At 38.1% G+C, this 70,080-nt stretch overlaps 9 protein-coding genes, 1 long non-coding RNA gene, 1 other non-coding gene and 3 pseudogenes across 14 annotated transcripts; 3 read left to right on the plus strand and 11 right to left on the minus strand.

Annotated features, from left to right (window-relative positions):
* On the minus strand, positions 864-3,854 carry LOC18766866 (DNA-directed RNA polymerases II, IV and V subunit 3). 2 transcript variants are annotated; one of them, XM_020569750.1, is made up of 4 exons: positions 3,059-3,854; positions 2,642-2,879; positions 1,291-1,571; positions 864-1,136 (listed from the first exon to the last, which is right to left on the minus strand). In XM_020569750.1, the coding sequence occupies exons 1-3, from the start codon at positions 3,502-3,504 to the stop codon at positions 1,299-1,301; spliced, it is 957 nt and encodes a 318-aa protein (XP_020425339.1). In that variant the 5' UTR covers positions 3,505-3,854; the 3' UTR covers positions 864-1,136; positions 1,291-1,298. The 2 variants fall into 2 exon arrangements, with proteins under 2 accessions (XP_020425339.1, XP_007201816.1); XM_007201754.2 differs by having other exon boundaries at positions 872-1,571; positions 3,059-3,853.
* On the minus strand, positions 4,565-8,095 carry LOC18768034 (disease resistance protein RPM1). Its single transcript, XM_020553548.1, has 2 exons — positions 7,083-8,095; positions 4,565-6,395 (listed from the first exon to the last, which is right to left on the minus strand). Exons 1-2 carry the CDS (start codon positions 8,093-8,095, stop codon positions 4,565-4,567), a joined length of 2,844 nt encoding a protein of 947 aa, XP_020409137.1.
* LOC18768709 lies at positions 9,643-16,147 on the minus strand (annotated as a pseudogene).
* LOC18768778 (disease resistance protein RPM1) lies at positions 15,882-19,053 on the minus strand. Its single transcript, XM_020569749.1, has one exon. It carries the CDS (start codon positions 18,745-18,747, stop codon positions 16,147-16,149), a length of 2,601 nt encoding a protein of 866 aa, XP_020425338.1. The 5' UTR covers positions 18,748-19,053; the 3' UTR covers positions 15,882-16,146.
* On the minus strand, positions 20,957-23,999 carry LOC18766291 (annotated as a pseudogene).
* Positions 24,032-28,422, minus strand: LOC18767784 (disease resistance protein RPM1). Its single transcript, XM_007200166.2, has 2 exons — positions 28,236-28,422; positions 24,032-26,865 (listed from the first exon to the last, which is right to left on the minus strand). Exon 2 carries the CDS (start codon positions 26,852-26,854, stop codon positions 24,053-24,055), a length of 2,802 nt encoding a protein of 933 aa, XP_007200228.2. The 5' UTR covers positions 26,855-26,865; positions 28,236-28,422; the 3' UTR covers positions 24,032-24,052.
* On the minus strand, positions 32,682-33,290 carry LOC109946255. Its single transcript, XM_020553549.1, has one exon. It carries the CDS (start codon positions 33,288-33,290, stop codon positions 32,682-32,684), a length of 609 nt encoding a protein of 202 aa, XP_020409138.1.
* On the minus strand, positions 34,278-35,181 carry LOC18768247. Its single transcript, XR_002272764.1, has 3 exons — positions 34,788-35,181; positions 34,452-34,690; positions 34,278-34,319 (listed from the first exon to the last, which is right to left on the minus strand). It is a non-coding gene; the product is annotated as an uncharacterized LOC18768247 (long non-coding RNA).
* LOC18766213 lies at positions 36,830-38,706 on the minus strand. The gene is made up of 2 exons (XM_007201503.2): positions 38,016-38,706; positions 36,830-37,849 (listed from the first exon to the last, which is right to left on the minus strand). Exons 1-2 carry the CDS (start codon positions 38,689-38,691, stop codon positions 37,059-37,061), a joined length of 1,467 nt encoding a protein of 488 aa, XP_007201565.2. The 5' UTR covers positions 38,692-38,706; the 3' UTR covers positions 36,830-37,058.
* Positions 39,778-41,879, minus strand: LOC18766470 (kynurenine formamidase). 2 transcript variants are annotated; one of them, XM_007199576.2, is made up of 7 exons: positions 41,334-41,875; positions 41,204-41,248; positions 41,021-41,093; positions 40,673-40,770; positions 40,478-40,548; positions 40,149-40,284; positions 39,778-39,957 (listed from the first exon to the last, which is right to left on the minus strand). In XM_007199576.2, the coding sequence occupies exons 1-6, from the start codon at positions 41,719-41,721 to the stop codon at positions 40,159-40,161; spliced, it is 801 nt and encodes a 266-aa protein (XP_007199638.2). In that variant the 5' UTR covers positions 41,722-41,875; the 3' UTR covers positions 39,778-39,957; positions 40,149-40,158. The 2 variants fall into 2 exon arrangements, with proteins under 2 accessions (XP_007199638.2, XP_020426122.1); XM_020570533.1 differs by having other exon boundaries at positions 39,783-39,968; positions 41,334-41,879.
* LOC18768781 lies at positions 46,430-48,110 on the plus strand (annotated as a pseudogene).
* On the minus strand, positions 52,123-55,309 carry LOC18766863 (kynurenine formamidase). Of its 2 annotated transcripts, none has more exons than XM_007201247.2 (7): positions 54,806-55,309; positions 54,448-54,492; positions 54,120-54,192; positions 53,669-53,766; positions 52,975-53,045; positions 52,640-52,790; positions 52,123-52,440 (listed from the first exon to the last, which is right to left on the minus strand). In XM_007201247.2, exons 1-6 carry the CDS (start codon positions 55,203-55,205, stop codon positions 52,665-52,667), a joined length of 813 nt encoding a protein of 270 aa, XP_007201309.1. In that variant the 5' UTR covers positions 55,206-55,309; the 3' UTR covers positions 52,123-52,440; positions 52,640-52,664. The 2 variants fall into 2 exon arrangements, with proteins under 2 accessions (XP_007201309.1, XP_020426427.1); XM_020570838.1 differs by having other exon boundaries at positions 53,669-53,784; positions 54,806-55,276.
* Positions 56,443-58,215, plus strand: LOC18767311 (probable LRR receptor-like serine/threonine-protein kinase At4g36180). Its single transcript, XM_020570871.1, has one exon. The coding sequence runs from the start codon at positions 56,852-56,854 to the stop codon at positions 58,037-58,039; it is 1,188 nt and encodes a 395-aa protein (XP_020426460.1). The 5' UTR covers positions 56,443-56,851; the 3' UTR covers positions 58,040-58,215.
* TRNAK-UUU lies at positions 58,887-58,959 on the plus strand. The gene has a single exon. It is a non-coding gene; the product is annotated as a tRNA-Lys (tRNA).

A 70,080-nucleotide genomic window follows, 5' to 3' on the forward strand; every position in this document is an offset into this window, starting at 1 on the left:
ATTGTCATAGATTTATAGTACACAATTAAAAGTTGGTGTGCCATCAACTCTTTCCTTCCACATCCACTTTCCCCCCAAAACAGAAAAAAAGAGAAAAGAAAAAAAAAATGAAGAAGAAGAAGAAGCTTCACACACGTGATATCCTGAATTAAACCGTGAATCATAAATAAGGTAATGGCAGAAATCGCAATGAATTACTATTAACTCTACTGCTCTGCACCTACAGCTTGAGGTTAGACAAGTCCTTTGAGCTTTGTATTTTTTTTCTTTATACAAATAACATTAGAGCAATGAGTATCGAATACTGGATCTCAGGTGCATCTAGGTAGTTGCTTTTAACCTATGATCCCGTTGCAACCTTGAGCTTCTTTAATGTGGAGTTTTGCAGCTTCAATAGTGCATCTCCATACTAGGCCTCAAAAGTTTGATTTATAGTTGGAGTTACAAAATAATTATATCTTCATAGGACAAGAGTTCAATTCTAATTCTTCCCTTCCAACTTGTAGGGTAAGAACAAATATGAAGCATTTTCTCACAAAATAAAGATATTTTAGGGCTGGCTTCGGGTGTTATGGGTTGGACTGCTTGGCTTTTTGGGCCTCTGTATTTGTTTGAATTGAAATGGCTCACTTCCAATCGACCTTTTATTTGTTGGGCCTTTTTTCTCTTTATTTTGTCCATTTGTACTTTTACTTTGCTTTTCAACGAATTTTATTCTCTAACAACGGCTAAGTAATGAAACGCTGTTTTGATGTCTAATGCCAACCAATTATGCCCTGCAAAGGCGAACATTGGATTGAAGACATAAAATGCAAAATGCTTTCAGTAAATCATTTCCAAAATTTTGTTCTGGAGGTGAGATATTTCAAACAAATTCCAAACGTCAAATCATTTCCGGTATGATCTTTCATCCCAGCACCCAATTTTCTTTAAATTTTGAATTCAAGCTTCAAGTTTTCACACACAATATATGCGGAGATTCTGCAAAAGCGAATCCTTGGTGTGTAACTTGATAACTACAACAAAGGGTAAATATAAAATGAAAGCTACACTAGAGTTGAGCATTGTCTGTGTTTCGCTTAAACATTTGCGACGACATGGGACGACGACTCTGACAACAAACAGATGCGAACGGTCTGGCATATATCCAAAGACATGCATAGCAGATAATAGATTAGCATCCACAGTAGAGTGAAATTTGTAAAGGCACATAAACATGTCCCACCAAGTAAATGGAAGTCAATTGTCCCATCGAAATCTATGAAAGATCCATTTAGGAGCTCTGCTTACCAATTGGATCATCCTCCTCGCATATGAGCACCTAATTCACCAAACTGATCATCAGCTTCTACAGTATCCTCAGAAAGGCGCACTGCATCCAGTTTCTGTTTCAGGATTTCAATGGCATTGAGTAACAACTGAGAAGCTTTGACAGCACCAGTAGATTCCACTGTGAAAATAAAACTATCTTCTTTTGCAATGATATCCACAAGCCCAGGCTTCCCCATAGCTTCTGCTTTCTTGATCACTTCATCATCATAGGTGTATGCTTCAGGATCAACCACCATGACCTTTCAAAAGGAAAAGTTCAAAAAAGGAAACAAAAAAAGAAAGAAGATTATGATAGGCCATCAGGAATTATGACACAGAATTGAAACAATGGTGATACAATCACATCAGGGAAAGAGCACTTGCAAGAGAATCCCTCCTACTATTGGTGACTATAATTCAAACATACACAACATCATTTATCTGAAAGATGGGCAACTCAGAGACTTTTTGGCTGTCATATGAAATTTGAATGAATAGCTTTCATTTAAATAGGATTTTTATGAACTCCCTTTAATGGAGCCAATAAAAACATATTTGGTATTCAGATGAGATATTCCCCATAAATCAATAAGCAACAATTCAAATATCATGGAATGACCAAAGATACAATAAAGGACTGCAAAATCTAGAGACATGAACCAGAACCTGAAAACTAGGTCCAAAATCAAGCCCTGTAACCGCAAGTATAATCATCACTTGCATTCTACAGTGCCTCGATTACCCCTACCATCATGACCTGTGAGTTCCCTCCTAGAAACCACATCTTGCTACAAACTGAACTTTCAGACGCATAATCTTACCAGAAGTGGTAAACATCTACCCACCTATGATTCATGCTATTGTATAACTACTGTCTACAATCTACTTAAGACAAAAACCTTTTGGCGATTGGCACTTCATTGGGGAACTTCCCCATTTCCAGAAGTTAAGCAGCGTTAGGATAATACACAATACAAGATTTCTACCTATCTAATAAAAAGGTTGATAACTAGAGTAAAAGTCAATTATAAATACAAATCGGGGAAAGGTCCCTCCCGAGATTAAAAATACCTGCTATAAACAAATGTACTATAAGATGAAGTACCAATTAAACACATTCAGTGTCACTCCTGAGAAGAAACAGTACATTTAATTTCCATCTCCTATTTCCCTTAAGAAGCACAAAGATACTTGATTACTTAGTAATATTCCATTAAATGTGTCCTCATGCTTAGTAAGACCAACACAGCAAGCATCTAAAGCAATGACCTTTACAAAATCAGATTATCACATCCATTAAAAAGAAGTACAAACGTAAGAAACAACCAACCTTCTCGGTTTTAGGATCAAAGTCAAAGACTTTGGTAGGACTACTTTCAACCCAAGCCTTCTTCTCATCAAGAGTCAACATATCCATCAACTCCTCATTGATTCGAATATCAGGTTCGTACATGAAAGTGACAGTGGCTGCAGGTGACCACTTGGCATGATCTTTGCCAATCCCCTTTCTGGCAATGGCCCTTAGCCTCAGCTCTTGCCCCCTTCGCAACTTCACAATGATAATCCCTCTAAAACCACACCAAAAGTAAAGTAACCCAATTTCAACAGCAAAACCATTCAACCATACCCAAATAACAATTCACATTACGACGTCAAACAAAAATTAGGGGAAAAAGACACATTACAATCTATTCCAAGAACAATACCAAAATCCTAAAAGACCCTAAAACTAAGAGAGAGTACATACTTTTGTTCAGAGGATTCCATGCCGGCGGAATCGGAGAAATCGACGGGGACGACGGTGTGGTCAGAGCTGAGAAGGTCCTTGCTGGTGACGTCTAGGGTTTGGTCGGAATGGCACTTGGCGCGAAGATGAAACTCGACGGAGCAGAACTCGCACTGGCCGTCGCCGTCGCAGGCGTCGCAGTCACGTGAGAAGCGCATGCTCATGGCTCGGTCGGAGGTCAATGGGATGAGTCCGAGCCTGTGGGCTATGAACTCGTCGTTAAGCACGGACGAGTTGATCTCGATCTCGACGAGGTCGATGGCGACGGTGGGTACCTCGGCGATCATCACTCGCCGGAGCGCGTTAGCGACGCTGGCGTCGGTGTCGCGGAGCTCGAACTTCATGTAGTCGTCACGCATTTCACGGATTTTGACCCGCGGTAGCCTCTGGTACGATTTGCCTTCCATTTCTCTATGTCTCTCCGAGTTTCTCACAGTAACGTCTCCAAGCTTAACTGTCCGAGAGAGAGAGAGAGAGAGAGAGAGAGAGAGAGAGAGAGAGAGAAGGGGTTTGGGTGAAGAAGACAGAGTGGCTGTAGAGAGGGTTTTGGGCTTTTTATTTTCTGTTTTTTTTTTGTTTTTTTTAAATTTATTTTTGCTATAGAGGGTTTTGGCTTCTGGGCCTTGGGTGTTTTATTTGCTCTGCTGCGATAGAGAGATTCACTATTATACATTATACCCAACACAGGAGGTTTAAATTATAAAAATACTTTATATGAAATGAATTTTAGAAACACATCTAAAGCCTATTTACAACATAACAAAGAGGTTTTTAACTTCTTATAAATTATAAAACTGCCATCAATTTTTTAAAATAAGCCCAACCCAAAAATCTCATAAAAATATCCAAAATACTCAATAAGGCATCAAAGTAATTTAATAATTAATATTAAATTCAATAAGATCAGCTAACAATTTTTGGGTTTGTTTATAAAAATTCAATGGGATATAATTTATCTATAATATTAGTGCTAAGAATTGAAATATCACTAAATATCTCAAAATACTTTAGTTAGCCATAACCGCAGCCAACGGGCATACAAAATAACTTGTTTAAAGCTATAAATTCTTAACCCATATAGAATTAGGTAAATGAAATAAAGGACATTATAAACGAAGATTGCTGCCCCAGTTTAAACAGATAACTATTTAAATTTCCCCGAGGTACATCTAGAAAATTTTACCTGGCAGTTTCACTAGATTAAAATGTATAAATAACTAGTTGACGAATCAGGCAACAGTTTCATCTACTATATCCACTTTGAAAATGTTGGTGTATCCATGCATTTTTATCACAATATTGCAGTCCCCCATGGTGGATGAATACATTTAGATTAAGAAGTGAATGTATACATTTAGTTTAAAATAAATGTCCAAAGACCAACGTGAGCCAATGAGCCATTGCCACCTTTGATTACATAGAAATGAGAAAATAAGGTAAGATAACATGCTGATGTAGGAATAATTACTATGGAAAAAGTGCTGATTCTATTACTTCGGAGGTTATGAGTATATCACCTTCCATTTGCACAACAAATATTCTGGGACCGACACGGTGCTCTGTTTCTTGAACTTGAATCCCATCTATGAAATGCGTAGGCATATCCACAAACTCTAGACGTTTTAGATTTTTGAGGTTGCAGATGCCGGAAGGCACCTGTCGCAGTTGCGGACTAGATTGAATCCACAAAGATTTGAGAAGGGGCAATGCTCCCTTGTGAATTCTCATGAATTTGAAGGGGTTCGTGCACAGCATGAGCGACTCCAGTTTCGAAAATCCTCCATCAAAATGCAGTTCCTCACAACTAAACGCCTCAGCAATCCTAAGGTCCAATAACATGGGTAGACCTTGTAGGACTTTTAAGGTACCGTGATCCCCTACTAGTCCCGACCCACATAAACGTAATTGAGTTAAAAAGCCAAGTCCAGCAATCCAATCAGGCAGCTTTTCTAGTCGCCCCCCCAAAATTAGAGTTTGAAGACGTTGGGGAGGAGGGGAGAGACACTGTAAATCAATAATTTCATCACCATTTATTGTTCTTACTTCCAATGATTTCAAGTGGGACAACTTTCCCATGGAGGCACATAGATCTTTCCCTTGTTTCGTCGTAAGTTTATCCAAGCCCAACCTTCTTAATTGCCTCAAGTTCCCAATTTCTTTATCTACGTTATCTGTTGCCTCCACAAGATGTAGCTTTTGCAGGTTTCCCCAACCCTTGATCCCCTCTTGAATCACCACAGCTTTTGCAAGTCCAGTCCATGTAAACTTTCTTTTGTTTATTTTAGTGTATGCTAAAAAATTTCTAAGCTTTGGAAGCTTAGTGATTTCATTTCGTATCTCATGCACTAGAGATAGCTTCAAATCTAGAGTCTCCAAGTTCACGAGCTTCCCAATGGATTTCGGAAGAATCTTCACACTTGTCTTCCTCAAACTCAAATACCTCAAGTGGTATAAGTATCCAACTTCATCAGGAAGATTGTCAAGCGGACTATCTTCGAAGTCTAATAATCTCAAGAACTTGAATCTTTTGTACAAGTTTCTACAACAGGTGAAAGGATTTTCTGGCCCACCTATGCCATGGAAAAAACACAAGGAATGGGCACGAGAGTTTTTAATGCCACCAAAAACATTATATGCATTGCGACCAACAGATAGGTGCCTCATATTTGAATTGAATGTTGAATCTTCTTGCAAAAATTGAGAAAAGCTTAGATTTCCAATCTTTAAAAGGATCACAGCCTCGCGCATTACATCATGGACTTGACATTCTCTACGCATCCCTCTATCATCAACATATGACACTTGTACTAGGCTTCTTTGGATAAGCTCTGTCAAGTATTCTTCTGCAACCTCTTCCAATGTTTTGTCTCTTTGCTCCTTTATAAACCCCTCAGCAATCCATTTCCGAATCAGTGTAGCACATCTGATGGTGCAATTATTTGGATATGTCCCGAAGTATAAGAAGCAAGGCTTGAGTTGGGGAGGTAAATCATGATAGCTAAAAGAAAGAATTTTTGTAACATTTGTCAAATGAGGATTAAATTCCAGCTCTGAGCCAAGACTATCATGCAATTTTCTCCACTGATACACATCGCCGCATCTGGTTGATAGAAGTCCACTTATAGCTACAATTGCAAGAGGTAATCCTCCACATTTGTTAACTATTGTAATAGCAAATTGCTTCAATTCGGGTGGACAACGTCCCTCAGAATCTTGGAATGTCTTCTTGCAGAAGAGTTGCCACGCCAGAGCTTGAGATAATGGTTCAAGGTGGTATACTTGTGTAAACACGAATTTCCTGCGACAAACGAGACAAGAACACGTGTACAAAATAATTTTGTATTAATGAAATTTAGGGTTACAATCTCTGTATTGAATCCTCTGATTCGATCTCCAAAGTGTTTAAAGAAAATTTGTGTTTGATACAAGGGTCGTAGAGACTTGATCTTGATCAAACGGGTAGCACGAAGCTTGTTTGGTGTTTGGGATTTTTCTATGGTGAAGGAACCGGCACGTATTTGTTGTGCTTGGTGGCTCTTCCAAAGTAGGGCGAAGAATGCAGAGAGTTTTCTGTTTCTTCTGAGTGCTAGGTTTTTCTCCCTGACCCTTTCTTTCGTCTTGAAGCCTCCTATTTATAGGCTTTTGTCGGCTGCTTGACCTAAATAACTTTTCCTATTTAAAACCTTGATTTGTGGGATTCTGATTTGATTTAAATCAATTCCCATAATCTGGCGATTTAACCAGATTATCTTCAATTGATTGACCTGATTAATATTTGATTTAAATCAAAGTCAATCACAGAAGATTCTTTCCTTTAATTTTGTCTTCATCTTGAACCGTTCGATGCACTCCGTCGGATGTCGCCATGTGTCATTTTTGACAACTAATCCGATTTTGATGAGTCATATGCCACATGGGCGAATTACGGGGCCCACGATTTAATCCATCGAACCCTAATTATTTTCTTGTCAATGGAATTTATTGCACCAAAATTTCTTTGTCTACAACTTGATCAGAACAAGCTTCTCTGCAAGAAGCAGCAACCTCACTTATCCGTGTTGTAATGATTATCCTGCTGCCATTGTTGTTATCGGGTAATGCAAGCTTTAGACACTCCCAAAAGTTTATACTCCACACATCATCAAAGACAATTGCGTATCTCTTTTCCTTAAGAAATCCTCGCAAAGTGTCAATCAACAGTCTCCAATCCATTGTTTTAATTCCCTCTGGAAGAGTCTTATTCACTGTCCTGTGCAGTTCTGTGAGTATGCCTCTAAGTGTGTCATCGTTCTTGTTTGATTGTGACACTGGGATCCAAGCACGCCAAGGAAACCACTCTACGAATCTTGGGTTGTCATAGACTTTCTTTGCAAGAGTGGTCTTTCCCAGACCACCCATGCCAACCACTGAAATGACTGAGCGTCTGGATGCTACCTCTCCATCTATCAACCAAGCTATCAATTCATCTCTCAAGGTTTGAATGCCAACAAGTTCAGCTTCCTCTGTGTATAGGGAAGCCATTCGCGGGTCAAATATCATATCATCTCTCATTGAAGAGCTAAATGAAATTTGTTGTGTTGAATTGAAGCCATATGCTGCACTTGTGGCCCGAATTTCCAGCACCCGTTTTTTGATACGTTGAATCTCTGAGGCTATCTCATGGCGCGCAAAAAGCCCCATCACAAGGTGAGTGCTCTTACGAAGAAAACCACCGAGTCCACGTTTGTTACCACGATATGCTACCAGATGCAGGTAATCATCAATGACATCTTCTATGTGACTGGCCATCTGCCTTGTTTGCATCACCCAAGTTTTCACACTGCTACTCAAGTTTGCCCTTTCTGCCTGTGCGTCTGCATCCTTCAAGAAAGACATCATGCTCTCCAGAATATCTTTTATACTTGTAACCTCGTCGTGGATGCCGATCAACAAATTCCCTTCATCCCTTAACAATGCAACCAACTTGTCAATGACACTGTTCACTGCAGTCTCTGCCATTGCTCAGCTAATCCGCTCTGATGAACAAAATTAAGACAAAAACGTTTGTGTAGATAATCGTTGAACTAATTCTAAGTGTTGTGATATGTTGTTCATGACAGAAAATAAATGGTTATATACATTCCTGTTGTATTCTCTATGAGTTATGGCCCAAGTCGAGACTTTGCAGACTCAAAAAAATGTCTTCAACAGCAGTGAGGGCAACTGGTCACTAAATTATCTGATGGTAACGCCGTTACCAGTTTACTTGGACCTAAAGCCTAATTTCGAAAAGAGCTCCGTGGAGACTGGAGAGTGTTCAAAAGAATCAGCTTTTGATTACTCAAAGACGATCAATAGTGGCTCGGATGAGGCTGTTTTTTTTCAAAAGCAACCTGACTTCAATTATTTGGGTAGGAGAGAGAGAGAGAGAAATGTGGTCACAGAGAAGAGAAGAAAGAGCATCGGCTTTTATTTTACCCAAAAAAAGAAAGAAAAGAGCATCAGCTTTTAATCACTCAAATAGTTTGGTAAACAGTTGGTAAAAGAGTTGAAGTTGAAACTAGATGGATAATATGTTTGCTGTTGAAGGTTCCACCAGAAGAGCAGAAGCTTGCAGTCAATCAAACTGTGGTGAATCATATTTTTATGTTTTTGGATCAATTGACATATCTAGGTTGAGTTATACAGTCATCTAGGTTTGTTTTTGAGAGAGATGTATGTCTAGGCTTCGATTTGAATTTGTTCAAACTTGGATAGCTTGTGAATTTGGTGGAAGAATGTTGATATTTTTTTAATGCAATGAATTATTTTATACTATTTTTTTTATTATCAAAATTGTTTTCACCGCACTATGTATGAAAAAGAATTAGATGTTATTTCATATATTGTTACACAACAAAGAACAGGGAAGATAAACCAATTAGTTATGGATTTTTCAAATACATTAGTGACCAACTAAGTAGGTTAGTAATTTAATCACGTTACCCACTTTTAGTGGCCAAAATATGTGTTTTAGTGACCAAATTGTAAGCCCTTTAGTGATCAAAGTTGCAGTCACTAATAGCTTTTTCATTATTGACCAAACAGAGGAAATCAGTAATTCTTTGGGTTTCAGTGACCAATACTTGTAGTTGGACACTAAATAGATTTTGTGACGAACTTCTAGTGACTATCTAGTGACCACCAATATTTAGACACTAGTTGTATTCAATGACCAAAATTGATACTTTTTGTGACCAAATTGCTGGCCACTAATAAACGTTTTTCTTGTAGTGGATCGAATCAAAGACCTCGAGTGCAAGGATAAATACTCTTAATCAGTTGATCTACAAGCCCGTTGCGAATCAACCATTGGCACCTTCGATTACATAAAAAGGAGAAAATAAACTACTCTTACAAGTTGGAAAAGAAAAAAAAAGAAGAAAGAATGTTGATGTTGGAAAGCCATATACACTTAAAATGTAAGTAACCTAAACTCTAGCATGGATTCAATTATTAATGGGTAATAAATCATCGATGTAATTAACTTCATGAGGTTGAATCACAGCCATCCATCAAGATTAAAATTCAAATTAAACCCTCGGACCTTCACTAGATTATTGATGCAACAGGTTTATACAATTGTCCAATAGTGGGAAGAATACAGTTTAATTATTAATTATTCAGAAATAAATTCAAATTGACACATTAAATTGGAGTCTGGCATGCATGAGTGCTTGTTATTTGTTTCCATGAACTCCAATTCCCCTTGAGACAAGACAAAATGATTGTCTATCTTTTGCACACAACACCTTGACCATCCATTCCACTTGCACAACTCTCTATCCCCTCCCATCACCGACATGTTGGCTCCAATGTTGACCCGGCTCACATAGTCGGGTCTGTAAGTTTGATCTAACACACCACTCACTTGGTTGCTCAATGAGAAGAACTTAAACCCAAGATCAAGATGAGCAAATGTGTCATCTTTGGTAATGCCATAGTTGTGAATCCTTGAGTCTTCTTCCATCACATTGTTGGTGTCATCCCCCCTGGTAAGGGAGACAGTTGGAACACTTGTGGATTGACACCTGGAGCCTTGGGATTCGGGAAGGGTGATGGGCTCGCCATCAAAGGAGAGGGCAAGGCAGTCAGTGGAGTTCCCCCGTGGCGGTCTTTTGGGCACCGAGGAAGAGGATGGCAATGGACTGGACCCAAGTGAAGCACCTCTTCATGTTGTGGTTGCGCCTGCCGATGAAGTGATCGTTGATGTGGAGGTTGGGGTCGGATAAGAGACAGAAATACTCAAATAGAATTTAAGCTTATGAATAATTCAGTATCTTTTCATTACAAGCCTATTTAGGAAGTAATTACAATAAGGAAAGAAAAAGAGGAGTTAACGTGTGAAATAGGTTGTTTGTTGGTCGCCCGTCGACAAAGTGATAAAAGAGTGGGAGCTTTTATGTTAACTGTTGAGGGAAGAAGGGAATTTGTTGAGAGGCATCCATGACGACATTACAAATATAAAAGATCTCCTACAGAGCATGACATCTTTCCTAAATGATGCAAAAGCAGAAAGGGCAAACATGAGCAACGGTGTCAAAACTTGGGTGAAGCAAACAAGGGAGATGGGCACTCACATAGAAGATGTCATTGATGAATACCTACATCACGTAGCACGCCGTCGTAACAAACGTGGATTTACTGGTTTCATTCTTAAAATCAATCACTTTGTGAGAGGGCTATTTGCATGCCACAAGATAGCCCCGAAGATTCAACTTATCAAAAAACGTGTCCTCCAAATCCAGGAAACAAGTGAAGCCTATCGCTTCAATTCAACAGAGCAAACTTCATTTAGCTCTTCAAGGCAAGATGATATGTTATTTGACCCGCAAATGGCTTCCCTTTACACAGAGGAAGCTGAACTTGTCGGTATTCAAACTTTGAGAGATAAACTGATAAGTTGGTCGATAGGAGGAGAGGTAGAATCTAGACGCTTAGTCAGTTCATTGGTTGGTATGAGAGGTCTGGGAAAGACCACTCTTGCAAAGAAAGTCTTCGACAACCTGAAGTTCACAGAATGGTTTGATTTGCGCGTTTGGATCACAGTGTCACAATCATACAAGAACGAAGACATACTCAGAAACATGATTGCAAAATTCCACAAGGTTTCTGAGTATGCCTTCGTTCTTGTATGATTGTGACACTGTGATCCAAGGGCGCCAATCAAACCATTCTGTTAACTTTGGGTTGTCGAAGACTTTCTTCGCAAGAGTCGTCTTTCCTAGACCTCCAATACCAACCAATGAACTAACGGAGTGTCTAGATTCAACCTCTCCTCCTATCGACCAACCTATCAGTTTATCTCTCAGAGTCTGAATACCAACAAGTTCATTTGTGTAAAAGGAAGCCATTCGCGGGTCAAATAACATATCATCTCGCCTTGAAGAGCTAAATGAAGTTTGCTCTGTTGAATTGAGGCGATAGGCTTCACTTGTTTGTTGGATTTGGAGGACACGTTTTTTGATAAGTTGAATCTCCGAGGCTATCTCATGCCGCGCAATTAGCCCTCTCACAAAGTGATTGGTTATAAGAATGAAACCACTAAATCCATGTTTGTTACGATGGCGTGCTACGTGACGTAGGTATTCATCAATGACATCTTCTATGTGAGTGCCCATCTCCCTTGTTTGCTTCACCCAAGTTTTGACACCACTGCTCATGGTTGCCCTTTCTACTTTTGCATCTGCATCCTTTAGGAAAGATATCATGCTCTCTAGGAGATCTTTTATACTTGTAATTTCGTCATGGATGCCTCTCAACAAATTCCCTTCTTCCCTTAATAGTGGAACCAACCAATGAAATGTTCGCTGCAGTCTCGGACACCACTCAATTAGTGTGCCCTGAGAACACAAAAATAATGTATTAGTCGTATTAGAGAATAAGTCGTTGAACTAATTCTAAATGTTCCCATAATCACTTCATGTTCAACCAAAACTCTTTGATTTAATGACAACTTTTTTTCTTCTTATTCTTTATTTTGAGTTTTAATAATTTGTCATTAAAAAACATCTTTAAAATAATTTGGCTTGTTTTGGTCCCATGTGCGACTATGCACATAGATTCAAATGAATAATTTAAGCCTAAGCAAGTTGTAACAGCTATAATACAAGATTCAAATGCATTAGCTAACAAATCTGGGATCTGAATCCACTATCTAGACAGATATATACGTGTATAAAATGCACACCAAATAATCGTATCGGAGCATTGGCCAGTTAAAGAGCACTTGCAATAGAATCCCTCTACTATTGGTGACTATAATTCAAACATACACAACATCATTTATCTGAAAGATGGACAACTCACAGACTTTTTGGCTGTCATATGAAATTTGAATGAATAGCTTTCATTTAAATAGGATTTTTATGAACTCCCTTTAATGGAGCCAATAAAAATATATTTGGTATTCAGATCAACTGCCTCAAGATATTCCACATAAATCAACATGCAGCAATTGAAATATCATGGAATGACCAAAGATACAATAAAGGACTGCAAAATCTAGCGACATGAACCAGAACCTGAAAACTAGGTCCAAAATCAAGCCCTGTAACATCCAGTATAATCATCACTTGCATTCTACAGTGCCTCGATTACCCCTACCATCATGACCTGTGTGTTCCCTCCTAGAAACCACATCTTGCTACAAACTGAACTTTCAGACGCATAATCTTACCAGAAGTGGTAAACATCTACCCACCTATGATTCATGCTATTGTATAACTACTGTCTACAATCTACTTAAGACAAAAACCTTTGGCGATTGGCTCTTCATTGGGGAACTTCCCCATTTCCAGAAGTTAAGCAGCGTTAGGATAATACACAATACAAGATTTCTACCTATCTAATAAAAAGGTTGATAACTAGAGTAAAAGTCAATTATAAATACAAATTGGGGAAAGGTGAACTCTAGACCCCTCCCAAGATAAAAAGAACTGCTATAAACAAATGTATTATAAGATGAAGTACCAATTAAACACATTCAGTGTCACTCCTGAGGAGAAGCAGTACATTTAACTTCCATCTCCTATTTCCCTTAAGAAGCACCAAGATACTTTATTACTTAGTGATATTCCATTAAATGCGTCCTCATGCTTAGTAAGACCAACTGAGAAGGCAATCAAATGATGTATAATTGAACCACTAAGATAAGGATTCAGATAACCAGCACAGCAAGCATCTAAAGCAATGACCTTTACAAAATCAGATTATCACATCCGTTAAAAAGAAGCACAAACGTAAGAAACAACCAACCTTCTCGGTTTTAGGATCAAAGTCAAAGACTTTGGCAGGACTACTTTCAACCCAAGCCTTCTTCTCATCAAGAGTCAACATATCCATCAACTCCTCATTGATTTGAATATCGGGTTCGTACATGAAAGTGACAGTGGCTGCAGATGACTCAGCTCTTGCCCCCTTCGCAACTTCACAATGATAATCCCTCTAAAACCACACCAAAAGTAAAGTAACCCAATTTCAACAGCAAAACCATTCAACCATGCCTAAATAACAATTCACATTACGACGTCAAACAAAAATTAAGGGAAAAGGACACATTACAATCTATTCCAAGAACAATACCAAAATCCTAAAAAACCCTATAAATAAGATATATATATATATATATAAGGGAAAGTACATACTTCGACGGGGACGACGGTGTGGTCAGAGCTGAGAAGGTCCTTGCTAGTGACGTCTAGGGTTTGGTCGGAATAGCACTTGGCGCGAAGATGAAACTCGACGGAGCAGAACTCGCACTGGCCGTCACCGTCGCAGGCGTCGCAGTCACGTGAGAAGCGCATGCTCATGGCTCGGTCGGATGTCAATGGGATGAGGCCGAGTCTGTGGGCTATGAACTCGTCGTTAAGCACGGACGAGTTGATCTCGAACTCGACGAGTCGATGGCGACGGTGGGGACCTCGGCCATCATCACTCGCCAGAGCGCGTTGGCGACGCTTGCGTCGGTGTCGCGGAGCTCGAACTTCATGTAGTCGTCACGCATTTCACGGATTTTGACCCGCGGTAGCCTCTGGTACGATTTGCCTAGCACCGTCTCAGAGCTTAACCGTCTGAGAGAGAGAGAAGGGGTTTGGGTGAAGAAGACGGAATGGCTGTGGAGAGGGTTTTGGGCTTTTTATTTTTATATATTTATATTTGCTATGGAGGGTTTTGGCTTTTGGGCCTATGTGTTTTATTTGCTGTGCCCGCGATATAGATCACCTGCCCTTCAAGTTTTTAAATCTAGGAAAGATCAATTTAAATTAAATTAAAAGCTGCGTTTCAAGACGTTTTGTGAATCACTTATGTTCTACATACATAAATATAATGAAAAATAATAATTTTTGTTTTGGTGCATTCATGGACGGCAGCTTCCTCCACAGAGAAAAAATAAGTTTCTTTTTCGAGTACTCAGAAAAAGGGGCTTACACAAATATTCATTGGATGCCTAGGAGTTTTGAAACTCTGCTCACATAGATGGAAGTGGAAGAACTCAACAAACTGAGAAAATAAGTTTAAGCAAGCTGTAACAGCTATAATACAAGATTCAAATGCATTAGCTAACAAATCTAGGATCTGAATCCACTATTTAGAAAGATGTATACATGTATAAAATGCACACCAAATAATCGTATTGGAGCATTGGCCAGTTAAAGAGCACTTGCAAGAGAATCCCTCTACCATTGGTGACTATAATTCAAACATACACAGCATCATTTATCTGAAAGATGGACAACTCAAAGACTTTTTGGCTGTCATATAAAAATTGAATGAATAGCTTTCATTTAAATAGGATTTTTATGAACTCCCTTTAATGGAGCCCATAAAAACATATTTGATAAATTGCCTCAAGATATTCCACACAAATCAACATGCAGCAATTCAAATATCATGGGACGACCAAATCTGTACTTTGGTATCCTCTGGGCACTCACTGAACCTTGTAACCCACAAAATCTAGCAACATGAACCAGAACCTGAAAACTAGGTCCGAGATAAGTCCTGTAACCACCAATTACCCCTACCATCATCACCTGTGTGTTTCCTCTTAGAAACCACATCTTGCCACAAACAGAGCTATCAGAGGCACAATCTATAACTATTGTCTACAATCAAACTTTAGACAAAAAAAAAAAAAAAAAAAAAAAAACCTTTGGGTGATTGGCTCATCATTGGGCAACTTCCCCCTTTCCAGAAGTTAAGCAGCATTAGGATAATACACAGTAAAGTAAATTATTAAACACAAATCAGGAAAATCAATATATTTAACTTCTATCTCCTATTTCCCTCAAGAAGCACCAAAAATACTTGATTACTTAGTAATATTGCATTAAATGTGTCTTCATGCTTAGTATAGTAAGACCAACTGAGATGCAAACGAATGATGCTTATATAATTGAACCACTAATGTATGTGATTCATGTCAAATACTTTGGTAGAACTACTTTCAACCCAAGCCTTCTTCCCATCAAGAGTAAATGTATCCATCAACACATTGATTCAACTATCTGGTTCCTACATAAAAGTGACAGTGGTTGCAGGTGACCACTTGGCATGATCTTTGCCAATCCCTTTTCTGGGGATGGCCCTTAGCCTCAGCTCTTGCCCTTTTCGCAACTTCACAATGATAATCCCTTTAAAACCACCAAAAGTAATGCTACCCAATTTCAACAGCAAAACAATTCAACATACCCAAATAAAAATTCACATTACGACGTCAAACAAAAGTTAGGGGAAAAGGACACAGTACAATCTATTCCAGGAACAATGCCAAAATCGTAAAAAACCCAATAAATAAAAGAGAGAGAGAGAGAGAGATCAACATCCAGAATATAATAGATTAATAGATTAACATCCATTACCATCTTTTATTACATAATAAGAAAAGGAGAAAATAAACTAATCTTCTTACAACTTGGAAAAGAAAAATGAAAAATAATAAGGTTTGTTGAAAGCCATATATCCATCCATCCACTTATGAATGAGTGCTACTGTACCTGCTGCTTCCTTCCTTGCAAAGTTCTCCCCCATTACACGAAAATCGCTGAATCTATTACTTTGACGGTTCTGAATGTATTAGTACCTATAATGCTCTGAATAAAAAACACTTTGGGACCTACGCGATGCTGTGTTTCTTGGACATGAATCCCATCCATTAAACGCGAAGGCATATCAACCAATAATAGAGATTTAAGATTTTCGAGGTGGCGAATGCCAGAGGGCACCTGTTGCAGTTGCGGACTAGGTCCAACATACAAAGTTTCAAGAAGGGGCAATGCTCCATTGTGTATTGTCATCAACTTCAGGCCTTTCAAGTGTCTGAGCCTGAGGTCCTTCAGTTTCAGAAATCCTCTTTCAAAGTGCAGCTCCTCACAACTAAACGCCTCATGGATCACAAGCTGCATTAAATTGGGTAGAACTTGTAGGACTTTTAAGGGATCCTGATCACCTGCTAGTCCCGACCAACATAAACTTAATCGAGTTAAAAGACAAAGTCCTGCAATCCAATCAGGTAGCTTTTCTAGACGCCCCATCAAATAGAAACCTTGAAGACGTTGAGGTGGATTGGAGATATGCTGTATATCAACAATTTCATCACTATTTATTGCTTTTACTTCCAATGATTGCAACTGAGGCATCTTTCCAATGGACGCGCATAGATCTTTCCCTTGTTTTCTGGTCAGTTTATGAATTCCCAACGTTCTTAACTGCGTCGAATTCCCTACTCCTTTAACAAGGCTATTTGATGCCTCCACAGCATATAGCTTTTGCAGGTTTCCCCAACACTCGATCCCATCCTGAATCCCCACGGCTCGTCGACTAGTGAAACTGAACTCTTTGTTCTTTTCCTCAGTGTATGCTAAAAGACTTCTAAGCTTAGGAAGCTTATTGATTTCAAGAGGTATTTGATGCACTAGGGAATGCTTCAAATCTAGAGTCTCAAGGTTCACAAGCTTCCCCATGGATTTCGGAAGAATCTTCACTCTTGTATTCCTCAAGCTCAAATACCTCAAGTGGTATATGTATCCAACTTCCTCAGGGAGATTGTCAAGTAGACTATCTTCAAAGTCCAGTACTCTCAACAACTTGAATCTTTTGTACAAGTTGCTACAAGCAGTAAGAGGATTTTGTGGCTCACCTATGCCTTTGAAAAAACACAAGGAATGGGCACGAGAGTTTTCGATGCTACCAAAAATATTGTATGCAATGCTATAAACACACAGGTGCCTGGAATTTTCGTTGAAACTTGAATCTTCTTCCAAAAATTCAGAAATGCTTATATCTTTAGTCTTTAATAGGATCACGGCCTCCCGCATGACATCATGGACTTGACATTCTCTGAGTTTCCCACTAAAATCATCAACTAATGACACTTGAACTAGGCTTCTTTGGATAAGCTCGGTCAAGTATTCTTCCGCAACATCTTCCAATGTTTTCCCTCTCTGCTCCTTTATAAACCCTGCAGCGATCCATTGCCGAATTAATCTAGAGCATCTGACGGTGCAATTTTCTGGATATGTCCCAAAGTATAAGAAGCAAGGTCTGAGTTGGTATGGTAAATCATAATAGCTAAAAGAAAGAATTTTTGTAATATTTGTCAAATGAGGATTAGACTCCAGCTCTGAGGTAAGACTATCAAGCAATTTTCTCCATTGAGACACATCCCCGCCTTTGGTTTGTAGAAGTCCACTTATAGCCACAATTGCAAGAGGCAATCCTCCACATCTGCTAACTATTGTAGTAGCAAATTTCTTCAACTCTGGCGGACAATATCCCCCGGAAACTCTGAATGTCTTGTTGCAGAAGAGTTCCCACGCCTTGTCTGGAGACAATGGTTCAAGGTCGTACACTTGATCAGAAAAAGCTTCTCTGCAAGCAGCAGCAACCTCATTCTTGCGAGTTGTGATAATTATCCTACTGCCATTGTTGTTATCGGGTAATGCAAGCTTTACACACTGCCACAAGTTTGTGCTCCACACATCATCAAAAACAACTGCGTATCTCTTTTCCTTGAGATATTCTCGCAGAGTGTCAATCAACAATTTCAAATCCATTGTTTCAATTCCCTCTGGTACAGACTCCTTCCTCACCCTGTGGAATTCTGCAATCATGTTTCTGAGTATGTCTTCGTTCTTGTATGATTGTGACACTGTGATCCAAGCGCGCCAATCAAACCATTCCGTGAACCTTGGGTTGTCGTAGACTTTGCTTGCAAGAGTGGTCTTTCCGAGACCTCCAATGCCAACCAATGAACTGACTGAGCGTCTAGATGCTACCTCTCCTCCTATGGACCAACCTATCAGTTTATCTCTCAAAGTTTGAATACCAACGAGTTCGGCTTCCTCTGTGTAAATGGAAGCCATTCGCGGGTCAAATAACATATCATCTCTTCTTGAAAAGCTGAATGAAGTTTGCTCTGTTGAATTGAAGCGATATACTTCACTTGTTTGCTGGATTTGGAGGACACGTTTTTTGATAAGTTGAATCTCCGAGGCTATATCGTGGCGTGCAAATAGCCCTCCCAAAAAGTTACTGGTTTTATGAAGGAAACCAGTAAATCCACGTTTATTACGACGGTCTGCTACATGATGTAGGTATTCATCAATGACATCTTCTATGTGAGTGGCCATCTCCACTGTTTCCTTCACCCAAATTTTCACACCGCCCTTTCTGCTTTTGCATCTGCATCCTTTAGGAAAGACTTCATGCTCTTTAGGAGATCTTTTATGCTTGTAATGTCGCCATGGATGCCTCTCAACAAATTCCCTTCTTCCCTTAATAGTAGAACCAACTTGTCAATGACAATGTTCACTGCAGTCTCTGCCATCACTTAGCTAGTTTGGTCTGAGAAAACAAAAATAAAGACAAAAAAATAATGTATTAGAGGATAAGTCGTTGAACTAATTCAAGAAAAATAAAATAAATAGTTATATACAGTCCCCTTCTATTGAGGGATCCCTCAAATAAAATTATTTGAGGGACGCTCTTTAGGGTACCCTACCATTTTTTTCCCAATGATCCAAACCATTTATTTTTTAGGTCTTCATTCATAGATTATCCTTACAAAAAATTAGACAAATCGGAAACCGTTTCGACATCCAATTGTGTCTTACAAAATCAATGAACACGGTGCTTCAAGAAAATACTAAAATTTCAATAACTCAATTGAGTGGTGATACCTGATTCAAGTGATTTTTTGTAGAGATGATCTTTGAATGAGTATCTATAAAATAGACGGTTTGGATTAGTGAAATACAATCCGGAGTGGGGCCTACAAGGGGTATCCCTCAAATAAGCTTATTTGAGGGATCCCTCAATGGAAGCTCTCTGTATATCTATATATACACCCAGGTCTTGACTTGCATATAAAAAAAATGGTCTTCAATAGCACTGCGGTCAATTTATCACTAAATTATCTGATGGTGTGGGGATGATGTTATCAGTTTAGGTAGAGGCAAAGCCTAATCACTAAATTACATAATTCGCCAAAGAAATTTGAAATATAAAAAACTGATGAGAAAATTAAAGATAGAACAAAATGGATATTTGAGAATACTAAGAAAAATCAACAAAATAATAAAAGAAATAAGAACAGAGAAAATTAACAGCACTTACGAGAAGAGAGAGATGAAGCCAGGAGAGGATGAGTGGTGGAATTTAAGGCCTTTCCTCTGCCCACTGCTACAAGTAATTGCGTTTTCAACCAAACCACCCAACAACTTCTGCAATTGCTTTACTTTTCTTACTCAAAATAATTAGGGTTTAATTGATATGTTTATTATTCTCTCAAGGAGTAATATATATACTCCATACAGAGTATGTACAAATAGGAAATATATACAAAATTTCCTAATTCTACCCAAAATTCCTAATAGGAACAAATTCTATTTCTAACAGGAACAAATTCTATTCCTAATAAGAACGTTGACTTTGACTCATACCAATATTCTTATAGGTCAAAACATAATAGGAAATATCTACAAAATTTCCTAATTCTACTCAAATTAGATAATTACAATAAAATAAAATTCTATTCCAAATAGGAACAAATTCTATTTCCTAATAGGAACAAATTCTATTCATAGTAAGAACGTTGATCTTATGGGTCAAAACATATGCTGAGCAGCGGACTTTGACTCAGACCAACATTCTCATAAAATAAGATATTAAATAAGGAATTTATTTTTATTTGGTATTAAATTTTTTCCTCCTTATTTATATAATTTTCTATTTTCTTAGACGTGTAATAAATTACGTTTTCAAACTATCAAATTAAACTATTGATCAAAGTGAGCGTGTTAGATTGATATACATTGTTGGTCAATTATTAAGTTTTTAGAGTCTAATAGTTGTCTAACATGATATATGAACTCTAGTTCCTTGAGGATTTACTAGAAAACTAAATAGAATTATATACATGTATGTATATATAAATCCCTAAAACTTTCGTGATGCATTAATAGTTCGTGGGCATTACCAAATTCCGCTATCCCTACAACAAAAAGGATGTATGAAGATGTGAAGAGGACCACATTAAGCCCCACGTGGTTACACTTGAAATAGCTGGAGAGCCTATTGCATATATATATATATATATATATATATATATATTAATCCCAGATGTAAAATTTAACAACGTAAAACCATATGCATCTATATTTGCATCATGCATTAACTCTACTGCTCTGCACCTACAGCTTGAGGTTAGACTAGCCCTTGAGCTTTGTATTACTATTTTTTCTTCATACAAATAACATTAGAGCCATGAGAATCGAATATAGGATCTCGGGTGCGTCTAGGTAGATGCTTTTAACCTATGATCCCAATGAAACCTTGAGCTTCTTCAATAGTGCATCTCCATACTAGGCTTTAAAAGTTTGATTTATAGTTGGAGTTACAAAATAATTATATCTTCACAGGGCAAGAGTTCAATTCTATTTCTTCCCTTCCAACTTGTAGGGTAAGAACAAATACGAAGCATTTTCTCACAAAATAGAGATATTTTAGGGTTGGACTGCATGGCTTTTTGGCCTTTTTTCTCTCTATTTTGTCCATTTGTACTTTTCCTTTGCTTTTCTCAATGCCATCGAAATCTATGAAAGATCCATTTAGGAGATCTGCTTACCAATTGGATCATCCTCCTCGCATATGAGCACCTAATTCACCAAATTGATCATCAGCTTCTACAGTATCCTCAGAAAGGCGCACTGCATCCAGTTTCTGGTTCAGGACTTCGATGGCATTGAGTAACAACTGAGAAGCTTTGACAGCACCAGTAGATTCCACTGTGAAAATAAAACTATCTTCTTTTGCAATGATATCCACAAGCCCAGGCTTCCCCATAGCTTCTGCTTTCTTGATCACTTCATCATCATAGGTGTATGCTTCAGGATCAACCACGACGACCTTTCAAAAGAAAAAGTTCAAAGGAAACAAAAAAAGAAAGAAGATTGAGATAGGCATCAGGAATTATGACACAGAATTGAAGCAATGGTGATACAATCACATCAGGGAAACTGTTATTAAAGTATTTTTTTTTTTCCTTCATATTCTCATGGAAATGAACAATTTTAGCCTAAGCAAGCTGTAACAGAGACAATACAAGATTCAAATGAATTAGCTAACAAATCTGGGATCCGAATCCACTACCTAGATGATGTATATGTGTATAAAATGCACACCAAATAATTGTCTTGGAGCACTGGCCAGTTAAAGAGCACTTGCAATAGAATCCCTCTACTATTGGTGACGATAATTCAAACATACACAACATCATTTATCTGAAAGATGGACAACTCAAAGACTTTTTGGCTGTCATATGAAATTTGAATGAATAGCTATCATTTAAATAGGATTTTTATGAACTACCTTTAATGGAGCCAAAAAAATATATTTGGTATTCAGATCAATTGCCTCAAGATATTCCACATAAATCAACATGCAGCAATTCAAATATCATGGAATGAACAAAGATACAATAAAGGACTGCAAAATCTAGCGACACGAACCAGAACCTGAAAACTAGGTCCAAAATCAAGCCCTGTAACCATCACTATAATCATCACTTACATTCTACAGTGCCTCAATTACCCCTACCATCATAACCTGTGTGTTCCCTCCTAGAAACCACATCTTGCTACAAACAGAATTTCAGACGCACAATCTTAACAGAAGTAGTAAACATCTACCCACCTATAACTCATGCTATTGTATAACTACTGTCTACAATCTACTTAAGACAAAAACCTTTTCGTGATTGGCTCTTCATTGGGGAGCTTCCCCATTTCCAGAAGTTAAGCAGCATTAGGATAATACACAATACAAGATTTCTACCTATCTAATAAAAAGGTTGATAACTAGAGGAAAAGTCAATTATAAATACAAATCGGAGAAAGGTGAACTCTAGACCCCTCCCGAGATAAAAAGAACTGCTACAAACAAATGTATTATAAGATGAATTACCAATTAAACACATTCAGTGAAACTCCAGAGGAGAAGCAGTACATTTAACTTCCATCTCCTATTTCCCAATCACCAAGATACTTGATTACTTAGTAATATTCCATTAAATGTATCCTCATGCTTAGTAAGACCAACTGAGAAGCAATCAAATTATGTATGATTGAACCACTAAGATAAGGATTCAGATAACCAGCACAGCAAGCATCTAAAGCAATGACCTTTACAAAATCAGATTATCACATCCGTTAAAAAGAAGCACAAACGTAAGAAACAACCAGCCTTCTCGGTTTTAGGATCAAAGTCAAAGACTTTGGTAGGACTACTTTCAACCCAAGCCTTCTTCTCATCAAGAGTCAACATATCCATCAACTCCTCATTGATTTGAATATCGGGTTCGTACATGAAAGTGACAGTGGCTGCAGATGAATCAGCTCTTGCCCCCTTCGCAACTTCACAATGATTATCCCTCTAAACCCACACCAAAAGTAAAGTAACCCAATTTCAACAGCAAAACCGTTCAACCATACCCAAATAACAATTCACATTACGACGTCCAACAAAAATTAGGGGAAAAGGACACATTACAATCTAATCCAAGAACAATACCAAAGTCGTAAAAAACCCTATATATATATATATATATAGAGAGAGAGAGAGAGAGAGAGAGAGAGAGAGAGAGCATACTTTTGTTTGGAAGATTCCATGCCGGCGGAATCGGAGAAATCGACGGGGACGACGGTGTGGTCAGAGCTGAGAAGGTCCTTGATAGTGAAGTCTGGGGTTTGGTCGGAATGGCACTTGCCGCGAAGATGAAACTCGACGGAGCAGAACTCGCACTGGCCGTCGCCGTCGCAGGAGTCGCAGTCACTTGAGAAGCGCATGCTCATGGCTTGGTCGGATGTCAACGGGATGAGGCCGAGTCTGTGGGCTATGAACTCTTAGTTAAGCACGGACGAGTTGATCTGGATCTCGACGAGGTCGATGGCGACGGTGGGGACCTCAGCGATCATCACTCGCCGGAGCGCGTTGGCGACACTGGCGTCGGCGTCGCGGAGCTCGAACTTCATGTAGTCGTCACGCATTTCACGGATTTTGACCCGCAGTAGCCTCTGGTACGATTTGCCTTCCATTTCTCTATGTCTCTCCGAGTTTCTCACAGCACCGTCTCAGAGCTTAACTGTCTGAGAGAGAGAGAGAGAGAAGGGGTTTGGGTGAAGAAGACGGAGTGGCTGTGGAGAGGGTTTTGGCTTTTGGGCATATATATATATATGCTAAGCTGATAATAGATTAATATGTTGAACAAGAAAATGGACGGAAATGCATTTAAATGTTCGCAAATTCTAAGGTGAGCCAATGAGCCTATGAGATACACCAGCAATAACTCAAACATCATAGGACGACCAAACATACAATAAATGAGTGGAGGTACTTTGAAAATGTTGTTGCTGGAAAGCATATATCCACTTATGAGTGCTACATGAAAACTGCTGAATCTATTATTTTGGTGGTCATGACTCTTTCACCTTCCGTCTTCACAACAATTACTTTGGGACCTACACGGTGCTCTGTTTCTTGAACTTGAATCCCGTCTATGAAATGCGAAGGCATATCCAAGAAGTCCAGATATTTTAGATTTTTGAGGTTACGGATGCCAGAGGGCACTTGTTGCAGTTGCGGACTTGGTCCAATTATCAAACTTTCAAGAAGAGGCAATGCTCCATTGTGAATTCTCATGAACTTTAAACTGTTCAACTTTATAAGACTGAGCTCTTTCAATTTTGGAAATCCTTCTTCAAAATGCAACTCCTCGCAACTAAACGCATCATAGATCAAAAGTTGCACTAAATTTGGTAGACCTTGTAGGACTTTTAAGGTATTGGGATCCCCTGCTAGTCTCGACCAAGATAATTCTAATCGAGTTAAAAAACTAGATCCTGCAATCCAATCAGGCAGCTTTTTTAGACGCCCTATCAAAATTAGAGTTTGAAGACGTTGAGGTGGAGGTGAGATGGACTGTAAATTAATAATTTCATCACCATTTATGGCTACAACTTCCAATGATTGCAAGTGAGACATCTTTCCAATGGAGGCGCATAGATCTTTCCCCTGTTTTCTAGCCAGTTTTTGAATGCCCAACCTTCTTAACTGCTTCAAATTCCCTATTTCTTTAACTAGGCTATCTGTTGCCTCCACAGTATACAGTTTTTGCAAGTTTCTCCAATGCTCGATTCCCTCATGAATCACCACAGCTCGTTTTGTAGTCCGACCCAGCTGTTTGTTGTTGTGCAGATTGTATGCTAAAAGATTTCTAAGCTTTGGAAGCTTATTGATTGCATATGGTATCTCATGCACTAGGGATTGCTTCAAATCTAGAGTCTCCAAGTTCGCGAGCTTCCCAATGGATTTCGGAAGGATCTTCACTCGTGTATTCCTCAAGCTCAAATACTTCAAGTGATACATGTATCCAACTTCCTCAGGGAGATGGTCAAGCAGACTCTCTTCAAAGTCTAGTACTCTCAACAACTTGAATCTTTTGTACAAGTTTCTACAACTCATCAAAGGATTTTGTGGCCCACCTATGCCATTGAAAAAACACAAGGAATGGGCACGAGAGCTTCCAATGCTACCAAAAATATTATATGCATTGCTATCAACAGATAGGTGCCTGGAATTTTCATTGAATCTTGAATCTTCTTCTAAAAATTGTGAGAAGCTCATATCTCGAGTCTTTAAAAGGATCACGGCCTCACGCATCACATCATGGACTTGACATTCTCTACGCACCCCTCTTTCATTAACATATGACACTTGTACTAGGCTTCTTTGAATAAGCTCAGCCAAGTATTCTTCTGCAACCTCTTCCAATGTTTTGCCTCTCTGCTCTTGTATAAACCCTTCAGCGATCCATTGCCGAATTAGTGTAGAACATCTCATGGGGCAATTTTCTGGATATGTCCCAAAGTATAAGAAGCAAGTTTTAAGTCGATGAGGTAAATCATGATAGCTAAAAGAAAGAATTTTTGCAACATCTGTTAAATGAGGATTAGACTCCAGCTCAGAGCCAAGACTATCATGTAATTTTCTCCATTGAGGCACATCCCCACCTCTGGTAGATAAAAGTCCACTTATAGCCACAATTGCAAGAGGCAATCCTCCACATCTGCTCACTATTGTAGTTGCAAATTTCTTCAACTCTGGTGGGCAATATCCACTTGAATCTCGGAATGTCTTCTTGCAGAAGAGTTCCCATGCCTTATCTGGAGATAATGGCTCAAGGTCGTACACTTGATCAGAAAAAGCTTCTCTGCAAGAAGCAGCAACCTCACCCTTGCGTGTTGTGATAATTATTCTGCTACCATTGTTGTCATCGGGTAATGCAAGCTTTACACACCCCCACAAGTTTGTACTCCAAACATCATCAAAGACAACTGCATACCTCTTTTCCTTGAGATATCCTCGTAGGGTGTGAATCAACAATCTCAAATCCATTGTTTCAATTCCCTCTAGAACAGACTCATTCCTTGTCCTGTGGAATTCTGTGATCATGTTTCTTAGTATGTCTTCGTTCTTGTATGACTGTGACACTGTGATCCAAGCACGCCAATCAAACCATTCTGTGAACCTTGAGTTGTCAAAGACTTTCTTGGCGAGAGTGGTTTTTCCCAGACCGCCCATTCCAACCACTGAACTGACCGAGCGTCTAGATGCTACCTCTCCTCCAATCGACCAACCTATTAATTTATCTCTCAAAGTTTGAATACCAATGAGTTCAACTTCCTCTATGTAAAGGGAAGTCATTCGTTGGTCAAATGACATGTTGTCTCTTCTTGAAGAGCTAAATGGAATTTTTTGTGTTGAATTGAAGCCATATGCTACACTTGTTTTCATAATTTCGAGAATGCGTTTTTTGATACGTTGAATCTTCAAGGATATCTCATGGCGTGTAAATAGCCCTCCCACAATGTGAGTTGTTTTATGAAGAAAACCATTCAATCCGTGTTTATCACGATTGCGTGCTACGTGATGCATGTATTCATCAATGACATCTTCTATATGACTAGCCATCTCTCTTGTTTGCTTCACCCAAGTTTTCACGCCGCTACTGCTGTTTGCCCTTTCTGCTTTTTCATCTGCATCCTTTAGGAAAGACGTCATGCTCTCTAGAAGATCTTTTATGCTTGTAACCTCGTCATGAATACCTCTCAGCAAATTCCCTTCTTCCGTTAACAATGAAACCAACTTGTCAATGACAATGATCACTGCAGTCTCGGCCATTGCTCAGCTCTCTAACAATATAAAATAAGACAAAAGAATTATGTACGACATGTATTGAAAGATTGAACCAATTCTAAGTTTTGTGATATCTTCTCTTGTTTAATACAAAGAAAATTTATATATATATTGGCAAAATGCCACTTGTAGTCCCTATGGTTTATTTTCGTCACTTTGGAAATTATGGTTTTCAATTCCAAGTAATTTAGGGACACTTCTCAATTTCCGTAAGAGTCTTCCTACTTTCATTACGGCTTGAGGGTATTACTATAAAATCTTGCCATTTTAGGTACAAGAGACGATGCCTCTTCTTCTTTATTCAAATTAGGCGACTGCAAACCAAATTGGGATTTAGGATTCGAGAAATTTTTTAATTTCCTCATTGTAATTTGTTCAATTGATAGAGGGTTTCTAGTCGCCTAATTCGAATAAAAAAGAAGAGCCAACGTCTCTTGTATCTAAGATGGCAAGATTTGACGGTAATACTCCTCAAGCCCTAACGGAAGAGGAAGAATTTGACAAAAATTGAAAAGTGTTCTCAAATTGATTGGAATTGAGAACCACATTGGCAAAAGTGACGAAATTGAAACTACATGGACAAAAATTGGTGTTTTGTCATATATATTTGTTGTATTTTCTCTCATAGTTATTTACACTAACACCCCTTGAGCTTTTTAGTGTTTTCATAAAACTCCTTAAGGTTTTCGGTGTTTTCGCAAAACTCTCCGAGGTTTCAAAAATTACACAAACACCTCCTGAGGTTTTAAATTATTTTCACAAAACCCATTTTTGTTTTTTTTTTGTCCAAAAATTGATGATTTTATATAATAATAATAATAAAAATTCTCCTAATGACAAATTTAACTTTTGAGATTATATTGCACATACATTTATTTAGGCTAATTTTGTCATTTGCATGAGTTTTCTTTTTCTTTTTTATTTATTTATGAAATCATCAATTTGAATGATCAACAACAATCAATGAAAATGGATTTTGTGAAAACATTTTAAAACTTTTGGGCATGTTAGTACAATTTCCGAAACCTTAGAGGTTTTGTGAAAAATCCCAATAACCACATAGGTGTTGGTGTATTTTCTGAAACCTTAGAGATTTTGTGCAAAACCCAAAAAGCATGGGGTGTTAGTGGCAATAACTATTTCTGTTATGAGTTATGGTCCAAGTCTTACCTACAGACCAAAAAGAAAAAGCCGTCTTCAATAGCAGTTTAATTAGAGCTAAAGCCTAATTTCAAGAAAAACGAAATACTCTGATTCACCAAAGAAATTTGAAAAAAAAAACTGGTGTTTGAGAACACTAATAAGCAATCAAAGAAATAATAACATACATCTAAAATGATGGAAAGAGAGAGTAGATTTGACTTACGAGAAGAGAGATGAAGGCAGGACGTGTTGTGTTGGAGAAGGGAGCAGACGATAAGCAGAGTAGCAGAGGTACCAATTTTGAAAAGCAGAGAATTTGTAAAGGAGAAGATCAAAGCTTGAAAGATGAAAATATATTGATGGTGAGGAGGTGTACTTCCTCTAGAACAAGAGTGCTGAGATGAGGGTTGTGTATGTTTAATTTCATTCTCCTCTGGTGTGCTCTTCATCACTCTGACTATTACCATCAGGTTGACTAACTTAATCACAAACAGATTTTCTTATTGTTTGTTTTTTTTAAAAAAAATTATTCTCAAGAAATAAGGGATTGGCTGAATATTTTCGTTGTATTGATAAAAGTCTACAGACCTGGTTATATATACATTACAATTCCTATTTCTAAGGCTTAGCAGCCGTAATCCACTTTAGGTGGGATTTGACCTAGAACAATACAAGAAAGTAAATATATTACAATATTATTTCCTAATACAACAATATCTCATAATACTCCCCCTCAAGTTGGAGAGTGAATATCATGAAGACCTAACTTGTCTCGTAGTGTCACAAATTGATCCTTTCCCAAGGCCTTCGTAAACACATCTGCCAGCTGGAAGCGTGTGGGTACATATGAAGGACTAATCATTCCGGCTTGCAATTTTTCTCGAACTATGTGACAATCTATTTCAATGTGCTTTGTACGTTCATGAAAAACAGGATTTGCTGCAATATACAAAGCTGCCTGATTATCACAAAATAATGGCACAGGAACTGTCTGTAGGACCTTTAAATCCTGTAATATGTAGCGCAACCAAGTCAGCTCCAAACAAGTATTAGTCATGGCTCTATATTCTGCTTCAGCTGATGATCTAGAAACATTAGTTTGTTTCTTGGATTTCCATGAGATGAGGGCATTTCCAAGAAAAACACAATATCCTGTAACTGACCTCCTTGTGGCACGACAACCTCCCCAATCTGAATCACAAAAAGCTTTCAAGGCAAGATTGTTAGAGGCAGGAAATAACAAACCTTGACCAGGAGTACCCTTGACATATTTGAGGATCCGTAAGGCAGTATCCCAATGAGGTTTTCGTGGTTGATGCATAAATTCACTCAATGTTCGAACGGAATAGGCTATGTCAGGCCTTGTGACAGTGAGATAAATCAGTCTACCAACCAGTCTTCTGTACTTAGTTGGATCATGCAACAGTGCTCCATCTGTGGGAGTTAGTTTCAAATTCTGTTCCATTGGAAAGTTGTCTGGGCGTGCCCCCAGAAGTCCTGAATCTTGCAAAATATCTAGTGCATATTTTCTCTGAGACATAAAAATACCTTTCTTGGAGCGGGAGAATTCAATGCCCAAAAAATATTTCAAATCTCCGAGATCTTTGATGCGGAAGCGTTTCAGAAGGAATGTTTTGAGATGTTCCATTTCCTGAAGATCATTGCCTGTGAGAAGTATGTCGTCAACATAGATAAGTACAGCAGTAAATGAAGTGCCTTGAGCTTTGGTAAAAAGAGAGTAATCAGCCTTTGATTGTTGATAACCAGCTTTCTGAATGGTGTCTGAAAAGGTGGAGAACCAGTTTCTGGAAGCTTGTTTGAGTCCGTAAAGGGACTTGTTGAGCCGACATACAGTGTTCTCCCCCTGTCGGCGAAGACCGGGAGGAGGTTCCATGTAAACCACTTCATTCAAATCACCATGAAGAAAGGCATTTTGAACGTCCAGTTGATGGATGAACCAGTGGCGGGCAGCAGCAATAGTGAGTAGACAGCGGAGGGTGGTGAGTTTGGCGGTAGGAGAAAAGGTTTCTTGGTAGTCAACTCCCTCAACCTGAGTGTATCCTTTAGCAACAAGGCGAGCTTTGTACGCTCAATGGTGCCATCGGACTTGTATTTGATTTTGTAAACCCATTTGCAGCCTATCGGTTTATGACCAAGTGGAAGAGGAACCAAACTCCAAGTATGATTGTGCTGCAAAGCCTCTAATTCTGCAGTCATGGCCTGTTGCCAATTGGGATCAAGGATAGCTTGAGCATATGATGTAGGTTCAGTGTGACCTGAGATGTTAGCAAGAAAAGCAGAATGTGCAAAAGACAAACAGGAGTAGGAAAGAAAGTGAGAAAGTGGATGTCGAGTACCTGATGCAAAACAAAGCGCCGAGGTTGAGTGACCGGCTCGGTTGGACAGGTGGTAATCTTTATGCCAAACAGGGGGTTGCTTAGGACGAAGGGACTGGCGTGGAAGGGGAATAGAAGGAATGGGGTTGGGGGAATGGTTATGCATGAGAGATGATTCGGAAGTGGGTGAAAGAGAGGAGGGAGGATCGGCTGGAAGGGGGGACATGTATGTTGGGACGTGTGAGGGGGGCTAGGGAGACACAGGTCGGATTGGGCTGTCAAGATAGGAGGGCTCGTCAGGCGCGGGTTCAGGGGATGACGTGATTGGAGGGGTGTCAGGTGTGGATGGCTGGGTGAGACTCAGTTGGGATGGCTCGAGTGGGGGGGTTGGCTCAGCATGTTGGGTGTGTTGGGTCCAGTGATTAGTGTGATCAAGGCTAGCATGTGAAAGGTGGGGCGGCACAGAAGTGGAAGCTGTGGGGGTGGAAATGTCAGAAAAAGGAAAAGTGTGTTCACAAAACTTGACATCACGGCTAACGAGAAATTTCTTAGTCTCTAAATTGTAAAGTTTGTAACCTTTCTGACCAGTGGGGTATCCAACAAAGACGCAACGTTGAGCGCGAGGGTCAAATTTATGAGTAGGGTGGACAACGGCGGCATAACAGAGGCAACCAAAAACTCTCAAGTGATCAAATGATGGTGGGTGATTGTAGAGTAGTTCAAAAGGGGATTTGGTGGATAATAGTGGGGAGGGAAGGCGGTTAATGAGATAGACAGCGAGCTACAATGAGAATATGGCGATGCTTGCGTTCAACGACTCCATTTTGTTGTGGAGTGTAAACACAAGTGTGTTGATATTCGATGCCTTGAGTTTGAAAAAAATCTCTCATGGACAAAAATTCAGAACCATTGTCTACCCGAATAGCCTTAACGGTGGCATGAAATTGAGTATGAGCAAAGGTAACAAAAGATTTGAGAATATTTTGTGTTTCAGATTTATGTGTCATCAAAAAGAGCCATGTGCATCGAGTAAAATCATCTACAATGGTAAGAACGAAACGGGCCCCTGAATGTGTGGGAACTCTGTGTGGACCCCAAATATCACAATGTAACAAATCAAAAGGAGCATGAGTTTTTATTGAAAATAAAGGAAACGGAAGTCTAGTTTGCTTGGCCATGGGACAAACACTACAATTGTCATCAAAAGAGAGAGAACTAAAAGGCAAGAATGAAGACAGTAATTTAAGACGCGAAGGTGACGGGTGTCCAAGGCGCATGTGCCACAAATGGGAGGGATGAGAAACTTGATAAGTGACAGGTGTTTTCTGCAATGGAGACATGTAATAGAGACCACCATGCTGCTTACCCAAGCCAATCATCGTCCCCGTAGCCAAGTCCTGCAAGACACAAAAAGTGGGAAAAAGAAGGACACAACAATTTAGAGAGGTAGTAATCTTGCTAGCAGACATAAGATTTAAGCGAAAAGAGGGAACACATAAGACATTATCTAAAGTGATATCTAAATTGAACGGGACTGTCCTAGTGGAAGTGATTTGGACAGAAGACCCAGTGGGTAAATTGACAATTGGTATTTGTGAAGACTTTGTTTGTGTAAAAAGTGTAGGGTCGGACGTGATGTGATCAGTAGCTCCGCTGTCCAAAATCCAAGGTTTGGTGAATACAGAATTAATCGAGGCAACGGGAAATTGAGACAGACCTGCGGCATTAGCATAAGCATGGCTATTACCAGAAGCATTATTCGAATTTATCAGAGAGACAGCATGGGCTAGTTGTTGAAGCTGGTCTGCAGAGAGCCCATGGAGAGGGTTCTGTTGAGAGGTTGGCGGATGAGACAATGGTGCGACTGTGGATTGCTGCTGAGCCCCAACTTGGGTTACGTCTGCTGCGTTGACAGCATGAAAGGATCCTCGCTGACTGCGGTTGCTCCCTGGTTTCTGTTGCTGTGGATTTCCTCTATGTCCTTGGTGGTGCCGATTGTTCTGGGGTCCTGTACTATTGGAAACCCATGTCCCATTTTTGAATTTGCATCGATCCTCAGTGTGGCCATTCTTATCACAATATGGGCAATAAAACTTTAACGTCCGACATTCTTCAATTGTATGGCCGTTCCTGTCACAGTGAGCACAGTGTTTGGAATGATTTGAGAAATTGTGAGAGCGGTTCTGTATCGCAGCAGCAATGGAAAATTTTCTGTGGAACCCGAGGCCATTTGGCATTGTGTTTCATCTTGAATGACGAGGGAGTAGGCTTGACGAACATTTGGCAATGGCGTCATCATGAGGATGTTGCTACGAGCACCGTTGTAGGTGTCATTAAGGCCCATAAGAAAACTGCATCATCCGATCTTCTTCTTTTTGTTCATTATGTGCCTTCATCTGGTTACAGATAAGCAAGGTTTGATATGTCTCTAATTCATCCCAAAGATCTTTGAGTTTTGTGTAATATTCTGAGACTGGCATGGTGCCTTGTGAGAGAGAGGCGATGGACTTCTGTATCTGATATATTGTTGGTGCATTCTTTTGTGAGAATTGGTCTTGGAAATCTTGCCACACTTGATGGGCGGTCTTGGCATGAACGACTGATTTGGCTAGATCAGGCTCCACCGAGTAAGCTAACCATGATAAAATCATACTGTTGCATTGATTCCAGAGAGCATATTTTGTCGGCTGTTCAGTTTCTGAAGGAGGCTTAATGGATCCATTGACAAAGCCAAATTTGTTCTTGGCTATGAGAGCATGAATCATGGATTTGCTCCAAGATGGGTAATTGGTGCCGTTCAATTTTATGGGAACGAGCATGAGGCCGGGGTGATCTGAATGAGAAACAAAGTATGGATGTGATGAATCCATACTGGGATTGGTGTCGCTGGTGCTTGAATGTTTGGAATTGGTTTTTGGTGATGTCTGCTCTTCACCCGTCATGATGGAGGGGTGCTATGGTTTGGAAAAAAAATCAAGAACCAGGCTCTGATACCATCTCAAGAAATAAGGGATTGGCTGAATATTTTCGTTGTATTGATAAAAGTCTACAGACCTGGTTATATATACATTACAATTCCTATTTCTAAGGCTTAGCAGCCGTGATCCACTTTAGGTGGGATTTGACCTAGAACAATACAGGAAAGTAAATATATTACAATATTATTTCCTAATACAACAATATCTCGTAATAATTATTATAATGAGTAAAGGAGTCGATTTGTTCAAAAGGGAAGTCGTTTTAGAATTCTGGCTTTAGGACTTGAACTTGTTCTCTTCTTCTTTTGAGCCAGTAGTCCAATACATCTTAAGCTTCCAAGTGGTGAGAATGGAAAATAAAATTCAGAAGGTGCAATTGGTTTAAGACAAGGGTTGGCCAGAGTTCTCCAAGTTTTGCTCTCTTGACTTGGCTAATTGGCTAGTATTTGGATATGAAAGGAACTAAAAATTCCATGTGTTTCTATTTGATAGAAGTGCTACGTACAGAGGTAGAATATCCCATAACAAAGCCCGAGATTGAAGAATTGATTATGAAGAAGAAGATGATGATAAGTCTATTGAAATCTTGGATGGTTTTCGACCCTGCCCAAGAAAAGCAAGGGAGAAATCTCCAATGCCATGTCCTCAGCTGCACAAGAAAATGAGACCATGTGGTAAAGCAGAATGCAACATCAACTTTACACCAACAAGGAGTCAAACTTCTGAAATGATGTTTGAGAACTCACTGAGAACCAAGGCTTCAGATTGCTCCAAATCAGAAATGAAAAGACCATAATCGACATTGATGAAAAGATCATAATCATCACTCGAATTATTGCCCCTGACAAATGCCCTCCAACCTTGCTGGAATTGAGCCTTCGGTTTTGAATATGTGAACTTAACAGACCAAGTTCCTCCGTCCAACACCTTAAGGATGGCATTACCAGCAGGCTGCTTCATAAGATGTCTCTTACCAAACCCTACTGGCACAGTCTTTAATTTAAAAAAAAGGAAAGCAGGATATTAAGACAATAAGAACAGACTGGTTGAAATATTAATACTTTTCACGCTATGGCCTTAAATTAGAATATCAAAATGGTTGAAATATTTTTATAGAAATCTTACCAAAAGACCTTTCTGGAGGTACGATGGATGCATTACAACAGTGAAAGAAGGGCTTGCAGATTCAAAAGCAATAGCTCTTTAAAGAGCTATAGCTTTTCCACTTGTGTAGTTGATGCATGCATCCTCCCAACACCATCTTTGACATCTGGTGGTGCTAATGGAGATTTGTCCCCTGATTTTGGGCAGGGGGGGAAACTTGGCCAAAGTTTCAACACAATCATCATCTGATTCATCTTCCCCTGTTTTTAATAGGAATTATTGCAAACTAGAACATAATGAGACAAAACACAATAAGGTAAGAAACAAAAGAAGAAAAAAAACGCATATATTCCTTACTTTTCATTTCTGATTTGGAGCAATCGGAGGCCTTGTTTCTCAGTGAGTTCTCAAACATCATTCCAGAAGTTTGAGTCCTTATTGGTCTAAAGTTGATGTTGCATATTCTGCTTTACACATATTCTCATTTTCTTGTGCGGCTGAGGACATGGCAATGGAGATTTCTCCCTTGCTTTTCTTGGGCAGGGTTGAAAACCATCCAAGATTTTAACTGAGTTATCATCATCCTCTTCTTCATAGTCAGTTTCTTCTATCTCGGGCTTTGTTATTCTACCTCTGTAGCGCTTCTATCAAATATAAAAACATGGAATTTTGAGTTCCCTTCATATCCAAAAACTAGCCAATTAGCTTAGCCAAGTGTGCAAAACTTGGCGAACTCTGTCGAACCCTTGTCTTAAACCAAACCCCATCATTATTGCATCTTCTGAATTCTATTTCCCATTCTACACCGCTTGGAAGCTTAAGATGTACTGGAGTTAGTAAATGCTCTCCATGTTTCATCACAAACTTCATTGGAATTTTCTGCAGAACAGAACATGTTAAGCTTCAATGAAAATAACAAAAGAACTGAATATCTCAATAATCAGAAAACATTCTTAGCATAATATATATATATATATAGAGAGAGAGAGAGAGAGAGAGGTGCTTCCCATTCTGATGGTTTTAGAAGTGTCATCTAGAATGGAAGTGGGGTAAGGGATGGGAGCTGGAAATGTTGAACTGTCATGAAAAGTGAGAAGCCATGGCTGAATTAACTCGAAAGCTTGATGGAGAGATGTTTGTCTTTTTATGAAGATGAAGTTTGAAGATTAGGGATTGAACAAACATTGTGTTTTGTTTCATCAGTTTCCAACTGAGGAGCTGTGAGGAACAGCTTTAACTAGTTCTTCAGTTGTGGTAACGACAGCTGTTTGTTTTTGGAGATTTTAAAGAGAAGAAGCTATTCCTGTATATATATCAATACACACCCATACACTGAATTTGAGACCGTTAGGTGGCTTTGAATCTACGGCACTGGCTATTAACTAACAGGTTCTAAAAAATAAGCTAAGTCACCTTTGCAACCGGTCATCTCATCTCATGGCAAGAATAGCAGGAGAGAGAAACAAAAAGCAAAAAGCAAAAAAGCAAAGTTTTATTGATTTATTTCTTGCTGGGCTGTGAGTGAGCACCATTCCAACCTCCATTTGGACAGAAAAAAAAAAAGATAAATGAGAAAGACAAACAGAGCAAGGATTCTCTTGTTTCATTAAGCCAGCTGGAAAAGTGACAAACAGAGCCAACAACATCCAAATCAGCAAGAACGCATTACGATTTGGAAAGACAAGACCTGGTACAAATTCAATAAGCTCTCCCTACTATAGACATTGGCCATTTTTCCATACTTGACACTGGGCATGTGAAATACATGTAGCTGGGTCAGAAGTGCAGCTGCAATCAGAACCCTGAACAAAACAAGCAAAGTATACGATTGACACAGTTGCTTCAAAAACAAGCTTCCCGGATGTCAGACATTACAATTGGAACCAAGAGATTACTTGTACCAGTGGTTTAGTTGTTGTATTGCGTGTACAACATGCATGTAGCATAAAAATCTTCAGTTAAAAGGAGTTGTGGATGATTAATTCATAGTGGGAGGGGAAATTATTCATCACATTTGACAGGCAATGCATTAACCCTTGTAAGAAATAAATGCATACAATTTTTTCCCTTTTTATATAATTGATATTGAGGGAGAGGAGGGGGAGTCCATCAAGGAGAGGAGGGTGTAGAGATAAATGCTCTACAAGGCCCTTGTGAATACATACAATTTTTAGAATAAATGTTTCCAAAGTCCAATTTGAGCCAATCAGCCCTTGCCACCTATGATTACATAAAAAGGAGAAAATAAACTACTCTTACAAGTTGGAAAAGAAAAAAAGAAAGAGAATATGTTGATGTTGGAAAGCCCTACATAGATTCAATCATTAATGGGATAATAAATCATCGATGTAATTAACTTCATGAGGTTGAATCACAGCCATCCATCAAGATTAAAATTCAAATTAGAAGACATAACAATTCTTGGTTTTATATCATTTAAACCAAAATATAAAAACCCTCAGACCTTCACTAGATTATACAATTGCCAAATAGTGGGAAGAATACAGTTTAATTATTAATTATTCATAAATAAATTCAAATTGGCACATTAAATTGGAGTCGGGCATGAGTGCTTGTTATTTGTTTCCATGAACTCTATTTCCCCTTGAGATAAGACAAAATGATCGTCTATCTTTTGCACACAACACCTTGACCATCCATTCCACTTGCACAGCTCAAGCTTGGCAACTCCAAACCCTCCAAAGAATTAGCTTCACTTCCAGAGCCAACACTGCTACCATTATTAAACCTTGCAATGGCGCAATCCGTGGCGAAAAGGCTGGAAGTTTCAAACTCCCTATCCCCTCCCATCACCGGCATGTTGGCTCCAATGTTGACCCGGCTCACATAGTCGGGCCTGTAAGTTTGACCCAACACACCACTCACTTGGTTGCTCAAAGAGAAGAACTTAAACCCAAGATCAAGATGAGCAAATGTGTCATCTTTGGTAATGCCATAGTTGTGAATCCTTGAGTCTTCTTCAGTTATGGGCACAACCTTGGCTGTGATCCTAAAGCTCCCTTCAACTTCAACCATCACATTGTTGGTGTCACCCCCCCTGGTAAGGGATACAGTTGGAACACTTGTGGATTGCCACCTGGCGCCTTCGGATTCAGGAAGGGTGATGGGCTCGCCATCAAAGGAGAGGGCAAGGCGGTCAGTGGAGTCGTCCCACGTGGCGGTCTTTTGGGCACCAAGGAAGAGCTGGTGTTTGCCAAAGAGGATGGCAATGGACTGGACCCAAGTGAAGTCCCTCTTCATGTTGTGGTTGCGCCTGCCGATGAAGTGAGCGTTGATGTGGAGGTTGGGGTCGGATAAGAGACAGAAATCACGGTCTTTCTTGCCGTGGAAGTAAAAGGTGATGCCATCGCCGCCTATGAAACGGGGGTCTTGACACACTGCTCCTGGCTGATCACACTCTGTGCCATTCACCAAAAAAGAAAAAAAAGTATTTTCAGAACTAATATATGAAAATTTATCCTAGTTACTTGCTCATTAGTTTATTTGAAAGTTTTGAGACCACATTAGCTTATCATAATATGTGATCATGACTAATCATAAAGATAAATGTGAGAGGAGACTTACTGCAGACTGGCTTGCAAGTGACACAGTCAACCTCACATCCACCAGGGCAAGAACTGGGGCATACATGTTCTATGTTGTAACATTGGGGGTAGTACTTGTTCTTGCACTTGGCCTTCTTTGGTGAGGTTGAAGGAGTTGGAGGAGGAGAAGAGGAAGTAGGTGGAGATGGTGTAGGAGTTGATGGAGGAGGAGAAGAAGTAGGTGGAGACGGCGTAGGAGGTGAAGGAGTAGGAGGAGGTGATTGGTAATGTGGTGCCGGTGGTGGTGGGGAAGGTGAAGGCGAGGGAGTAGGAAGTGTTGGAGCTGTAGTTGGTGGTGTTGGAGATGGAGTTGAGGGTGTGGGGGTTGGTGGAGATGGTGGTGGAGTTGGTTTAGCTTGAGGAGGAGGAGGAGAATAATATGTTGGTGGTGTAGGTGAAGGGGTGGGAGAAACAGGTGGAGGAGGGCTTGTGCCCCCATAACAGATGGGCTTACAAGAGACACACTCCACTGTGCATTTATCAGGGCAAAACTTGGGGCACACATGCACAAGATTGTAACAATGCTTGTATTTTTTTATCAAACACCTTGCATTGCTTGGATTCTTAGCAATCCCTGGAGGAGTTTTTGCCTCTGCTGCTGCCATTAGCATCAGCAGGAGAATTGGAACAACAACTTGCATTTTGAAATGAGCCATTTGGAGCAAAACCCTTGAATTAGTTCTCAGTATATTCAAGGGAATTTGGTATGTTTGAGCGAGAAACCCAGTGTTTGAATGCCACTATTTATAAGATCAAAAAGAACCCATCCGTTGCCTAATATTTCGGATCATCAACTTCATAAGTCACTTCCACATGGTATCTTAAAAAGTCAAATCACATTGGCTCCCTCTGCACAACATTTGTTATAATCACTTGATATAGCCTTGCAAATGGCATCACTTGGACATGAAGAAAAAAAGAAAACACTTCAAAATTCTTCTCTTTTTCCGTGGCTTTTCTTCTTTTACTGGCTACATAAATGGTATGGCTTACGCGACCCAATTGAGCTTTACAATCATGCAGTATGGTTTATGAGTTAAGGCACCAGAACAGTTCACACCACTAAAAGCCTACATCAGAATTATGATAATTAATAAGCATCTACATGCCCAGGTTCAGTTTTCACTTCCATTTAAAGCAATTATCTGACCGGCCCTACAATAATTCAGGATTTGAATAATGATATGATGGTTTTGAAGTAATGAATTAATCAGATTATCAGAAAAAGAAATGAGTTATTCAATTTGATATTATGTAAGAGAATTTGTCAAATGGGTTCAACTATATGCATTGAAATTATAATAAGTTTATAGCTCCTCTCATGCTAATCAATTGATCCTTACTTATCCATTATCCTTTAAACACGCAATTACATTTTTTTTTTAGCATAAGCGATGGTCTAAACTACAGCCTACAAGAGAGGGGGCACAACCAAGATCCCATGGGGGTTCGAACCTGAGACATCTAATCTACAAGTTAAGGTCATTTTCCACCAGGCTAGACCCCATTGAAAAGCAAACAATGTAATTGATCTGCTATATGTGCCACTATATATTCTGAGAAGATGGTCCATATTTAGGTAGTAATTAAAGGACAGAATTGGTTTTTATTTCCAATTATACTTCCATCTATATAGCTAGTTAAGTTGTTTCTTGCTAGTCAGATATATATATATATATATATATATATATATATATATATATATAGTCTCATGACTTCTCCATATAGTCAATTCTTATGCCATCTAAGTTGAAAAAGAAGTTTTGTTGGACTCTGAATCACGAGCAGTACAATAAGGTCTAGCAAGATGCCATATACAAGGGGCACCTCCACATACTAACCACAAGATTAGGAGCAAAATCCCTAACTTTTGTACTGCTTCTTTATTCCTTTCAACACCTCTGGAGACTATCTCTCTGCTCCTGCAAGTAAGCTTAAACAAGTTTCTATAAGCAAATATATATATACAAACAGCATTTAAATTGATTCGAAGGAAAAATGTACCCATAATGATGTGTTCTGTCATTAGCTTAAACATTAGGCTTGGCTTTACATCAGTTCAGATATAACTGCCAATATTTTGACTCAAATTAAGTTATGGCTTTGTACTTACAAGGATCATCTCATTTGATGAGGATGCATCTTGTTGGTGCTCCTTCAGCACCAAGCAACCTTAGAGGCAAGCAATGCACAGAATAGTTTCCGGGTAGGATGTCGTCAAGCTTTAGGCCTTCCACAGGAATGATTTCCTGAGCCATATATTACCAGCATTTTGATTTAAAAAAGAGCTTAACAAATTCCAATTACATTGTAAAGAAAGTCAGGAAATCATAGACAAACTTGATTTGAAAAACAAAATATATATCTTGCCTCTGATTTTTTTTTTTTTTTATAAAAAAAACACATAGAAGAAGCTTTATTCTATCAAATAGAGAATCTTACCCTGCCTCTGAGAAAGGCAACATGAGCTGGAATTGCTTCATCATAGGTGGCAATGGAAAAGTAATCAGTTCCTACATTCATAGTCAGGAAAATCAGTGCAAGCACAACCATTTGCTTTCAAAATGGTCAGAAACTTGATTATTTTATACCTCAACCGAATTACCCCAAAAAAAGTACAACAAATTAGTGTGTTACCAACAAGTTTGATGTCTGTGTTGTCTACAACCCATTTTGCTCCATCCTCCGTGAATCCCACAAAGCTCGAGTCGAATTCCTTTCGATGCATAAGCCGCCTATACAACGGAGTAATGATTATCAGTTTTATGATATGTCTTGTTTCATTTTGTTAATCAGATTCAGCAAACTGATATAAAATCTTAATTACTTAATCTGAAATCCGAAACGCTTAATCCTTAATTCCAAACCGACGTCATTTGGACACAAGCACAATTCAGCACAAAAGCAACTATCAAAGAATCATATATATTTCAAGAAAATTACAAAGAAAATATAAGTAGCAATCTTTTTTTCATTTTGCGTTACCTGTCAGTATTCAGTGTCTTGAAAAGGACACGGCGTGTACCCTTGGGAATATTTAGGGACTTCATAACTTCAGCTGTAAAAGGTAGACATTATGCTTTTGAAAGGCTTCCAAAAAAAAATTTTAAAAAAAATACTTGAAAATTCAGATTAAAAGTTGAACATCACCAAGTTAGAAATGCATACCAGTTATGTTGCTATCTCTGGGAACATCAACAACAAGAGCAGGACCTGTTGAAAAAACAATTATACTGAGCATAAATCATCAACAGATAGAACAAATTACTTTGTTGTTCTAAGCATCATGCATAATTACCATTGAGGACATCCAGGTCAAGCTGATCAACATCAAACCCTGCATCAAAATAGTCATCAAAAACATGGCCAGGCGCATCAACATGGGTTCCAGTGTGGACAGGCAGGTCGAACTCAGAGTTGTTGGTGAGAGAAGCATTCTTCATGGTGAGCTGTAGCCACAGGAAGTGGCCGATCCCATTCTTGGAACCATAGAAAGGAAGGTCCGGTGTGTACCTGTGGGTGATGTCAAAGATTCTCCCATTGCCGTACACTTCTCTCCGTACGGGTTTTGGGGTGTTGACGCCGCCCCCGGAACTGTAGACGGAGGAGGAAGCGAGGAAGAAGCAAGAAAGTGTGAGCAAAATGGAAGGAAGAAAGGGTTGGTGGTGGTTCATGGTTTTGAGCATGGTGGAATGAGAGCAGAGGGGATGTGTTTAAGGTTGAAGTAAGAAAGAGGTGGTTGTTTATGAGTAATAAATCAATAAAGTTAATGGTAATTAGTGATTCAAAATTGCAGTCAAATTAAAGTTAATGGGTGCCAGATTTTTTATCATTTTTTTGGTAAAAGACTGTTTTTATCTTTATGAGTGCATTAACGCGTTTTTCTAGACTTGGGCAGCATCTTGTGTAATCAATTTCGAGAAGTATCCATGACCAATTATGAATTAGATATCACATGAGATGTATATAGCAATTCTGCATTTGGTCCAACAATAGTACTGAGACACTAAGTTTGCTACACCAAATTTTAGTTACAAACTTATGTGCCAATTTTCTTATTCGTTATGAATGAATAAGGTTCGTAGTCCAAGTGAGTTCATAACTATTTGTTGTGAACGATAGTACTAACAGTCAATTGATATCTTAACATTTGTATAATAAGTTGGTGTCTTTAAGTATTGCTATAGTGGATGTTACTATTTTTTCGTTTAACATTCGTATTATATATGTATATATGTATGTATTTTTTTATAATATTTTCGTTTTACGTATACATGTTAAAGACTCGATAAAATACAAGTTTAAAAAAAAAAACCAACGTACAATACATGTATTATACAATTACATTACATACATATTTTTCACATCTAATACATGTGGTTGATACAAATTTTTGAATAATATCAACAAAATTAAAGTATTATACCCGTGTTTTTAACATATTATTGAATATAAATAATATATATTTAAATATTTAAATATATTAGATTAAAATATTTTATAGTGGTCGAATTTTTCATTTGTATCTAGCCAAATTTATGCTTAATAAATTACGTATATATTTTATTCATATTTTTTTTGTTCCGTATTTTACTCACTAGAAGTGGATGAATGTGTTCATAATCTTTTGACTGATATATTAGTGACCATCTTTATTATATAGAGTGGTATATTTCTCTTTATTTTGTTAAAAGAGATTTCAATTTTTTTTTTAAAATTAAAAACAGAAAAAAAATATAATGATAAACAAAGAAACACACAATTAGTTGCTGCTGTAGTCAAACATGAAATTAAATAGTCATGTTTAAAGCCCATTGCTAACGAAAATCTGTTCATGAGAATGTTTAAAGCTTAGCTTAGCCCACTGACCATTGGAAATCTCATCTCCATCCAAGCAATCCATGTTTCTTTTTAACGTTCAAAGCGGCTTACCACACACTTCCCAGCAATCCATGTCTCTTTTAAAAAAATTTGGGTAAGTTTTTTAAATCTTATTTCTTATTTTTAAGTTGAAGTTGATTTTTTTAAATATTTTAATTCACTTAATAAAAATATGTATTCAAGTGTGTCACATCATCATCTATTGGTAATGGTGACCGTCATACTAATAGCAGAATCAAATTGTGATAATTTAGTCAAATAATATGGGTAAAATATTTTCAGATTATATTTCATTCTCTAAAAGGTATTTATAATACAAGGATATAACCCTAGTATTGTCAAACTAGAAAATAAAATAAAATCTTAATTACACAATATATGTGCAAAAAAGAAGAAGAAATATAGTCTTAATAAACTAGGAAATAAATCTCCTAATTAAAGGATCTCACTAACACTCCCCCTCAAGTTGGAGCAAAGATGTCACACATGCCTAATTTGTCAACCGAGTTGAGAAAAACCGTAGTAGACTCAACTTTCGTAAGAACATCTGCCAGTTGATACTCAGATGATATAAACGAAAAAGAAATAATTTCAGCATCCAACTTCTCTTTAACAAAATGTTGATCAACCTCCACGTGCTTTGTACGATCATGTTGCACAGGGTTATGCGCAATTGCAATTGCAGTTTTATTATCACAATACAAATCCATGAGTTTCTGGGGTCCAAACCCAAAATCTCTCAACAATCTTCTCAACTATAGTAACTCGAACACACCTTGAGCTATCCCACTGTACTCGGCCTCAGCACTAGACCTGGACACCACTTTTTACTTTCTATTCCTCCAAGTAATAAGATTACCACCAACAAATGTGAAATACCCAGACGTAGAATGCCTCTCAGTGATTGAACCAGCCCAATCAGCATCCGTATACCCTTCCATATCTATATGACCATACTTGCAAAACATTAACCCTTTGCCAGGAGTTACTTTTAGATACCTCAAAATGGCTATCACAGCACCTATATGATCTTCATTAGGATAATACATAAACTGACTCACTACACTCACTGTATATGCAATATGAAGACGTGTATAAGCTAAATAAATCAATTTCCCCCCAAGTCGTTGATAACGCTCTTATCTGTAGGGACTTGATCAGGATACAACCCTAATTTATGATTCTGTTCACTAAGGGTATCATTGATTTACAATCTAACATTCCAATCTCTGCAAGTAATGTAACATCCCACATCAACCAACGGAGAGGGGGTGATGTGCTTTATATGTACATGCCCACCTCCATCTAGCACGAAATCTTTTGGGAGCTCACTGACTTCGGAGTCATGGTAACTCCGAAGTTAAGCGAATTTGGACTAAAGTAATCCCAGGATGGGTGACCCACTGGGAAGTTGCTAGTGAGTTCTTAGAAACAAAACCTTAAGGGCAGAGAGAGGGGCCCAAATCGGATAATATCGTGCTACGGCGAAGCCGATCTCGGGATGTGACAAGTAATCCAAAATATACTTTCTTTGAGATAGAAAGATACCATGTTTAGATCTAGCAACTTCAATCCCAAAAAAGTACTTCAAATCACCTAATGACTTCATCTCAAACTCGAAAGTCAAATAGTTCTGAAGATTTTGCATTTCTGCCTAATCATCTCCAGTCACAATCATATCATCAACATAAAAAGGAAGGTCTGGTGTGTACCTGTGGGTGATGTCAAAGATTCTCCCATTGCCTTACACTTCTTTCCGTACGGGCTACAGGGTGTTGCCACTGCCCTCGAAACTGTAGACGAAGGAGGAAGCGAGGAAAAAGCAAGAGAGTGTGAGCAAAATGGAAGGAAGAAGGGGTTGGTGGTGGTTCATGGTTTTGGGCATGGTGGAATGAGAGCAGAGAGGAGGTGTTAAAGGTTGAAGTAAGAACGAGGTGGTGGTTTTTGTATGAGTAATAAATCAATAAAGTCAATGGTAATTAGTGATTCTAAATTGCAGTCAAATTAAAGTTAATGGGTGCCAGATTGTTTTTATCTTCATGAGTGCATTGACGCTTTTTCCTAGACTTGGGCAGCCTTTAGTTCAATTATTTAGTTCAATTATTTAATCTTCTGTAATCAATTTCGAGAAGTATCCATGACCAATCATGAATTAGATATCACATGACTTGTGTATCGCAATTCTGCATTTGGTCCAACAATAGTACTAGAGACACTATGTTTGCTACACCAAATTTTAGTTACAAACTTATGTGCAAATTTTCTCATTCGTTGTGAATGAATAAGGTTCGTAGTCTAAGTGAGTACTAACTGTCAATTGATATCTTAACATTTGTATAATAAGTTGGTGTCTCAAGTATTGATACAACTACATACATATTTTTCACGTTTAATATATATTTTTGAATAATATCAACAAAATTACATAATATAAATAATACATATTAAAATATTATATAGTGACTTAATTTTTCAGTTATATCTTGTCAAAATTTTGCTGAATAAAACACATATATATTATTCATACTTTTTTCTTTCCCTATATTTACTGACTAGGAGTGAATGAATGTGTTCATAATCTTTTGACTGTTATATTAATGACCATCTTTATTATATAGAATGGTATATTTCTCTTTATTTTGTTAAAAGAGATTTCAATTTTTTTTAAAATTAAAAACAGAAAAAAAAAATAATGATAAACAAAGAAACACACAATTAGATGCTGCTGTAGTAAAGCACGAAAGTAAATAGTCATGTTTGAAGCCCATTGCTAACGAAAATCTGTTCCATAAGAATGTTTAAAGTTTAGCTTAGCCCACTGACCATTGGAAATCTCCATCCTTGGTTGAGTGTCGCAGTCTTGCAAACTTTTTTCTAACGTTCAAAGCGGCTTACCACACACTTCCCAGCAATCCATGTCTCTTTTAAAAAAATTTGGGTAAGTTTTTAAAATCTTATTTCTTAGTTTTAAATTGAAGTTGAATTTGTTTTAAAATATTTTATTTCACTTTAAAAAATGTGTATTCAATATGTGTCACATCATCATCTATTGATAATGGTGACTGTCATACTAGCAGCATAATCAAATTGCGATAATTTTGAAAGGTCTCGATACTTAACCGATAACTTTTTTTTTATTTTGTCTAATTCAAATGAGTCCCAATAGCTTGATTAGTCTTTACATTATATGAAAGTCACAGTCAACACATAAAACTTACCAGGCTGGAAGAACCACCACACACACATAATATAGTAATTAATCAGAAATTTCCCACCAGGTCACCATAATCTTCACATTTTTCTCTAATTATAAAGTGTAAAGATTGTTTGGTACCGACTACCCGATTATTTATTGATTTTTATACATTATCATGTACTACTATTAAATTGATATCCGGTACTAACCTATCAGTTTAGGTTATAAATACAGTAGCAACATAACCCATTTAATTTCACTCACTCTTGTTATCAAAGTACTCAAACCATGAATAACAATACACCTCACGACCTCTTTCTTCTTCTCCTTCTTCTACATGCGCTACTATCATGCACCCTGGTTTGCATGGCCACGTTAACGTCTGACGTGGCCTACCCAACTGTCCCCGATGACTGCTTGTTGTCGGGGGAGGGTGTCCCTGTACCAATTCGGAGAGAGGTGTATGATAACGGTCGAATATTCGACATCAGCCACAAGTACGTTCCCGACATGCCGAGTTTCGTCGGGGAGGACGGGCTAGGCGAGTTCCTGTGGCTCGGCCACAGCATGAAGAACGGCTCACTGGTCAACGTGTCCATGATGAAGTTCAGTGTCCACTCCGACACGCACGTGGACGCCCCTGGTCACGTGTTCGACCATTTCTATGATGCTGGGTTTGACGCTGATACGCTTGACCTGGAAGTGTTAAATGGTAATTAATTAAATTAATTAGCATTTAGCAGCAGCTTGTTCAGACTAATTAAAACTGTTTTGAACTTTTGATAGGTCCTGCTCTGGTGGTTGGATGTTCCCAGGGATAAGAACATAACTGGTATGCATGTCTATCTGAATTTTGAATCAATCTCTTTATTTTTTGGTTAATCAATTCATTATAACTATATTTGAATTACTTTCATGTTTTATTCAAACTAAAAGCATCATACATATATATCTTTTTTCAGGAACTTTTTATGTTTAGAGAGACGATGATCTACTAAACTCACACATACACTGCATGAATGCTAGGACACATACACACATATCTTTGCTGTAGTAGTTTGATCCAACTCATTAACTTGAGTTGTTAAATTTAAAGTTATCATTAATTTTGTTTAATCCGGAAAATGATATATAACAATTTTCAAATTCCAATGGACAAAAAATTAATTAAATTTCTTATATTTGACTTTGACTCAGTAGTATTATTTCTAACTTTTTTGTTTCTTGTATTGTATCAGCTGAAGTTATGAAGGCTTTGAATATTCCTAGAGGAGTACGTCGTGTGCTTTTCAGAACATCAAATACAGACAGGTATGATCTGTGTGTATCGATTAAAAATATACGTTTTTTTTTTGGCTAATTAACTTTACTAAATCTTTCTATAGTTGATAGTTACATCCAAAAAATTGACTGGTAAACTTATTTATTTTCAGGAAGCTTATGTGGAAGAAGGAATTTGACACAAGTTACGTTGGATTTATGAAGGATGGGGCAAAATGGTTGGTGGAGAACACAGACATCAAACTCGTAGGTAAGGCTAAGGCATAAGTTAATAGTACTCACTCTTCTAATTCTATCGATATAAGTTTGATATACATTGTTCGCTCTTAAGTTAATTATCGGGTTTTGGCCTCCCCTTCCCAAAAAAAAAATTGTTGTGCTTACACGTTTTCCTCCATGAAAATTGCAGGCTTGATTACTTAAACGTTGCTGCTTGGGATGGAGGAGTTCCAACTCATCATGTTTTTCTAGAGCGCAGGGTAAGAATTAGTAATATTCACCTGATGAATTAGATTATTTGGTAAAGTTGTAATTTACTAACCCCACAAATTAATTAAGAATTGTTTATTTGGATATACATAGGAGGTCAATCTTCTGGAGGGTTTAAAGCTTGATGGCGTTCCAGCAGGAATATACTCTGTTCATTGCTTGCCCTTAAGGTTGATTGGCGCTGATGGATCACCAACAAGATGCATTCTCATTAAATAAGATTTTCTGTAAGCTTAGATAAATTTCAAAAGTGACCAAAATATCCTCATAATTCAAAGTTTATTTTAGTTTTTTTTTTTGTGCTAATATAATATAATTAATTTTGTTGCAGGAAAAAATATAGTCTGCACGCAGGAAGTTGAGTGTGTATAAAACAGAATAAAAGTCATTATATTTGAAGAAACTGGATACTTTCTGAAAATGTGTTAAGCTTATTAATTAGCAACTATGAACTGCTTAATGTAGCCAATAGCCCTATTGAATAAAGTTTTAATTTCATTTTAGTACTCTAACATTTACCTCAAATTGCATGTTTTTCTCTGAGTTCTCACTTTTAACAATTTGATACCGTGATATGTTGAAAACCTGTCAATTTGAATCATTTCTAGGCTTTCTGTATCCCCGTTACTATATCTTTTTCTATGCATCAACAGCTTTCGAAGATATAAACGTAAAGGATAGACATTATTTGATACGAATTCATGCTTCTTTTTGGTGATCCAAAACCTCGAAGGTAAGGTAAGCAAACGGATAGAATGTATGGTTATATTTGTATATGCCACCAAGTTTTTTAGGCCTAACATTAAACTTAAAATAGGGTTAGTAATTTAGGACCATTTGGTTCGCAAAATGAGTTGGTTGGCAATGCAACTCACAGGGACATGCATGATTTCATCAACAATTTCAAACTCATTTATCTGATGTCGCTTAGTGTCAGCTTGTCTATGTGAAATTCAGATAAATGATCACAAGACAGACCTTCTGAATGGTTTATAAGGTATGATTCATTTCTTTTTCACTAAAGAAATAGGTAAGAATGAGCAAGTGACAGAATAAATCCTCCTCTTTCAATAACTTCTTTGTAAAACAGATGCAAGTCAAGTGTTGTTTGTCAGAGATCAAAACTGCCCATTGAAAGAAAGATACTCAGATTAATTTTCACATTGAAACAAACCGATCAGAAGAGATCGCCAAGTGAGAATATAAGATAAAATATCTAAACCAGTAATTAGCATTATAATCATATATCAGATTCCTGTATGTTCCACATGCATAAGTAAACCGAAGCTTGAATCAATCTTTTAAACATACTTAAGTAGCATAATCAAGCCAAATATTAATGTGACAAGAGTTAATTATCTGAAGTTTTATGCCCAACATATTCAATGGCACTCCTGATTTCTGAATTAGAAGGTCCAACTTGTGAGCGAGCAAAGGTTCCAACTTTGCTTCTTGTGAGCAAAGATTCCAACTTTTCTCGTCTTTTTCAAAGATTCTAACTTTGCTTTTCCTTTTTCCCACAACTTTTTCAAAACCACACATGGTATATATGAACAAAAGTTAGCGTTCGAAAAATCCGCCTAGGCGCCGCCTAGGCGGCCTGGGCGGGTCTGGAGGAGAAAATGCTTGCTTTTCTCTCAAAAATTTAAGAAAGCTTGCTTTTCAACACATTTCAAAAGCTAAAAACATAATGAAATTCCCTGAAACCCACTTGAACACAGAAACAGAAAATAGAAGAGAAAACCCAGAAGCCCAAAACTCTAAAAATTTGGAAAACTCACAGAAGATTCAGCCCAGACGAGTTGTGCAACTTGTTGAGTCTCTGATAGAAACTCTCAATCTCAGAGTTCTCCAACTCCAGCAAGCTTTTCCCATCATCAGGCTCAGAAAGTATCACATTGGAATTCATAGTACCAAGGCATTGAGAGCCATTTTTCTCAGTCTCTGGCTGGTTCTCAGTAGCCTTCATGTTGGAGAGAGAGCTTCACTTCAACGGCTTCACTCTGCTCTTTTTTCTACATTTGTAATCCCGACAACTAAAGCCATCGGTCTATACATAGACATGCACATTATGCGCATGTTGGTGTTGCTGCAAAATGGATTAGCTTGTGGGTTTACACGTAGCTCCCCACCCACTGTGGGGTAGATGAAAATGAAATTACCACCGACACAAAGCTGTTCTCTGTCCCAAGACTGAGTTGTTAAGGATAAGGATACGTAAGTATTTTTTTGTTAATGATTACATCACCACGCTTCCACTCTCTTATGTATCCTTATTACATCCCCCTTGGGTAATAAGAATTTTCTAAGGTTTGTGTTTCCTTTTGACAATTAATTATAATGATCAATTTTTATCCACATATGAGTTAAGTCAGTTAGTTTAATTGCCGTATCAAGAGTTCTTCAAATCTTCCTTTGTTTGAAAGACCTTATTAAATAGAAAGAGCAAGGGAGCTGTTGGGATGGTACGAATGGGTATGTCATCCGTGAATCCTCGAGCTGCTTTCCTTCGGCTTGTAACAAATGCAGGGCTACGAAAGTGTGTGTATCTTCTTGCAATCGAATTTGATTCTCTTCTCGTATATTAGAGTAATTTAAAATATTGTATTATTAAATAAATAAAATTTAAACTTTTAAATTATTATTCATATTCTTCAATAACTAATCACAATTCATTCATATTATAAAATATGTACATATATTATATATGTGAATATTATACTTTAAATTCATAACATATATTAATCATACCTTCCACTTAAACTATATGACATGAATTAAAAACACTTAACAACGTGACGGGAGCGCTTTAGAATTCTCCAATTATTTAAAAGCCCCGTGTGACTCCTGAAAGTGAGCTTCAACAGCATGAAAGGTGCCAAAGCAACCAGACAACCAAAATTATCCACTTAATTCGTATCGTGAGAATATAAAGTTCAACACCACCAGTACAGTTTATGCTTCCTAGCTAGCTCAAAGTTTCAAACCATGAAAAACATAGCATCCCTGCCCCGCCACTTCCTTCTTCTTCTTCTGCTACCATGTGCCGTCGTTTTCACCGTCGCCGCTGCCACGTAATCACCAAACCTGGCCTACCCCACGGTCCCTGATGACTCTGCCACTGTACGGAGAGAGGTGTATGACAACGGTCGAATATTCGACATCAGCCACAGGTACGTGCCTGACACCCCGAGTTGGGACTCGCAGGACGGACTCGGCGAGTTCCTGTGGATGGAGCCAAATGGTTGGTTGAGAACACAGACATCAAACTTATAGGTAACAATACTAAACAAGTTCTTTTCTATCTGCAAATCTAATGTTGTGCTGCTGACAGACCTTTTTTTCCCCTCGAACTCGAACATGCAGGAGTTGATTACTTAGCTGTAGCTGTTTATGAGGAAGCGATTCCAATTCATCATGTTTTTCTACAAGGCAGGGTAAGAATATTTATCTGATGAATCAGAGCTTCATCCTGTTGTACTTTTGAACTTTTGCTACTACCTGATCTGTTACTCCAAAGTTTTAATTAGATTGCTGAGATGCTTCAGGAGATCATTCTTGTCGAGGGTTTAAAGCTCGATGGCATTCCGGCAGGACTATATTCTGTCCACTGCTTGCCCTTGAGGTTGATGGGTTCTGATGGATCCCCAGCAAGATGCATTCTCATCAAATGAGATTGTCATGGGATCAGTGGTGGAGGATACCAAGAGCTTTTTGACACAGGTCACTGGGGAAGGTTTTACCCATATTCGTCGCAATGCTAATGGTGTGGCTCATCGTTTAGCGCATTTTGCCTTGCATATGGTGGATTCTCTATACTGGTTCGAGGAACCTCCTGATTTTATTTCTGATACACTGTACGAGGATTGTAACTCATGACCAAGGAATTTCCTTTGCCCTTGATACGAGTTCAAAATAAATGTAATTAGAAATGATGGTGTGATATTGATCATCTGTAGAGTACCCAAATGGAGTCAACTATCAACAACCTTAATTAAAAGCACCAATTGTATGTCATTTTGGAGACATTGATGAGATTATTATCAATTTATCTTTCATTAAATCCAAATTTAACATTTTGTATTTAACGTCTCCCTTAAAAATACTCTTACGTGATAAGTTTTTGCCAGTTAGAAGTGGCTGCACTGTCTCTATCTCCACATGCATCCATTCTCTTCACCATGGTAGGTTGATATATGTTCTAGGTTATTGGGATCTAGTGGTTGACATAAGCAGGAAAGGATTCTACAACAGTAATTAACTTCACATAATTGAGGTCCAATCCAACTACATTCAGAAAACAGAAATTATTTCGTAAATGAGAAATCTGTGAGACCAAGGTATGTGTTGGATATTGAAGGTTCACAGAAGCACTGGATATTGTATTTTCAATGTTCTACCGGTAACGGTTACCGGTAGGCCACTAGAACATGGTGTTCCAATTATCCAAGATGATAATTTACATTGCATATCTATCCCATTCCTTGCAAGCACGATCTATGTTGAGTCTTGATGCGTCTTTATTCCATGCTACTTATCCTGGGGCGATCATCATTTCCTGCAATAAATATGACAAAAAGAATAAAGGTCTATCACTCAAATTGATGACAACTCAAACTGATAAAAAGAATAATTGCGAGCTGATATATATATATATATATATATATATTCCTACGTTAAAACCAAAAAGGCAAATGCCTTTGGCATGAGATTGGGTTTCGATGGTTCAAAACAGACTTTCAAAATACGAAACTTACAAAGATGAGAACATAAGCAGATGCATCATTTGATAAGAATGCATCTTATCGGTGATCCTTCTGCACCCGGCAACCTCAAAGGTAAGCAGTGGACAGAATATATTCCTGGTTGGATGTCATCAAGTTTTAAGGCTTCAACAAGAATGATTTCCTGAAATATTAGAGCAGTGGTTAGTGTAGAGTATTAAAACTACCTCTTCTTTTGGTGCTAAACTAATTAATGTTGGACAGTGGCTGGATGGCAACAAACAATCTACCAACTGGAACAAATCTACTAAAACAGTCATGATCTCGATTAACCACTTTTTTCTTGATTCATCAAATATTTTTCTTACCCTGCCTTCTAGAAAAACAAGGTGGGACGGAATCAAATCATCATATGCAGCAACAGATAAGTAATCAATTCCTACATTTCATAACAGAAAAAAGCATCAGCTTCAGATGAGGAACAAAAATAATAATATAAAAAGCAAGGAAATCAACAGTCTCCCACTGAAAAAGAACTCAAATACAATACTATATTACCCTAAATACAAATGCACACTGAACAATACTGTCACAGTTTCAAACGAATAATAGGAACCTAATGTTTCACAGAGAACGTTCTCACTCAATAAAAGGAATATAATGGGCATGGAATACATCTTGCATTATCTACTTAATTAATTTTTTTTTAAAGGCATTATCTACTTAAACTTAACAGATGCCTGTAAAGTTTGATCAACCTGACAAATAAATCTGTTGTAAACTACATGTTAGGCCAAAAAAGAAAAGGCTTAGTCATTGTTTTCCCCTCTATACATTTATTCAAATCTCACTTTACCCCCTTTATTTAACTTTGTACCTCGCCTTGCCCTATTCTGACAATTCTGTTAAAGAATCCATTAACAGGGGGCAAGGTGAGACACGAAGTAAAAGTAAATGGGTAAAGTGAGATAGTCGAAAGTGCAGGGGGTAAAGTGAGATTTGAAAAGGTACAAGGGAAAAACAATAATTAAGCCAAAAACGAAATGCAAACATATATCTCACCAACAAGTTTAATGTCAGTGTTGTCCACCAACCACTGTGCTCCATCTTTCATAAATCCCACGTAGCTGGTGTCAAACTCCTTTTGGAACATAAGCCGTCTAAAATTGCAGTAGGCTCTAGTTAATATTCAGCAATAGTTTCAGACTTACGAATCAAATTGAATTAGTAGAACTTCAGTAGTCCAATCATTGATGAAATCAAGTTTTGGGAAAATATATGAATAAGGTCACCTCAGACAACATTTTGCTTGTTTATCCGAAAATGGCTAGTTGAACAAACAAGGCATTCTTATTCATGGGAATCATCATAGTTACTAGAAACTACTGACTAAGGGATCAAATTATAAACCACCTAACAATATCTGACAGGTAGAAGACCATAAGAACTACAATTATACAACATAACTGGTACACACAGATGTGTGTGAGTAGTGGCGATTGTATAAAAGTACCTGTCAGTGTTTAATGTTCTAAACAGCACACGACGTACCCCCTTGGGAATATGTAAGGACTTCATAACTTCAGCTGTAATAAAACAGTCAAAAACTGAAAACAATGAAGTAGAATACATGATATGTTCTCCTCACTTATTTATGAGTAGAGTTTGTTTAGCAACCAAAAGGCTAACGTATCTGGCCTTTCGCTTGCTGCTTCAGCAGTAGACATGGTCTATGTATTTGTATGCATATTGGGACAGAATGATAAGGACATATCAACTGAAACAGCAGGCTATGCTTTCATCCACATGGAGAATAGATAGTCAGAAGCAGAAATACATACCAGTTATGTTCTTATCCCTCGGAACGTCAACTAACAATGCAGGACCTATTGACACAAAACACATATAACCATCAGAAAATATCAGTGACACAAGTAACACAAGTAATAAGCTTTTCCCCCCTGGAAAACCAATTTTCCATGTCTTCAACTTTTAAACACCGAGCAGCCCCACTTGCCTACCTCAGACAACTCCAAACCCACCATACAAATATATAAACTTGTGTAATTTCGTCGAACACATAGCTCTCACTCACTCAAAACCACAATAACCTCCTCTGAAACACAAACACAAACACAAAACAACCCATGACCCAAGACCCCATGATCAATATCAATGAAACAGAGAAGAATCAAATACCATTAAGCACTTCCAAGTCAAGCGTATCGACGTCGAAGCCGGCATCGAAGTAGTGATCGAAGACGTGGCCAGGGGCATCGACATGGGTACCAGTGTGAGTGGGCAGCTTAAACTCTGAGTTGTTGGCGATGGAGCCGTTCTTCATGCTGTTGGGTAGCCACAGGAACTCGCCAACCCCGTCGTTGCTCTCAAAGGCGGGCATGTTGGTGCTGTAGCGGTGGCTGATGTCGAAGATTCGGCCATTGCCATACACTTCGCGGCGAGGAGGAATCAGAGGGTCGGTGTCGGCGCCGTATTCTACAGAGGTGGTGCCGGGAATAGAAGGGTAGGCTGTGGTGGCGTGGGAGAAGGAAATAGAGGAGAGAAGGAAGAAGAAGAGGAGGAGGAATGTGGGTTTCATGGCTTGGGTGTGAGCAGCAGGAGGTTGGGATTTTCTGGTTTGCTAATATAATAAAATGTGGATTACTGTAGCGTAGAGTTTGTAGTTGACTTTTACACTCCAATGATATTGCAGGGCCTCCAGGCCCTATTATACAAATTGTTGATTTTATTTTGTACTCAGAAAATCATGGCTAGGTCAGGTGGGCATATGTTGCCCAATTGAAGCTTTGGGCCAGTGAAAGCCCAGGTCTAGACAACATCAGCAGCACTGTCTTTGTTTTCTTTACACAGATGGATCCACTCGTATTATAATACGTGAACTGCTCATATCATATGGCCGTGCCGTGTGTCCAGTCACATGCAATAATTTTTACCAAAATAATGTTTGGATGAGGAAATAAAGCATGGTCTGCTTTCATATGGCCGTCTTCCAATCTCATGCAATAATTTTCACCAAAACAAGGTTTTGATGAGAAAATGAAGTATAGTTTGCTTATATCATATGATCGTGTATTCCAGTCTCATGCAATAATTTTTACCAAAATAAGACTTGGATGATGAAATTAAGCACTATCTTTAAATATTTAGTGAAATTTGGTATATTTTATCAGAATATATAAAATTTTAATTGCTACCTACCTATAGTAGAATTTGAGAGATATTTGGTGGCTCGATCTGGACTGAATTGGTTTAGTTAAATTGTACAAATGTTCATACCTACCGCTTTTGATGAGCTTGTAAATGTTGGAAGACTCAATTATAATCTCTGCAGAGGGGTGGGACTATGCTTCAAAGGTGCTTACACTTGAGAACTTCTACCTAGACACTACACCGGCAACCATTTACACACATCATGTTCTTCACTTATTGCTGAATTGATCGTCACTGCCTTCTTACAAAGCACCAACCCATGTCCCCCAAACCTTTGATAGACTTTCTTCTTTCTTTATTTTGCAATGACGTTATCTGTCATACACGCTTTGTGAGACCTTTATCCCACAAGGAAGATGTCACCATGCAACTAGTTCTTAGCCTATATTACAAGAAAACAACCATGCCAGCAAGCAAATATCTCAAGATTAGCTAAGAATCTCATTACCAAAACAAGCAAAAAAAATTAAATTGTAAATTGTAACGGAGTTAACACTATTTTGCTATTCTCAATCAATAACAATGACATATAGAAAAGTTATCATACGAGTCATTGCGTTATTAGCTATGAATAGAAAATTGTTATCCCCATTACATAAGAATTTCTTTTCAAAACAAGATTAGCAAAGAAAGAGAGAGATTTTAATCCCATTATAAAATGTCAATTTGTGGGTTTTGAGCAAACCAAAGTCCTAATTAGAAACTTTAAAATTACCAACATGTCAACAAGTAGTAGACACGTGTGTGATGTGAAACACCATTTCAGTTTCAGCCAGAAGATTCACCCCCATCATAAATAAATCAAATTAAATATCTTGGTACCCCAAAATCTTAGTGCTCTCCAACCAGATAGAAACCCAAAACAAAAACAAAAAAAAACCTCCATTGAAATCCCAAAACCCACACCACCAGCCACTTACCCCACACTTCACATCATTTCCTTCATAAAAAAGCTCAAAACCATCTCTCTTTCAAAGCTCAAAAACTCAAAACACAAACTCAAAACATAAAGCTATGGCTCTGCACAACCTTAACCTCCTCCCCTACTTCCTCCTTCCTCTCATTTCCCTCCTCTCCAATCACATCCCTCCAGCTCAAGCCCTCACAGCACCTTCAGACATCTCAGCCCTCAAGGCCTTCAAAGCCTCAATCAAAGCCTCCTCAATCCCGCCATGGTCTTGCTTGGCCTCCTGGGACTTCACCACAGACCCATGCGCCCTCCCTCGCCGAACCCACTTCACATGCGGGTTAACGTGCTCGCCCGACTCGACCAGGGTCACCCAGATCACCCTTGACCCGGCTGCTTACTCGGGCACACTCACCCCGCTAATTTCTCAGCTCACCCAACTCTCCACCCTCGACCTCTCTGAAAACTCCTTCTCCGGCCCCATCCCATCTTCCATTTCCTCTCTCTCCAAGCTCCAGAGTTTAACTCTCCGATCCAACTCGTTCTCTGGCTCTCTCCCTCCCTCCATAACCAACCTCAAATCCCTCGAATCGTTGGACATTTCGCACAATTTCTTATCTGGGTTCCTCCCAAACGCCATGAATTCGCTGCCCAATTTGAGAAGGCTCGATCTGAGCTTCAACAAGCTCGCTGGATCACTTCCAAAATTGCCCCCCAACTTGCTGGAACTCGCTCTAAAGCGCAATTCTTTATCCGGGTCGGTTCCAAAATCAGCTTTTACTGGGTTGATTCAGTTGGAAGTGGTCGAACTCAGTGAAAACTCGTTCTCTGGCACCTTACAATCCTGGTTCTTTCTCCTCCCCTCGCTCCAACAAGTCGATTTGGCCAATAACAGCCTGACAGGTGTTGAGATCCCGAAGCCCGCGGGTAATGGCGGAGGCGAGCTCGTGGCCGTCGACTTGGGATTTAACAGAATCGAAGGGTACCCGCCAGTGAATTTCGCGGGCTATCCTGTGCTGTCGTCACTGTCGCTTCGTTACAACCGGCTACGTGGCAGGATCCCATTGGAGTACGGGAGGAAAAAGTCGTTGAAGAGGTTGTATTTGGACGGAAACTTCCTGATTGGACAGCCGCCGGCGGGATTGGTGACCGGCGGTGTCTCCGGTAGCTTGGGGGATAATTGTCTGCAGGCGTGCCCAGCTTCTTCAAATCTGTGCCTGCCTTCGCAGAAACCAAACGCCATTTGCAAGCAAGCGTATGGTGGAAGGAAAGGAAAAGGAAAACCGAGGTCTTGATGACTTGAAGTTGAAGCGTCAGATTGTTTTGTCGGTCGATTATTATTATTATTTTCAAAAGGTTAATAAGCAAAAATGTATAATGCTTTTTGTATAGTGTAACATAAATTATACATATATTAATGTAGGCCCTCCGATCTTATCATGTATTAATGATAATCCCAGCGTTTGTCTTAGGGGTGGGCACTCAAACCGGCGAACCGGAAATCCGAACCAAACCGCACTGAACCAAACCGAAAAAAAATCGAGTTGACCAAAAAGTCAAAAACCGGTCAAAAACCGAACCGGACCGGTTTCGAATCCGGTTCCATGTCTTCAAAAACCGAACCGGGCCGAACCGAACTGGTGAAACTAAAAAAATATATAATTTCAATATATATTTATATTTAATGCTATATTTTTAATTTCACTAAAAAAAACTTAATATTTATCCAAGTTCAATGTCAAAATATCTCTCTTTTCTCACTTTAATATTTATTTTTATATGAAATTGAATAATTTGTTAATTTTCAAGTAAAAATAATAATATTTCAGTTGAGAATTGTATTAAAAAATAATTTAAAAAAATAATTTCTATAATCCGGTTCAAAACCGAACCGAAATCGAAATCGGACCGAAACTGGTTCAAACCGAACCGGACAGTTTTTGAAATTTTTTTTATTAAAACCGAACCGAACCAAACCGGATGAATAGTATCGGATCGGTTCTAATTTAAGGTAAAAACCGGTCCAAACCGAACCGTGCCCACCCCTAGTTTGTCTTAAGTTACATGCTTCCATATGAAATACTCGTTATCGTACGTTCTCATAAGATAAAGTTCTGTTGGCTTTATCATTCTAATGCAAATGCCGTCTTAGCTCAGCCGGTAGAGCGCACGGCTTTTAACCGTGTGGTCGTGGGTTCGATTCCCACAGACGGCGATTTTTTTCTTTATTTAAGTTTTAAGTTTATTGATTTCATTTTTTCTTGATTATACGATAAATTTGGAAGTCTCTTCAATTGTTTTCATGTTTCCTTGATTTTATGACTAAGTTAAAAATATCTAAAACTATGTACATCAATCCAAAACTTAACAATCATGTCATGTTTTGACTTATTAATGGATATTTAAACTTAAGACATCTTCAAATACTGTGAAATAGAAACATTGCTAAATTTGCGTTAATTATTCATATTCTGTTAAGATAAAAAAGAAAAAACAAGTCTAAAGAGATTTCACGTTGATGTGTAATCAAATCAAATAAAGTTACACGTAAAAGTAAAGTAATTGACCCTAAACCTAACTTGACATCTACAGCTACAAGCACGTGAAGTTTAGGGTTTTGTATTACTATACTTGAACCTAAATTAGCAACTTTTAATTTAAATTGTTCTTTATGGCTGCATTCTCACAGAGAAGATGCGTATCAAGAGAGAGAGAGAGAGACGCAGTTGAACTTGAAATTGAATGAGCTTTGGATCCTTCGTTACAGAAACTGCAACTGGCTTCTGCCACTGTCAGGGATGACTGGCCATTTTGTTGGAGAATAATCCCGGGCGTTACGTAATATTATAGGAATTAATTCACTTTTCCCCAAAACAATTAAAAAAATAAAAAGTATTATGTTTGGACTAAAAATCTCTCAGTGAGCTGTAAACGAGAAAAGTCGTCAAAAGTTGCTCACTGTTTTTCTATTCCAAGATTCGATTTTTCTTTGCTTACATGATTGGGATTTGGATTGGACTTTTTTTTCTTTTTTTACTTTCACCGTAATGGGTAGTTTATGTTTTTACTCAAATATTGCATTCCATGGTAAAACAGTTAATCCTCAAATTAACAGTAAGATGGAATTGTTTATTTAGACTATTCCAAACCACTATAAATCAAATCCATTTATACATGTAAGCAAGGCTCATTATGTATTTTGAAAGTACAATGTTAGTTTTAAAATATTGTTATTAAGGAAAGCGCATTTTTGATAGGGTACAAATTTATCATTAAAATAAAGCTCTCATCACAATCATTCTTATTCTACCAAATTCGTCATACATTATTTTAAATATTTTTTCACTGAAAATCTTTATTGTTGAGAGGGGCTATAGCATACTAAACTTACATACACTACATAAGTGCAAGGACTCGAACCGAGAACCTCTCTTGGAGGAACAATTGCTCCATACTAAAAACAGTTGAAGAAGAAGAAGAGAAAAGAAAGAGAAGATAAAAAAGAGCTGTGTATATTTTCTTAATGAGAATGAGCATAACCGCTAGATTAGGATAACAACCAATAGCAATCTTACACTTGGCACACTACTAAACGCTTAACTAACAAGCAATGGTGGAGCTAGTAGCTTGTCTTTTGGAGGGTCAATACTGTAATTATAAAGTTTTATAGCCTTATATTTCAATTGATATTGCAGCATGTGTTTAAAAGTTCTTGGCTTTTTCATGAAACTTTGGGGGGTCATGGCCACTACAAGCCTGTATGTGGCTCCGCCCCTGCTAACAGGCATGTGCTATTCTCACTATCACCACTAAACTAGTTCTGCTTAGTCTTTTTTTGGTTGATGGATGCATTTAGTGACTTATGATGGACCAGTTAAGCCTAATTTCTCTTCATAATGATAGGTGTCATTCTAAATTATTGGTTCCATTACAGGTAATGCTTCAAAATTATTTGATGATTTACAAACGCATACATAAATTATTGGTTTAAGGGTATTAATTACTCCCATATCTCAGTTTCGTCCACCTCGTTTCAATAATTTGATTAATCCATTTGCTTCATCTAATTTATTCGAGTTATTAGTCACTAATGATTGTTATGAAGCTATATAATAGGTTTGGTGTCTATGTGCGACAATATATAGTACTAGGTACTGATGGCTCCTTCAAACTTGTTCCAAATTTCTCACAATAAAATATTAAAAGGTTCAAGGGCAACCATGCCCCATAAAGTAATGGACAATTTGTTCACTCGCTTTCAAGTGTCCCATGAATTAACTGTTCTGAGAGGGGCCAACAGGAAAAAAGAGAATTAGACTTTGGAACATCACTATTTTCTCTCTGAGCAATTCCTAAACTCAAATGTCTTGGAGTCGAAATCTGCTACATTAGATCATATTTAAGTTTATTAGTGATTATTAGTGATTATACATATACATTCGAGATTTGTTCTAAAATCTTTATAAGATTTTTAAAAAAAATACAAATCAATATTAGAAAAAGGAAAAATCAAACGTAGGACCTCATTCTTTTAACTATTTGAGCTACAAGTTCTTTACTCAATTTAAACAAATTTGAAAAAGAAATATGTTGCATTATGTGTGTATATATGTGGAGATAGGTCATTGCACCTAACCAGTTGTGTATCATTCACAATATAGGATAAAGCAGGGGGACCTGTAGGTAGGTACCTTTCAATTTATTTGGAATAGTGCTAAAGTTGATTATATTGGTAGCTGTAAGAGGTGAAAGAACTTTTATGGGCACATAAAGGAAGAGGAATTTATGTACCTCTATAATGATGGTTGATGTAGAATATATGGCTGAGGCGATAGAAGAGGAGTTGGAGCTTCGCGCACGTAAAGGTAAAACGGGCAAGTTACAAGTTTGGGCCTCAAGCTCCGATTTATGGGCAAAACCGGCAAGTTACAAGTAAAACTCATTTCTTTGCTATGATGCATGGGCTTTTTCAGGCATTCGAGATCGTTTAGCAGCCTAAAAAGGACTTTTAATATTTTACTAGTTATTGGAAACTATTGTTAATTCCCAATTTTAATTCCCTTTGGAATCCTAGGGTTTCTAGGAGTGTTTAAACCAACTTTAGTCCGTAACTAAGGTATTATGTTATCATTCTGAATTCAATAAACGAGAGGTTTTTTTATATCTGGTGAATTCCAGACATTAGTTCTCTTAGACTAATCGTTTGATTGCCTTATTACATTATCACGCTTTGTCAATGGGGTAGTGCGATGCTATCCATTTCATTTTTCGTCATGCTATGGCAAATTTTCACAAGTATCTTTATGAATTCAATGTATTTATCTACTTGTTTTCCAACAACAAAAAATATATGTACTTACCAAAAACATATATATTTTTCTAAATAAAAATGTGCATTTTAGACCAACTCCAATGTTGGGGTTTTAGACCCACTATTTGAGTTTTTGGCCTGAAAGTTCTCTCCAATTCGGGTATAGGAAGGTGCCAAAGGATTTGGTACAGTAGTCGTCCGAGTTCAAGTGTTTTTATTTAAGCTAACGCTTATTTCCAATTCGATAGCCTAGATTAAATCTAAATAAATTCAACGACTTAAATTTAAATTTTTCATTCAAAATGTTATTATTAATTAATCTAAATCGTATCCAACCTCAAAAATCACTCCCCGTTCTAATTTTGGAACAAAATATGCATGACTTAAGGACCTCTCGATGCATGCAAATCACAATGAAGCAACCCCATGTTAATGCCATGAGGAGATACATTTTAACAAGCTCATTTGAAGCATACAACTAATTAGTGACACAATGGATCCCAACTTCAATTTTCCTCAGGTAAGCATTTTTGCACTCCATAAGCTTTATCTTGTAATTCATTAATTTTGTTACTGCTAATTAAATTCTAATTTTCTTTTTCTATATTTATATGCTCAACGTATGCATTTTTCATATATTAACAAAATGATTGATATATTTGATAGAACATGACGATCAACGTCCTATGGAGAGGAGGAATATACAGTGGCCAGATTCCCGTCCCGGCAAGAATTTTCGAAGTGAAACTATTCATTTCCGAAGTGCTTCACCTCCCAATCCAACCAGACAAGCTAGACCTGACATGGGGAATGCAATTCCTAAGGGATGAACTGACTCTGCAAGACTATCAAATTCCTCCCTATGGTACCCTCATTGTCCTTCAAAAAATTAGAGTCACGATCTACGACCCTGAAGGTGGTGGGTTTTATTATGAGTACATAGTTTGTGATGGTATTTATGTGCGTGAGTTGAAGGCGAAACTTCATGCAGATTTAGGTGTCATCGTCGAAAATAAGGTACTTCGAATGGGGAATACTGATCTTAACGATCATTCTCTACTGTGGGTTGTTGGAGTTGAGGACGGAGCTGCGTTATATCTCGTTGAGTGTCATTTTGGGTAAGTGAATGAGACGATAAAGGAGACTTGAAAACTCGTACAAGAGTTCAATTTAGACAAAAATAAATTGGATAGGTTATAATTAATTTAGTCTTTGGATAATCAAAATAAATATATATCTGTTGGATGATGCATATATGATATATGCAATAAAGAATGATCTGTTCGGGTGAAAAATCGCAGTTCTTAAATTTGCACATCATTTTTTTCCTATAATGTTAATGCATAAAACCAACATCACCTTTATATTTTATTGGAAGCCTGTCTGAAAACAATGATGGCTTGTATCGGGTCACTTACATATACACAAACAATAAGTTCATCAACGTATTGGAAATCTGTTTGGAAACAAGTGCATTTCCATGAAGTATTTCTCATTAATTTATGTTTAGACCTATATTTTTTCCTCCATGGACCTTCAAAGAGGGCAGCAATTGGAGAAAGAATAATTAACGTTTTGGGCCTAAAAAAGGATTTTCAACCCACGCGAATGGCCTAGGTAAATCAAAGAGAAGGAACTCTTCGAATCAAGAGAAGGTTTGCCTCACTGAGGGAGCAAATGGAAGAAAGCTTGCTTACTTAGTGCTTGCGTTTTGAAAGGAACAAGCCCGATCCAAAAGGAGATAAGTATGCTTTTGTAGACTAAGGAGTTGTTTGCCTCACCGAGAGAACAAACAACAAGGGCCAAATCCTTTGTGATCGTAGAAGTACTTGCCTCACCGAGAGAGCATGATCCAGAGGCCGAACCGATCAAGGTCAGAGCTCCACCGTCCATGCTGTCAAAAAGCAACCGAATGTCACATTTTCCACCGCCCATTTTGCCCAATCGTGAGAGAAAGCGTAAAAAAAAAGCTATGGAGTTTGATTGGATGGGTGTCAGAGCACAACCATGATTATTGTCTCGGCCGAAGAAATATAAAGTCTATAAATAAGAGCAAGTCCAGCAGTGCTGGTGGACTCGTGCTGGGGGGTTTGGGGCAAAAAACGAAGTTCAGCAGCAAAGGTTCAGTTCGGGCGAGAGTGGGGGCCATCAAAACGGGCAGGCCCGAAGGCGAATTCGGCCCGAGCTCGGGCCCGAGGTCTGGGACAAAATAGCTGACGCCATGCTGGCGTCAGCCTTGGAGATTTGAATTTTTTTTTACCGTTGGCGCGTGCATTGCACGCGCCAACGTTAAAAAAAATTTCAAATCAGCGCTACAGTGGCCGCCAACGGCTCCTTGACACGTGGCGGCCTCTGGTCGCTCCGATTGGAATTTTTTCTTCAATCCAATGGCAGCCAATTTTTTTGCCAAAAAAAATCGAATTTTTTTTAAAAAATTACAGAATTTTTTGTGTATAAATACTAACCAATATTCTTCACTTTTAACACCAAATCCTCATATATTTTATTCTCCTTCTACTATTGTTCACTTTCTCCTCAAATTTTATTCACTTTCTATTCAATATTTTTTCACTTTGAAGTTGTAATTTTTTTCTAGCATATTATGGGTTCTTCTAATGAAAATGGAGGGGCATGGAGCATGATGGAAGATGTTAGCTTGTGTGAGGCTTGGGTCCAAGTTAGTCATTGTCCCGTAACGGGCAATGAGATTAAATTTTCTCATATGTGGAAAAAAATTCATCAAGCATTTTGTGAAAGGGCAATTGGTTCTACACGTACAGAAATGGCATTATCCAGTAGGTGGAAAGTTCTTAATAAATAGTTGGGGAAATGGAGAAATGCTTTAGCAAAAGCGATTGACAACCATCGAAGCGGAGAAAATCTTAGCAGTGAGGTAAATTATTTGTCATTTTTCTTTTATTAATTTCTATGTCATATTAATTTTTATTTAAATGTTTCTTGCAATTTATATATTTTGTTAATATGTCTCTAGTTTTTTTTAATACATGTTGCATTTTTTTATTATTTCTTTAATTTCCATTAGTTTTTTTTTACATGTTGCATTGCCAATATTTTAAAAATTCTCTTGCATTTTCATTTCATTTTTTTTTTATAGATTATACAAGCACAAATGTGGTTTGGTGCTACTGGCCAAGGGAAAAAAAGTTTCAACCATACCCATTGTTGGGAGGTGGTGAAGACTTGTAAGAGATTCCAAATTATTCCAACCGGTCAGACGGTAGTCTTGAACGAGACTCCACTTCATGAGACGCCGGCATCGGATTCACCTATGGATTCCCTGATGAATCTAGACTCACCCATTAAAAATGAGCCAAGGCCTATTGGGAGGAAGGCGGCGAAGGCGAAGAGAGGGAGTAATTCTAGCAAGAATGCATCTCAATTTTTGGAGGAACTTTCAAAGCACCAAGCCATGAGAATTGAAATGGACTTGAAACAACAAGAGCACGATATGGCTATTCAAGTAGAATATGCAAAAGAAAGGGAGTATGTACGCAAAGAAAGGGAGTATGTACGCGAACAAAACATTGAAAAAAAAGATCGGGAAACCATGGCCATGGATACAAGCCATATGTCCCCTGAAACAAAACAATATTGGAAGCTAGAACGAAGGGATATTATGAGACGAAGACTTTTTCGTGACGATGGACCTAGCAACACGGATTGGTTAAATGATGAAAACCATTAAAATAGTTTGTTTGCCTTTCATGTCTTAGTTTACTTGCCTTTGATTTCATTGTATTTTTTGTTTTCTTTAATTCATGTACCTTTGATTTCATTGTATTTTTTGTTTTCTTTAATTCATGTACCTTTCATTTCATTGTATTTTTTGTTTTGTTTAATTCATGTATTTTATTTTATTATTAGTTGTATTGCTTTTCTTTTAGTCAATAAAGAAAATATTCAACAAAAATCCTTTTTATTCAAAACATTCCATACATAAAAAACAAACCACAACCAAAGCATAAAAAATAAACAACCCACAACCAAAGCATAAAACATAAACAACCCACTCACAACAAAAAATAAACAACATACAACATAAACATAATAAAATAAAAACAACTTCTTCACTTCACTTTATTCACCTTCATTTCCTTCATTGCCTTTCACTGCCCATAAATGCTCCATCAAGTCAACTTGACGGTGTTCATGAATATACGACGATTGCATCTCCGTGTAGTGATCAATCATACGGGGCATGAAACTACCGTCTCTAACCAACGGTTCATGCTGCATTGCTTCTCCATTTGGCCCCACTGGTTTTTCATAAATTCGTGTTAGGGCCGTGTCCATGAGATTTGGTTCATACACGTCATCAGCATCGTAATCATATTCATCTTCCACAATCATGTTATGGAGGATGATACAAGTCATCATTATACTCCTAAGCACCTCCTCGTCAAATAGACGTGCCGCGCCCCTGATAATAGCCCACCGAGCTTGAAGGATACCAAAGCACCTCTCAACATATTTTCTGTACCCCTCTTGATAGCGAGCAAAAAAATTTTCCTTATGGGATCGGGGATGTGGAATTGTTTTCACAAATGTTGTCCACCTCGGGTATATGCCATCAGCTAGATAATACCCGGTCTGGTATATGGTATTGTTAATTTCATATGTGATATTTGGGGCTTCACCTCTCAAAACATCATTGAACACCGGGGATTGACCTAGGACATTCAAATCGTTTTGAGATCCGGCAACTCCGAAGAAGGCGTGCCAAACCCATGTATCAAAACCAGCAACTGCTTCCAGGATGATACTTTTCTGCCCTTTTCTATTTCTGTAGTCCCCTTGCCAAGCAGTTGGACAATTTTTCCACTGCCAGTGCATGCAGTCAATGCTACCAATCATGCCAGGGAATCCTTGAGACTCAGCTTTTTGGAGAAGCCTTTGCAGGTCCCTGGGCGTAGGTCTGCGGAGGTAGTCTCTGGTGTACAGAGTTTCCACTGCATCACAAAATCGCACCAAGCTCTCCAAAACAGTGAACTTCCCCATCCGAGCAATCTCATCCACCTGATCAGCAGATGACCCATACGCCAACATTCGTATCACAGCTGTGAACTTCTGCGCTGGAAGAAGTCCAAATTTCCAGCACAATTTCTCTTTTGAACAAAATATTCATCATAATTGCAAATATCATGCATGATTTTATTGAACAAATGGGGTTGCATTCTATATCTCCCTCGAAAATGAACATCAGAGTACAAAGATTGTGGGATAAAATAATCTTCCATAAGATTCTTACCCCGGGAATGTCTATGTCTGTCCACATTTGGACGACGGCCTTCTCGTGAACCACGGCGAGCCTGCTTTTCTTCCTCCAGCAAAGCAACTGCTATGCCAAGTTGCTCATCTAGTTCTCTCTGCGCCCTTTTGCTTGCAGCTCGTCTACGCATTCTTTCTCTAGTTTCTCGCTCTTGCCTCTCCAAAACCTCTTCCATGTCTGCCATTGAGAATGGAGAATGAAATCTAAAATTTGAGAAATGGAAATGTAGAGAAGAACTGGTGTGGGAGGTATGAGCTAAACCTTTGATTTTATAGAAAAATGTACACAGATAGATATGACACGCAGCGCAATCTTAGAGGGGTGAAAATCTTATCTGAAATTTGAAATTCAAATGAAATTTCAAAATTCAAATTTATCTTAAATTTGAATTTCGAAATGTATCTGAAATTTGACATTTTGAATTTATCTGAGATTTGAATTTTGAAATGTATCTGAAATTTGAAATTTATCTGAAATTTATCTGAAATTTGAAACCGAAAATCTTATCCGATATGAATAGTATTGACATGTAGGAACCAAAAATCTTATCCGAAAATCTTATCCAAATTAATTGTTTAAGTAAACAAAGTCGTGAAAAAAATAAAAAAATGAATAGTATTTGCCATGGCAAGCCCCAACTGCTAGAAACACATTTTGTTGGAGGGGGCTAGGACAGGCACTATTCACGTGAATAGTGCCTGCCCTAGGGCTAATCTTGCCATGGCAAGAGGCAACTGGTGGAAATGCTCTAAGAGCCTCATTCAACTGTGCAAAAGGTCTAGCAGCAATCAAACAAATCAAGCTCAACTTATGCTCAAACGCACTTGTAAATACGAATTTTCTGCGACAAATAAGACAAGAACACGTGTACAAAATAATGTTGTATTAATGAAATTTAGGGTTACAATCTTTGTATTGAATCCTCTGATTCGATCTCCAAAGTGTTTAAAGAAAATTTGTGTTTGATACAAGGGTTGTAGAGACTTGATCTTGATCAAACGGGTAGCACGAAGCTTGTTTGGTGCTTAGGATTTTTCTATGGTGAAGGAACCAGCACGTATTTGTTGTGCTTGGTGGCTCTTCCAAAGTAAGGTGAAGAATGCAGAGAGTTTTCTGTTTCTTCTGAGCGCTAGATTTTTTCTGAGCCTCCCTTCTTTCGTCTTGAGGCCTCCTATTTATAGGCTTTTGTAGGATGCTTGTCCTAAATAACTTTCCCTATTTAAAACCTTGTGTTTTGGGATTTTAATTTGATTTAAATCAATTCCCATAATTTGGCAATTTAACCATATTATCTTCAATTGATTGCCCTGATTAATATTTGATTTAAATCAAAGTCAATCACAGAAGATTCTTTCCCTTAATTTTGTCTTCATCTTGAACCGTTTGATGCACTCCGTTGGATGTCGCCACGTGTCACTTTTTGACAACTAATCCGATTTTGATGAGTCATACGCCACATGTGCGAATTAGGAGGCCCACAATTCAATCCACCGAACCCTAATTATTTTCTCGTCCAATGGAATTTATTTCACCAAAATTTCTTTGTCTACAAATTGCCCCCACTTCCTAATGCATTGTAGGTACGTGCTTTTCGCATGTAGGAGGTGCAGCTTGAAGAACTCCCTTTTTTTTTTTCTTTTTTTAGGGGAATGATATTATTAAAATAATATCCAATAATCACTTTGCTTCCAACATTGGCTTTCTATTTCCAACGTGAGCTTCCTTTTTTCTTTTTTTTTTGGGTGATATTATTAACTTAATAATATCCAATTTTGTTAAGATTTTGTGCGACAAAATCCAATATTTTCCTAAACTAGGAATGAGAAACCCTAGCACCACCAAGAGCTTTAATGGCCTTTGACTTTTTTAAATTGCATACTCTCATGGATATTGAGAGTAACCCAATAGAACAGTGAAGGCTCCTCTTGTCGGCAAGAAGGTTTACAACTTTGAAATTTGCATAATCTGAATTCTCAGCAACCAAAGTGGTGAGAGTTGGCTTCTTTTCCTTCAATTTGGTCTACCAAGAAACTTGTTGGTAAGATTGAATCCACTCTTTATTTCATCATTCCACGTCAATTTTTTATTTTTCTTCTTTCTTCTAGCCACAAGAACCTACCCTTGGCATGATTATTCTTTCTTTGTGCCAGCGTCTTCTTCTTCTTCATCATCTTTTTTTTTTTGTTTTTTTTTTTTGTTTTTGGCATTCCCACCATGCAACATCAAACTCAATATTGGCATACTATTGCTGTGCTTACGTCGTTCTCTTTTTTTTTTTCTTCTATTTTAGGTGCACTCCCACCATGCAATATTAAATTCAATATTGGTATGCTGTTGTTGTGCTTGCGTCGTCTTTTTTTTTTTAGGTGCTTCAAAAGAAAGTGAAGAACGTAGACGTCCTATACCGCTTGGGTTTGATCCATCTCTCCGACTTGGTGATAACCCGCTCAAGCGCTTAGGCTTTACGTAAGTGGATGACGAGTGAAGAATGTAGACGTCCTATACCGCTTGGGTTTGATCCATCTCTCCAACTTGGTGATAACCCGCTCAAGCGCTTAGGCTTTACGTAAGTGGAGGACGAGTGAAGAACGTAGACATCCTATACTGCTTGGATTTGATCCATCTCTCCGACTTGGTGATAACCCGTTCAAGCGCTTAGGCTTTACGTAAGTCGAAGACAAGTGAAGAACGTAGACGTCCTATACCCCTTGGGTTTGATCCATCTCTGCGACTTT

Source organism: Prunus persica, chromosome G8, assembly GCF_000346465.2.
Source record: "Prunus persica cultivar Lovell chromosome G8, Prunus_persica_NCBIv2, whole genome shotgun sequence".
Classification (NCBI taxonomy): Eukaryota; Viridiplantae; Streptophyta; class Magnoliopsida; order Rosales; family Rosaceae; genus Prunus; species Prunus persica.

Bases quoted from the DNA above. Each gene is read 5' to 3' on its own strand.
- LOC18766470 (XM_007199576.2), bottom strand. From the start codon at position 41,721: ATGCTCAAAACCATGAACCACCACCAACCCTTTCTTCCTTCCATTTTG. The intron at 41,094-41,203 runs GTATGCATTTCT...TACCTTTTACAG, and splicing joins CAGAGATAGCAACATAACTG to CTGAAGTTATGAAGTCCCTA. The intron at 40,771-41,020 runs GTAACGCAAAAT...TCCGTTGTATAG, and splicing joins AAGACACTGAATACTGACAG to GCGGCTTATGCATCGAAAGG.
- LOC18766863 (XM_020570838.1), bottom strand. From the start codon at position 55,205: ATGAAACCCACATTCCTCCTCCTCTTCTTCTTCCTTCTCTCCTCTATT. The intron at 54,193-54,447 runs GTATGTATTTCT...GTTTTATTACAG, and splicing joins GAGGGATAAGAACATAACTG to CTGAAGTTATGAAGTCCTTA. The intron at 52,791-52,974 runs GTAAGAAAAATA...CTAATATTTCAG, and splicing joins TTGTTTTTCTAGAAGGCAGG to GAAATCATTCTTGTTGAAGC.
- LOC18768034 (XM_020553548.1), bottom strand. From the start codon at position 8,095: ATGGCAGAGACTGCAGTGAACAGTGTCATTGACAAGTTGGTTGCATTG. The intron at 6,396-7,082 runs GCAATAAATTCC...CGTTTGTCGCAG, and splicing joins GTAGACAAAGAAATTTTGGT to GAAATTCGTGTTTACACAAG.
- LOC109946255 (XM_020553549.1), bottom strand. From the start codon at position 33,290: ATGACGGGTGAAGAGCAGACATCACCAAAAACCAATTCCAAACATTCA.
- LOC18766213 (XM_007201503.2), bottom strand. From the start codon at position 38,691: ATGGCTCATTTCAAAATGCAAGTTGTTGTTCCAATTCTCCTGCTGATG. The intron at 37,850-38,015 runs GTAAGTCTCCTC...TGAATGGCACAG, and splicing joins CACTTGCAAGCCAGTCTGCA to AGTGTGATCAGCCAGGAGCA.
- LOC18766866 (XM_020569750.1), bottom strand. From the start codon at position 3,504: ATGGAAGGCAAATCGTACCAGAGGCTACCGCGGGTCAAAATCCGTGAA. The intron at 2,880-3,058 runs GTATGTACTCTC...GTGTGGTTTTAG, and splicing joins ATGGAATCCTCTGAACAAAA to AGGGATTATCATTGTGAAGT. The intron at 1,572-2,641 runs GTTGGTTGTTTC...TCCTTTTGAAAG, and splicing joins TTGATCCTAAAACCGAGAAG to GTCATGGTGGTTGATCCTGA.
- LOC18768778 (XM_020569749.1), bottom strand. From the start codon at position 18,747: ATGGCCACTCACATAGAAGATGTCATTGATGAATACCTACATCATGTA.
- LOC18767784 (XM_007200166.2), bottom strand. From the start codon at position 26,854: ATGGCCGAGACTGCAGTGATCATTGTCATTGACAAGTTGGTTTCATTG.
- LOC18767311 (XM_020570871.1), top strand. From the start codon at position 56,852: ATGGCTCTGCACAACCTTAACCTCCTCCCCTACTTCCTCCTTCCTCTC.